Below are 72,089 nucleotides of genomic sequence, written 5' to 3' on the forward strand. Positions count from 1 at the left end.
ATCATAAAAATAAAATAGCTTACCATAACTTATAATTTCCACTGTCTCCTTCAAAATAATCCCCTTGGGCATTGATACAGTGATCCCAGCATTTTTCCCATGATTCCAAGCATCCCTGGAAGTCTGCAAGTGTAAGTGTTCTAAGCACGCGTTCTGCGTTTCTTCCTGGATCTCCTCAATTGTGTTAAAATGACGGCCTTTCAATTGAAATTTTATTTTTGGAAAAAGAAAAAAGTCGCACTGGGCAAAGTCATGCGAATAGGGTGGGTGAGGAATCACTACCGTCTTTCTGGAAGCCAAGAAATTCCGAACGGCTAGTGATGTGTGCGCAGGCGCATTGTCATGGTGCAGAACCCAGCTGTTGTTACCCCACAGATCTGAACGTTGGCACCTAATGCTTTCATGTAACCGCTTCAAAACTTCACAATAGAACATCCCATCAACAGTTTGACCAGGAGGAACAAATTCCTTATGGATAATGCCTTTGATGTAGAAAAAAACAATCATCATGGACTTCACATTGCTGTGAACGTGGCGTACATTTTTTGGCTGCAATGAACTTGGTGACTTCCACTGCGACGACTGCTGCTTTGTTTCAGGGTCATACCCGTACACCCATGTGTCATCACCGGTTATGATGTTGGAGATGAAGTTAGGGTCATCTCTTGCTGAATTTTTCAATTCACTACAGACAGCTATGCGATTTTGTTTCTGGTACGAATTTTGCAGCAATGTGTCTCATGTTCAAATTGTCTGACAAGATCCGTTGCACAGACCCATATGACATTTGTACGATTGCACAAACATCATGGATTATTTGTCTACGATCTGCAACAATAGTCTCTCGCACTTTCGTGATGTTGCACTTGTTGATGGTCTTCCTGAACGCTCATCGTCATCGACTGTCGTTCATCCATCTTTGAATCGTTTGTACCACAAAAAAGTTTTACTTTTACTCAGAGCATTGTCACCAAATGTTTCCACAAGCATGCGATGGTTTCTGCACCAGTTTTTTTAACCATGAAGCAAAATTTGGTGCAGTTTCTTTGCTCTTTAAAATCTGCTATTTAGAACTTCGCCAAAGCAGTAAAACACAACGTTACACAACCTATGAAAGTCAACAATGCAGCCTCTCACCGTCACAGCTGTTTGAACACTGATTCACAAAGAGTACTGTTAGCCACATCTAGCGGCAGCAGGTCGTACCACCAATGGTTCACGCATTTTTTTTGGTTTGAATCCCCCAAATTTTTGGGTAGCTCATCGTATATAAAATACATTTAACAACAAAATATGACTATTGATGGAGAAGCTGGAAAATTAACTGTCTGATTGATGAATTTACTATATTTTGCATCTTTATGTGTAATATTTTGGTCACTCGAATCTGAGCTACCAAACTGATACATTAACACTAGGTATCATCAACAACTGCACTGGATATGGAGTCCGTACAAAGCGTGGGTAGTTGCCTAACTTTTCAAAATTTGGCCTGTATGATTCCTATCCACATGTATAGTGCTACAGTATATAGCAAGTACATACAGTATACAGTATATAGCATAAGGTGATTTTTTCAATCAAAAATGCCCTAGGATGTACCCTTTAAAAATCATTTAACTGATGCTCACAAGAGCGCAAAATGTGTGAATTCTGCCTGTAAAAGGCTACATAATGCATGAATTTTCTCTAGAATACGGTGGGCATGGCCTAAATCATGTGCTGCTCTCTGATTGGCTGCTGCACTCAAAAGAACTATCTATATCTACTTATTAGACTGTACTGGTTACATTTTTTTATTTCACTTTGGTACAAAGATGAAAATTCACTTTCTCGCAAATTGTTTAACACACTTTATTCTATTGAAAAATTAATTATATTGGAACATATTGTATTTTTGTTTACAACTCATCTTACTCTACCTTACTGGACACAAAATTTGAGCAATATCTGATAACCAATTCTACTGAAAATAACCTTTAATATTAATAACATCATCCAGTTTTTGTGAAAAAGTGAAAAATCTCACCCTCATTTTTTATATATGTTATGTGTATATTAAACTGTACTGATTATACAAAAATACTAATAACTGATTTTTTATGTCACTACGGTGACATAAAACTGAAAACTGACTTACTTACAAACCATATAATATACTTTATTTCACTTAAAAAATCAAATATATTGCAACAGATTGTTTCTGGTTACGACTCACCTTCCTCTACATATACACAAAACATGAACAATTTCTGAGACAACTAATTCTACTGAAAAAAAACCATGAATGACTACTGATAATAAAAATACTAATAAATGGTTGGTGTTTTATTTCACTCTTGACAATGGAAGAGAAAATTCACTTTCTTACAAATCTTGTAATATACTCAATTAATAATATATTTCAATTAAGAATACAGAGATAATAGCAACATCTTGTATTTCTGGTTACAACTCACTTTACTCTACCTGTATTAAAATAATGATAGATGTCTGTGACAGCAACTAATTCTAATGAAAAAAAATCATGAATTATATATATATATATATATATAATACATCATCCAATTTTTGTGAAAAGGTGAAAAATCTAACCCTCCTTTTTCTGTATGTTTTCTATATATCCAACTGTACTGATTACAGAAATACTAATAAATGATTCATTTTTTTTATATCACTGTGGCATTTGAGAAGAGAATTCACTTTCTCGCAAATCTTTTAATCTACTCTATTCTATTAAAGAATACTTGTGAAGAAAAAAACAGACCCACCCATCACATTAAAATATTTACTAAAACTTTCATGAATACAACTAATGAGCATACTATATTTCTTTGTAATGTTTTTTTTTTTTCATTTTAGTGTTGCTCTTTAAACTTTAAAAATAAAAGAAATGTAATAGCTCTGTTTTTTTCTTTTTGCCTAAACATGATTTTTATTAAAATAAATGGATACAGGAACAGATTAACAAAAAATATATGTATATACATTATTTACAATACATTACACAGGGGGTGCAATCTTATAGTACTCCCTGACTGGCTTGGGCTGAAAAGTTTGATAACCTCTGAATTATACCATGCTCTCTTTCTTGCAGCATAGCTCTAGAGTTGCGATACCAGCAAAGAGAAAATAACTTTTATATTTATTAAATCAAAACATTAATATTAAAAATAAACAAAATGAAAAAAATTATTTTGTTTATTTTAAAATTAATTTTTTTTGTAATAAATTTTTCCAAAATCAAGATTATCAGCAATTTTTCTGTATTTTTTAATCAGAGTAACTGTTACCAATTTCTTTACATTACTTTATATGGTCATACTATACATTTTAAGAACTAACACCTTTGTTCAAGAAAAAAAGTGAAAATCTGAATTTAAAGCAATTGTTATTGGATCATACACAATGCACAGGATTTTTTAAAACTTTATTCTTTAATTTAGAATTAACTTCATGTAAACAGGACAATTCGAGTAAAGATTCCTGAAGAAATTCCATAAAGGTATCTAACCAGTAACATAGCAGTGGGAATAAGTACAAAAATGTATCATAATATTTTGTTAGAAAAACTATGATTAAATAACTGTCAAATTTTTCAATGTACTGAAAAAAGATATCTGGATAAAATTTTGAGAAGATTTTTATAGCAGAAGAGATGGTTAAATGTCCATCATTTAATTCTCATTTACACAAAAGAGTCAGGAATAAAAGAAATAATACTCGACATTCAAATTACACATACCTCTTTATTCATGCCTGTATTTTACTATAAATAATAAAATGTGATAAAAAGTTAGTAATATCAACAGCATTTTGCATAATAAACTAATAAATTTAAACAAAATATGCAGCTAATTGTGCCATTTTATCTTTTGGAGGTCTTGGTTTTCTTCCACGCCCGCCTTTACCACCTCGTCCAGATCCTGCACTAGCTGGTTTTGATGCAACTGCCCTTTGCTTTTCAACTAATGAACTGAACTGCGGTGAACAAAACACACAACCACTCATTTCTGTTGCTTCCATTGGCAATTTGCTTTTCTCCTGTAACAAAGACATTTTGTGCTGTGCTATCAAAAATTTAATTTCAAAAGCATACACACAGTTTACTTAAACAAAATATAATTAAATCCCATTTAGACCAACCTGTTGTGTTGGCAGCTCCATTAAGAGCCGGTGATGGACTGGACTGGTGATGAAACACCAGATCCTTTAAACACTGCCCTCCTAGAAATTCACTTGCTGTTCGTTCAATCTTCTAACCCATTTTTCACTAATTTTCTACTAAATATGTTCACGATGAATACAAATCGATAGTCAGAATTTTTGTATCTGCTAACAAAAACTGATTTTCTAAATACAGCAGGTAAAAACCTTGGAAGCTGGTGACACTACTGGAAATAAAAGCCTTCATTGCTGTTCTGATCAATGCAAGACTAATTAGGAAACTAACTTTAAGTTCTCGTTGGTCACTACATACTCACAGAGTATGCCTTGGTTTGCTAACATGTTTAGCAGTAACAGATTTCAGGCTATATTGAAATTTTTTCATATGGTAGATATGACAAGGGTGAATCAAATATTAACTGCAATCTTTTTTAATAAATTTAATGATTAATAATAATATACAGAATTCATACCTTCATCTTTTCTTTATGTAGTCACCTGTATGATTCACACACTTTTACTAATTTCCTTGTTAAAAATTTGTGGATGCATCGTCAACCAACTGCACATGCACTCCTCAACATCTTCATTGTTTCTGAATCGTTCCCCTCCATGCAAAAAATTAGTCACAGGGGGATAAATCTGAACTGAAGGGAGGGAGGTCAAGAGTTTCCCAGGCATTTTCTTTTAATTTATCCCTTGTCAAAATTACAGTGTGCAGCCTGGTGGTCATGGAGAAGAATGCCACCTCTGATGGGCATACCCTGATTTTTGTTTCAGTAGGCGGCTTTTGTTGAATGTAGCAGCTGGCAATAATAAACCGCATTCACTGTTCATCGATTGTGGAGAAAATCGATGAGTAAAACTTCCTTTGAGTAAAAAAAAAATTGTTTCAAGAACATTTCTGGTCGACAGATGGGTTTTAGCCTTGGCAGCCCTCATCCATCCTTCGCCACTACTTAATCGCCATTTTTCACTCTGTATGTAATGATGGAGCCATGACTCATCACATGTGACGATGCACCTCAAAAAATCATCCCTTTCTTTCCAAAATCGATTCAAAAGTCTATCACAGGTCTATTTTTGATCTTCGGTCAACAATCTTCAGAACCCATCGAGCAATAATTTTTCTAAATACCAAAATGAACAGTGATAATGGATTGAGCACTCCCATAGCTGATACCCACTTCTGACGTTGTTGAATTTCCTCAACAGTGAATCGGCGATAGCCTTTAAAAAAATTCTTGAATGGTACGGATTTTGTCAGCTATGAGACATGACCTCGGGTGTCAATCATGATTTTTGTTTTCTACATTTTCTCACCCGCCGCTTAAAATTGTCTGGCCCACGTATACACTTGGTTCTGGAAGAGTGTAGTCCCCCAAACTGTACCTTTAAATGAGGTAAAATTCCTGTGGGTTATATCTTCATAGGTTAAAAACTTTATGATTATATGTTGTGCAACAGATGGAACCTCTTGCTCACTCATGACTGTACTGACGACAGAAGAGAGTGGAGCTGATTAAGCTGGTTCCCCCTCTCTAACACACCAAACATTAGCCCCCCCACTCTGTCAGCCAGCTCAGAACTGCTTGCTGCGTAGAATAACAAAATTACCGTTTAAATTTGATTCACCCTTGTAGTAAGCTTTCTTTTTCTTTTTCCTGTTTAGCCTCTGGTAACTACTGTTTAGATAATTCTTCAGAGGATGATATGTATGAGTGTGAATGAAGTAGTCTTGTAGATTCTCAGTTCGACTATTCCTGAGATGTGTGGTTAATTGAAACCCAACCACCCTTGTAGTAAGCTGGCCAAACCTAGCCAGCCAGAGTATGATCTGTGTGCCCACTTCCAACCACAACCATCAGTGGACCATGTTAACCGGCAGTCTAAATTTATCTCCAAGGTTCGAAGTTCTTAAATACCTCCAACTGCCAGAAAAATATGTTAATGGTTGCTTACAGAGAAAAAAATCTAAAAAAAAAAAACCAGTGCTTTTGTTATCTACCAAGGCTAATCCAAATAATGTTCAACAGTCAAAGCGTAGAGATAACAGAGAAATAGTATCTAATAAACCTGAAATTATAGACAATTATAATTCTTTCTTGAGGACTGTTGTCCTCTGATCAAATGTTATATTTTTATCTTGATGAATGTCAGACATTGCGTTGTTGGAAAAAAATGACATTAACATTTTTGTCAGAATTGTTCAAAATTGTTACATATTACATAAAGAAAATACAGATAGACCAGCAAGTCATTATAAATTCACAGTTTCACTAGTTAAAGATTTGTCAAGTTTCTAAGGAAACTAGCCTGGGTAATGGCAGCTGGTATTGTAAGTCATGGGGATGGAGATGGAAATAAACACTGTCCACTTAAATTATTATCAGGCAGAAGTGACAGAATTGTAAAGTCCATAGCACAACTAGTACTGAAGCTGATGGCAAAAGAAAAACCTAGATATGTTTGGAAAAATAAGCTGCAGTACAGCTTGCAAGCATTGCTTATTTCATCCCCTGTGTCTGGAACACCATTGTTATTAATCCTAGTGATAATATTTTTTTAGGTGGTATGTTTAATTAGTATATATATAAAAACAATATATCATTAAATCAGAGGTAAGACAGGACAATAGAATTCAATTTAAATAATGTATTCATAAGAATTTTAGAACATTTCCAAAATCTATGCGCTTCAGATCATTAAGTGTTTTATAAGTAATTTTTTTAAAAATCTTAACAACACATATCAAACTAAAAAGTTATGTACAGTTAAAATGAAAAAAAAAAATTTTTTTAAAGTAGAATATTTTTAATTTTTGTTTAAAACAGTTGCATTTCCACCAAATGTGCATTCTTTTGTCTATTCTAAATAAATTAATATAAACTTTACAGCCACATCTTAAAATTTATTCAAGATACAATTATTCTTGTCTAAACATGTACTTCATATAAAACCCTGGCAATTTCCACAAGGTACTACAAGGTATCACAAAAAAGGTACTACCACCATATAATAATAATAATAATCTGGTGACTGTGACTACCACTTTTTTCTTTTTTTTTAGCCTCTGGGAATCACTGTCAAGTACTTCAGAGTGTAATGTATGTAGTGTATGTAAAATCTAACGGCGAGCCCTCCCTACAAGCTGCCTCTACTTGCCTCCTCTATCCCACTCCTAAAACCAAGCATGCGCAATACTGGTTACTTATTGCTATAAAAGTAAGATCTCCAAATGATATTACTTGTATTTATTATTTTTATTTTTTTATTACTGTTTATTCTACCATATTCATTTATTTTTGGAATTATTTATTTATTCTATTGTATTAATTTACTTATTTGAGCTACTATATAAATTATTTTGTATGGAATCATTTTATGTTTTACTTTTATAAAATACAGTACGAATTAACATTTTAATTAATTAAATTAATTTTATGTTGATTATAGTACAAACTTAATATCTCTGGAGTATTCATAATTTTTTTAGAATAAATATAATAATGATTATAATTATATTACTTTTATTCACGTTTTACACTTTATTTATTTATGTATTTTTTTGTACCATTTAATGTTTTTATTTTGTAGTTTGGTAAGCCTACAAAACTATAATAAATAAACTCATTTCATATACTTTTGTTTTAGGTCATTGTCTTTATTTATAGCAAAATCTTAGCGTAACATATTTAGAAAAAAAAAACATATACTTACAAGAAATAAATAAATAGATTAATTACTTCATATACATCTTGAACAAAATACTAGGCATAAATAATTTTATTTGTAATAAAAAATTATCAGAACATATTTCATTATTGTAATAGTAACATCATAATTGGATACGGTGAAAGTAATTTCAAATTTATGGCTGTGACTTTTGGAATACACTACTTCGGCTGCTGATGTAAGAAGTTATTGAGTGATGTTAAGAACAGTGGAGGGGATGCCACAGCGCAATCCTGATCCACCTTCAGAAATTACATACACTATATACATAGACTATACATAAACAATACATAGACTATAGTCTATTGTAGTCTACATTTATATTTTTTAATAGCTTATTACCAAAATGCCATTAACATATCTAATCCATAATTCCATTTTGTGGATATTTATAATACTGGTAACTATTATGTTTTTCATATGTTGTAATGGATATGATTGTTATGGATATTAAAAAACCTCATTCTAGAAACTTTGGACATTCTGATCAAAACTAGAGTTTGTCAAGAAAATACTAAATTAAAGACAAAGATATAGTAAGACAGAACAGGAGGTTCATGCAACCTCAAAAAGGACTACAAAATTAATATCAAGGCCCAAGTGAATTTGAAAAAATGAAATGCAGAACATAATCACAAGAAAATAAACATACCTTTACGACTTGATATTCCATATTGCCAGAAAACTTTTTATCAAGTAATACTAAAGAAACTGAACAGTTTGAAATAAGGATGATAATATGCCAACAACCAAAGCCATGTTTAACAAACTGATTTGACGGATCAATAATAAGCAATTATAGGTGCCATTTCAATGCATTCTCTTATATTTATTCGAGTTTATGAAGCTTTATTGTAGTTTCAAAAAACATTTTAAAAAAATAATAATTAAATTAAACAATTACCTGTTTATATTCTACACTGACAGTCTGAGCTCCACAATCGCAAACATTTTCTTCAACAGTCACTTTTTGCGCATCATCAAACAAATGTATTATAACATCACACCTGAAAATAAAGACAATTTAAGTTAAAATATTTTATAATGTTAAATCTAAAAGTTTATGAATCTTAATTAACAATTCCTTAGCAAATAAAACATACCTGTGCCAACGTTTGTCAGTCTTCAAAAGATATTTTGAGTACATTTTCACACATAGCCTTAAATCACACTACAACTACAGTTTTATTTTTCCAACAATTGCAAAAATGTTTTTCTTCCATGGTTTTTACATTTTCAGGAAGTGAAAGTCACAAATAGCCACATGTGATGGCTGTCTTCAATAACTGCCAATAATTAATGTAATAATCAACTACTTTCTTTTAAAAATCCTAATACCCATTCCTAAAGTAGAAAGTGTTGAGATCTGTTTGACTTAATTTTGATGAAAGAAAAAACTCTCATTTACTTACTTTTTCAGGTAGCCCATTTTTAAAAGGTTTTTAAATGCATTTGCACAAACTCACACATATGATTATACCAATTAACTATTGTGATTTATTCCACACCCTTTTTCAGAAAATCTATTAACTATTTTTCACACTAGTATACAAACAAAAAACAAAATTTTGTGAATAAAGTTAAATAAATAGTTAAAAACAAATCAGTGTAAATTTATAACTTTAGTACAAACTCTTTTTTTCCATTCGTCTGTGGATGATCTCATGTAAAATGTGCTAAAAGAATTACTAAATTATTCAGGATTGTTCTTTTCTGTAAATTTCTCATCACATCTACATGACAATGTAACAAATTTCAAAAGTGAAAGAATGCTCAGTGTATTGTTAGTGAGAACATGGAGTTTTCACAAGAAGAATGTGGTTATATAACAGAGATATTTAAGTAAAATATTAATGACTATAGTGCAAGAATGTTTTGCACTGTAAATTTAATTAAATCATTATAAATTCACTCTAAATTCAGAGAGACAGATTCTAGGTTCTGTTAATGACAAGGATAGTGCTGCTGAATGTAGACGGTCAAAAATTAATTGCCAAAATCAAGCAACAAAACAACTAAATTTTGAATTCAAACATTTCATCAACTTGTTGATATCAACAGAGAACTAGAATATTGTAATTGGTTTGACACATTTATGTTTGAAAGGAATATATTATGGACTTACAATTTTTCTCTGATCAGTTGTGGTTTAATTTGAATAACTAAGTAATCATCAGAATTTGAAGTGCTGAAAATCCCATGCGTATCAAGAAATATAAATATATGATATCACAAAAAAATTGTTAGTCCTATTTTCCTTTTATTACATCATTAAATCAGAATTATATAAGAATATTTTATGGCAATTCATTGCACTCTTGGAAGGCAATTATCGATATTGTTGATAACGTTATTATAGACAAATTCAAAAACTCCTTTCATTAACAAATTCTTTGGTAATCACATCATTAATCACGGTTCACAGCCACAGAGATCTCCAAATTTGACACTGCCAGATTTTTCCCTTGGGTTTATCTTGAAGAAAAAGAACAAAGCAATAAACCACCACTAGAACAACTGAAGCTCAATATCAAAAAAGGTATATTAACTATCCATCACAAACTCTGAATCAAGTTGCAAGAAAACCAGTAAAAAGTGTAGATGGGGCCACTTTCAGCATTTACTCTAAATTTAAGGCAAGGTAAAATTCAATAATTATTACTAACTTACTAAAGCCTTTCTCATTTAAGTATACCTATTGACATACAGCTATGACAGATATAAGGGACACATTGTATAATATACATTTAGTCAGGAAGCCAGGGAATACAAGAATGTATTCCCAGGCATTATCATTATACAAACCAAACTATATCCATACAAGATTTTACGCAATTCACACTAAATTGACAAAAAACTGCATCATAAACAGTGATTACCTCATAAATTTTTTTATAGATCATGTTGAAAAGTAATAGAAAAGTAAATTGCTTTTGTTATTTTGTACAAATGAGCACGTTTCAGTTAAACATGCTTGTGCATATTATTTTCCGTTAAAATTATCAATATCACTTTTTAACTAACTTCATATTCAAAAACAAAAATCATGTTTAGTTAAAAATTATGAAAAGCCAGTTAAAGGTATCAACTGTCATAACAATTTATGAAATATTTAAAATAAACATTATAAAACATGTTCCAACATAAATATAATGAGAAATATTGTTTTCAGAAATAAGGGCAGATAAGAACAAGAAAAATAAACAGCATTACTGTTCAGTAATGCTGTTTATTTTCTCAGATCTGACTTCATCCCTCCTCATAACGTTAACTAACTGTAATGCAATGAGAAATACAATGTGAATTGAATGAAATAAGAGGAAATTAAGATATGACAATATTTTGAAGCTAACAAAATTTTGAAAGGTCATGAATGAAGGAAAAACACAAATCTAAAAATCTACTAAAACTAAAAACACATTTTTAGAAAATCATAAGATATAAAAACATCAATAATATTTTTATTTTTCTAGGAAAAAAAAGGAAACTGACAAGATATGAAAGAAATAAATTACTATTTTTAATCATTTCTTTTACAAATATTGAGTCATCAAAAATATTTCGGTTATCATTCATGATTAAGGTATTTTTTTTTTACTACCTGTTACAACCAAGCTTCCATTTAGGAGCAGAAGAAGGATCCAGAACGAGAACTCCACCATCACACTCAAAACAAGATGACAGACCATTCGTATATAAACCATGAGGACAGGTCGGATGCGTACAAGAATTACAACCGCTTCCTTTCTTCATTTCTCTAAAGGGTGGATTGTTGTAACAATATGGGCATAAAGGAAAACTTTTACCTCTAACTCCTGTCGACCAAGATACCAATTCAAAATCATCTAGAGGGCATTTTAACTCCTGGGAAAATAAAAAAACCAAATTAATGACAATTATTAATTTAGAGAAAGTCCTAACTAGAACACTAAGTTTAATACAATCTGAATTCTACAAATTATAATCTACAATCTTAGAGATAATTTTTTTTTTTGAGATAATACTACTCTACATACTTAACCTAATTAAATTATAAACTGTTAAATAATCAATAATTAAAAATTCCTGAACAATTCAAATATTCACAAAAAATGAAATAAGCTTAGAATTTATACTTTATAAATCATATCAACACATCTATAAAAACAACAAATAAAATATTTTTATTTTAAAAGGAGAAAAGAACACTTTTTTATTACAGTTATATCTTTTTTTCCTGTTTAACCTTCAGGAATTACTTCATAGGATGAAGTAATTCATCCTGTATGAGTGTAAATGAAGTGTAGCCTTGTACAGTCTTAGTTTGACCATTCTGAGATGTGTGGTTAATTGAAATCCAACCACCAAATAACACCGGTATCCATGATCTAGTATTCGAATCCGTGTAAAAGTAACTGCTTTTACTAGGACTTGAATGCTGGAACTCTTGACTTTCAAATTACAGTTATATCTGGAATGGACTATCTATTCATTTACGTAAATAAAATAATATTTATAAAAATAGATTCAAGAATGAGAAAATACTGAAAACATTATTTACACAAAAAAAAGATTAATTAATATCTGAAACTATAAGTATAATATAGTTAAACAGTCACCAGAAAACAAACTGTAACACTTTAATAAAAATAAAATTATAAATAATGTTGATAAGATAATAATAATATTAAAGAGTATTTATAAAACAACAAGAAGAGTATATTTATGTGTATTTTTAAAATAAATATCCTACCCTACTAAAGGGCATTTGTATGTGTGTCTGTGTGTGCATTCCCTTAGCTGAGGAAATGCTTACATGATCAAACAAACTGCCCGTCAAAAAATCACATGATTTTTTTTATTAAATGTTTATAAACAATAAATAAGAATAGTAATGATAATTATAAAATAAATTTTACTAATGTAATTCATTCATTCAATATTGTAGCCGATCTTAAGACAAAATTAATTCCAATAAAAATAAATCGATACTAAAAATACTATTGATTATCCATTTAGAATAGTACATATGATTTTTTTTGGCCTTGTAGTTACAATTAAACATACACATAGGCAAAACACATACATAGATCAAATCAAATTGTAAACAATAATAAAAATTAGAAGAATTTTGAAACAAATCCTCCTTAGCGATTTATTGTTTTTGAAGCCAACTTCTTATTTGTTATTGTGTCAAGGAATGTTAGTTTTGTATTACGATAATTTGTTTCGTAAATTGAATATAATATATAAATAATAAATGAATTAATTTTATTTATATTTAAGCTTCCAGCTCTTATAGTGAGTGAATTTGGATATAGATATTACAGATCTTGATGAAACTGTTGAGTGTTTAATCTTTAAAAGATGCCTAATCCAATCTAAACCAAATTTAATTGGGAAGATTTGCACGCTTTTCCTTGATCAATTTTCATCAATCAAAAAACAAAAAACATTTTTACACAAGTGATAATCAATTTTGGATACCTAATAATCCCCTTCCGACATGCCGCCTGCCTGGAGGGCCTAGCTGCAGAGGCATGTTGTAGGCTTGCCCTGCAGCTAGTAATTACACTTAAAACTATAAAGTATAAATTTAGATAATTCCAGTTAATATCAGAAAAGAAGATTTCATCAGTCAAAAATAGCATGAACCTTCTTCAACAAATCAAATATCCTGCCCTCTTCCTTGAATAAAAATTAACAAGAGGGTAGAGCCCTCTCGTTAAAATCCTTTTCACAGCTGTTGAAAAGGATTTACAACATTCATTTACATTCTTTAAAAAAAATTCACACAAAAAAAAAAATTGTTAATAAATTTTAATTCTAAAATTGCTATAATTATTTAACAATGAGCAATGTTATTAAGTAACTTTGACAACAATATTCCAGATTAATTTTTTCTTTAACTTTAGTTTTTCTAGTGAACTTATTTTCTCTGATCTATACTTTTAATGAACTCAGTTCTTTATTATAGTTTCAATCATCCTTTTATTTTACCCTACCTATCATAAATTACAATTATTATTCTTACAAATTAATTTAGACATGCTAACTCTTTCAACTAAGTGGGAGGGTTACAACCAGTATCCAATGCATTTCTGAGGACAGACGTAATTTATTAAATGCAGTCACAGTAACATTAAAGGTATTTTAAAGATGTTTCTATCTTAATATTACCTGCTTAAAGAAGGGCAATATGTAACTTTTGTCCATCCTTTATTTATCTGATCCATCTTTTCTGTTTTCCCAAAATTTGTTTTCATCTCTTAACTTATTCATTTTTGTTTCAATTTTTTTCTAATAAGCTTACAGACTGGGTAGTCAGTAAGCTTATTAGATAGTCTAGTTTTGCTCTAAAAATAATCTTATTAAAAGTTCCTGTCCTGTTACAGGATGAAAAGAAATTTTGGTGATATATTTATCAGTATGCATTTTTTTGCTGCAAATATCAACTGTATGAGAGTTGTCTGAAAAGTTTTGAGCCTCAACATGAAGATGGCAGCGCTCGTCAACAAAAGTTACGGAATGTATTCCCTATAAGTTATGGAATGAGTTGAAAGGTACTCACTAAAATTTCAGCCATTTTGGACACTCAGTTGTTGTTTGATAATTTTTTAAGTAAGTCATTGTGAGTTTTATTGTAAAATGAAAAAAATCGAACATCGTGCCATGATTAAACATTTGCATTTGAAAGGCAATATGCCTATGCAAATTAAAACCGAGGTGGACGCTGTTTACAGGAACATTACCCCATCATTTGCCATGAAAAGATGGACAGCTGAATTTAAACATGGTTGTAGCAGCTTGGTTGATGATGAGCATTCAGGATGGCCAAAAACTGCAACCACCACCAATATCGAAAAAGTTCACCAAATGGTACTGGGGACTGACAAATTAAGGTTAGAGAGATAGGGCTATGGCATATCGAAAAACATGTTTGTCATATATTAACTGAAGAATTGGATTTGCATGTTGGGCGTCACGTTTGCTCACTTTGAACCAAAAATGCATTCAAGTGAAAATTTCCAAAGCCCTGCTGGAGCAAATTAAGCAAAATGAGTCATTTTTTTGCACGGATTCATAACTGTAGAGTAAAATGTGGATCCACCACCACACTCCTGAGATAAAACAACAGTAAAAACAATGGGCTGCAAAGAATGAACCTGCTCTTTGAAAAAGGTGAGAATTTCTTTGAAAACGGTTCTATTGGCTGGGAAGGTGATGGTGACTGTTTTTTTTGGGGTAAAAAGGAATTTTGTTTATAGATTATCTTCAAAAAGGTAAAACAATAATGGGACAATATTATGCATCATTTCTTGACAAGCTGAAAGTAGAAATTGCAAAATAATGACCATGTTTGAAGAAAAAAGTGCTTTACAATCAGGATAATGCACCTGCTCACACTTTAACGGTCGCCATGGCTAAAATTCACGAATTGCAATTTGAATCTGTTGACCACTCACCGTATTTATCAGATCTGACCCTAAGCGACTTTTTCAAGTTTCCTAATCTTAAAGTTTTATTTGAAGGAAAGAGATTTTCATCAGACAAGGAGGTTATCGCATACATAAATGCTTTTTTTGTGGAGAAAGACGAAAGTTACTATTTGGAACAGTTAAAGAGGTTAAATTGTCGCTGGAAAAATGGTATCAACTTGAAAGAAGACTTTGTCGAAAAATAAAACTATATTTGACAGAAAAAATACATCTTTCTAAACAAGGCTCAAAACTTTTCAGACAACCCTCGTAGATACAAAGTTGTAAATAAAGTTTGACAGTTTCATGTATGTATCAATAACAGTTATTACCAAACATTCTGTTTAAAGAAAAGGATTTGTCTTTGATTTCACAGCTGTTGAAACAGTATGTAACAGATTGTTTCACAACAAAGAATTTATAAATTTATGCTTTAACCTACCTACCTTCTCTTCTTTTCTTTCTTTTTCCTGTTTAGTCACCGGTAACTACCGTTTAGATAATTCTTCAGAGGATGAATGAGGATGATATGTATGAGTGTAAAATGAAGTGTAGTGTTGTACATTCTCAGGTCGACCATTGCTGAGATATGTGGTTAATTGAAACCCAACCACCAAAGAACACCGGTATCCACGATCTAGTATTCAAATCCGTGTAAAAATAACTGGCTTTATTAGGACTTGAACGCTGTAACTCTCGACTTCCAAATCAGCTGATTTGGGAAGACGCGTTAACCACTAGACCAACCCGGTTAACCTATCTACCTATCTCAATGTTTTTAAACTGTAACAAAGATAAAGCATCTGAGGTGCAAGAGCCAACAGTAGAATCGATTTCTCTAAGAATAATGATGCTCATTATACTGGCAGTCCCTATGTTAAACTGAGGAAAGGTATCACTTGTTTAATTGAATATTAACTGTGCTAGATATGGCGATAAGAATCAGTATTTGGCTCCATGAAGAAAGCAAAGGGAAATTACACCACACCTACATCTTCCAAACACAAAAAACTAAAAGAACTATGAAGTTTATATTACGTTAAATTTAGAATGCTAGATCAGCTTATTCGGTTTTCTACTGAAAGAAAGAAAATCACAGATTTCAGGTACTATTATTCATACCAACAATGAATAAGTTGCTTCCACAAACTAATTAAAAGGGTTACACCTCCATTCAGGACCAATTCTTTATGTGACCTGTCTACAAATACCCAACCATTATGCAGCGTATTTAGAACCCTACTGTTTCTCAAAAGCATTAAAGTTTCCTTAACAATAACAATCATTTCATGATTCCTAGGAACATTATATTCAAAAAAAACAAAATCACCACAAAAGAAAAACACCTTAATTCCATGAAGAGGCTGCTGATTAATACTATCTTACTAGTCTTTCACTTAAATAAAAACACTTCCCTCCAAACTTATACTAAACAGAAATTATAATTTTATATAAAAATTATTACTTTAAAGATCCGAACATTTCCATTCTGTGGTAAATTGAAAGTTTCATCACAATGTGAACAATGAAGCCTGGATGGTTTGGCTTGGATATATTTCATGTACCGTCGACATTTCCCACATCTAAAATTTAAAAAAAATTGAAAAAATTATACAGATAAAATATTTTTTTCTCATTAAATCAGCAAATGTTCTTTCCTGACTTTTAGAAATGATCTCCAAACTTAGAATATAAGGGGGATCAAAGGGCTTTTAAAACAATACTCATTTTTTATATGAGTTTTAAAAAAGTCTGAGCTCATTCTCCAGAATGTTACATGTAAATTATGCAGTAGAGGAAAATCCACAAGAGGGGTGATTCCCAGAATGACCTTTTGGCACCCTTTAAAATTAGTTTAAATTTAAATAGTTTAAGTACAACTTTTAGAAAAGTATTATAGACCTAAATAAAATATTTGCTAGGATAAGAATTATACGGATGAAAAATTTGTCTGTAATAAATACATATGAAGTGGGCAGCAAGTCCCTTTACACTAATAAATCCAGCTTAATCAGGGTATACTGCTGCTGGAAAAGGTAGGGAGGATAATCCATGGTGGGGATCATTCAGTGTTCATTCATGGAGGGATGACTTTAGTCATAGTCAAGTGTGGAACAATGACAAATATGGCACTCATATCTGTCATTGTTGTCAGTGAACTGACATCGCACTGTTCACTGTCGAAAAGCATTTATTAGCTTATGTAAGGGTCCACGAATGTGTACCCTTACATTCTGGTAATGAATGTATATGTTTTACATTCTGGTAAAACATACATTGGAGAACATTATGAATGACTTCTTTGTGCATCTTGGGAAATTGTCATCATCACAGTAAACATTACTTACTTGGGATAAGAAGGCTTTTGCAACGGGAAGTGTTCTTGATGCGCCACACAGTGGGAGGCCAAGCACTTGAGCTGAGAAGTGTGCTGCTATGGAAGCATTGACTCAATGTTCACTGATAAGATCAATGCGCGAATGTTCTGCAGAGTTAGGCATTCCAAGATCAACAAAGACCATATGCGGAAGGACTTGAAAGTTAAATGTTTTCGCCCATTCTCAGTTAATGAATTGAGTGACAATGACCTTGATTGACATGTTTATGCACGTCAGTTATTGCTTGAACATGTTCTGAAAGTAAACAATAAAAAGAACGACATGTTCTCAGACAAGTATGCGATTTATCAAAGCTCTCATAACCAAAATGTATAATATCTTCGTGTTTTTGAGGAAATAGAATACCATCCACTTCATGTTTGCAGAAATAGAATACCATGCAATTCATGTTATGATTTGGGCTGGGATGACAGCTGAAAATCTCCTTGGTCCTTATTTTTTTGATGGTGCAGTTAATCAACAGTTATTTGAGAATGATCGACAAGTGTATTCTTCAGAATCAAAGGCAAAAGGGATCATAGACATCATTAAATTTCTGCAAGACAGTGCTTCAATGCATTTGTTTTTAATGACGCAGATGCCTCAATGAAGTTTTTCTGAATTGCTGGATTAGACATGGGTCAGAAGAGTCACCGGCTCTTGCTGGCTCCTTGCCTTGGCCAGCAGATAACTCAGGGCTTCTTGCCAGCAAAGGCAATGGAGCCAGTGACTACCCAGAGGTCAGCCTCATCACACCTAACAATGCACTCTGGGGTTTTGTAAAAGAAGAGATCCAAAAACACAGATATGTCAACAATGAGGAACTGCTACAGATGAACAACTGGACATGGAGGCATATACAGCTGTGCTTTGAACATTGTGGAACCCACACAGATGTTTTAAATCTATAGAAGATATGCTCTGCACCTATCCTAATAATTTTGTAACTTGCATAAAGGGACTTTTCATCCATCCATACAATAAATTCTGTAAAATTAAAAAAATATACATATTTTATAAGATAGTTACTTAAATTACTGATTTCTTGAAAACACTTGTTTAGTGTTACAATAATATGGTCAATTTTACAAGTAAAGTAATAACGAAAAAGTAAACTTAAGAGAAATAATGTTGCACAAAGAGACTATGCAGTAACTGTAAACAGCACAGTACAACTGAGGATAGATCATACCTTGCCATACTCATTTGCATGGCTAATACATTGTACTGAATACTGGTTCTTAAATGAATGTATAAAATATATTGACTGATATTTATTTAAAACATTGACCGATATTTATTTTCACAACACAAAAGTAATTAGAATCTTTAGCAGGCAAGAGCCCAGTGATTTTCTTAATGAATTAATGTAACACTCATTTTTAATACAAAATGGATTGATTATACATAAATATTACATCATACTTGAACTGAAATGACTGTAGATGATTAGGATCCTACATTATGAACGAACACATTCCAAATATGAACTGAACTGAACAATACATGTCACAACAGTTTACAATGTGAACAAAAAAGAAAATTATAGGTTCATACAACTCTTACAAAAATAAAGAAGAAATAAACTTGATTTCATGTTTTAAAAATTCACTCAGTCACTTGTTAATAAACAGCAATACATTAAAGTGATAAAGGCAAAGACATTTCAGCAATATTTTTTTCTGTACTTAAATTTTATTTATTTAATTTCTCGAAAAATAGCAGGTGAACATTTAATTACAGTCTCTAATGATAGAAAAACTTTTGCAGTGTTTGAAAAATGTCAAATACAAAGAAAAAATAGAAAATACATTATTCACAATTTTTATTTTCCTTTGGAAGCATATGACCAGAGAAATTCAGTTAGAAAAATTTATTATTGGTGGCATCTGAAGAAATTCAGATAATTTAATATCAACTTGAATTAATATAATAGAAACTTAATTTTCATTGTTTAAAAATAAATATTTGCTGATAAATTATTGACAAGACACTGTACAAGGGATGTCTCCAGGGCAGCGTGTTGGGTCCTTTATTGTGGGTGGTGGAGTTTGATTCTCTCCTGTGGCTGTGGCTGAGGTTGCCCAGCGGGTGTTGCACTGTGGATTATGCTCCTGCTGATCGAAGGAACCTCATGGAGGGAGGCTGAACTCCAAGCCAAGCCACTCAAGCTTGCAGGGTGTGGGTTCATCAACACAAGCTGTGGATTCATCAACACAAGATGACATTTACCCAGGGAAAGACCACGATGATGCTCCTCAAAGGCTGTTTGGCAGCGAGTTCGTGTTTTGAAGGCAGGCCAGCATATAAAGTATGTTCAGGTTAAAAAGTACCTCGAAGTGTTTCTTGATGAGAAACTGCAACTTAAGAAGCAACTTCAATAAGTCGCGGAGAAGGCCTGCAATGCCTTCTTCGAGATTCAATGTATACTCAACCCTGATTGGGATCTTAATTTTAAGACTATGAACATCCTGTATAAAGGCGTGTGCACGGCTATTATGCTGTATGTGGCGCCTGTTTGAGCGCATAGGCTAAAATATAAAAGTTATCAGGAAAAATTATAGATTTGCATTACTGGGCTCAATGCTTAATATTGTTAACGGTAACAGGTGGCTATTGTACTATTTCCCGGGAGGAAGTCTTTGTGAAACCGATAAACTTGATTACGTCTGAAAAACAGGTAGGAGTATGTTGCTAAGAAGTCTGGTGAGTTGACTTCAGAAAAAGTAAAAGAAATTGAACAACATGGCAATGCCTTGTGGTAGGCCAAATGGGATGAGACAGAGGGTGGGCGTTATACACATGATCTCTTTCCAAAGGTTTGCCTCTTGTATACATCCTAATAAATATGTGACACAATTTCTTTCCGGCCATGGTGCTTTTAAGGACAGACTGCAGAAATTCGACCTGGTAGATTCTGGAATGTGTCCTCAGTGTGGACAACTGGATGACACCTACCATGTTTTTTTAAGAGTGTTCGAGGTACAGTTAATGCGCACAGAGACTATCTGTCGGCTTGATCTTATCGGGTCAGTGTTGGATCTGGTGTAAACTGGAGGAACCAAGCTGAATGGACAATAGTGGAAAGTTTTATAGTGTACTTGGCAAAGAAGAGGATCGCTTGGGAATCTAGTGCCCTGCTTGGATTTCTCTTGTATTCTGTTTTTGTCCTTTGTTTTATTTTGTTTCATTGTAACTGTGTTGTTATTGTTCCATGTAAGATTTTTATGTTTCATGTGTGTTGAACTCACTTTTACCTTCTACAGGTGACTGAAATAGTCATTTCAGTCTTACTTAAGACTGTGAGATATATTTTGTTTTTAGTTCATTAAATAGTAGTACACTGATGGGAATGTCACTCATGGTAATCATATCGGTGGTCCAAGGTAAACTGGAATACGTCAAAATGTTTTGAAGATGACCTCCGGCAAGCCCATAAGGGCTAGGAACAGAGGGGCTGGTGGAGGGTGTCTTCTCCTACGGGAGTCAGGATGATAAATTATTATAAGTTTTATAAAAAAATATAAGTTTTTGATGTGGTTAATTTATATTCGAAGTCTGTTCAGAAAATAACTACATGTTTTTAATTACACACCAATAGAGATATTTAGTCTTGTGCAGTTGGCACGTAATTTAGCAAGTTTTGTTATGTCCATTTTTCGGGAGCAGATACAATGTAAAATTTTGAGTAAAACAGGGGGAAACTTTCACAGAAACTTTTCAAGTTTTGAAACAAGCTTGCGAAGATGATGCTCTGGGTTGTACACAATGCTGCGAATGGTTTTCACAATTTAAAAGTGGTCATCAGTCAATTGATGACCGTTGACCAAGAAGGCCTTAGACTCAACTGATGACACAGACATTCAGAAAATCAACAATCTGATGCTTACAAAAAGAACTTACAGAAAGGATTAGCATCTCAATTGGAACATGCCATGACATTTTGACTGAAAAATCGAACAAGCGGAGAATTACCGCAAAGTTTGTTCTTCGTTTGATGACCGAACACCAGATAGAACATCAAGTGAATAACTGTCAGCAACTTCTTGAACAAGCCGATCAAAATCATCGCAAACATAAACATTAATGCAAAGGATCATAACAGAAGACAAAAGCTGGGTTTACGGCTACAACACTGAGACAAAAGTTCAATCATCAAAAAATTGCACATTACAAAAATCACTACTAACACTTAAACATGTTATATTCAAACAACAATAACACAAAAACTAAACAAGATATCAACAATCCAAGAACATGTGGTTACAGAGGTTATGTGGAATAAAATACTGCCAACCGCATGTTACTAAATATCTCCATTGGTGTGTAATTAAAAATGTTTGGGTATTTTCTGAGCAGACCTTGTAAATTATTCTAAGATTTTCAGAATCTAAAAGGACTAAAGATACCTACCTATAAAGAAAATTATAGTAAAATAATATGTCTAGACAAAATACTACAGAAATAAAATAATTTAAAAAAAAAGATTTTATTCTTAATAAAGACAATTGGTGATGACTAAGATAATGATGATGATAACAATAATAGAATAATTATCCCTAATTATTTTACAGGATAGATGAGGTTAGATATTTAAAAAGGGTCTGTCAATGAGTAGCAAATGTCACTGTTCTGATTTACTGCATAATTTCTTTGTACATAATAAAAAATTAATTTTAAATACTTTTTTTTTAAATAATTTCCTATAAGACCTTACTTACCTTACTGTAGGTCCCAGGTTCAAATCGGTCATGCATGGCATTTTTCATAAGCTACAAATTTCCATTTTATATTCCCATGCACAAGCTTTAAGCTTATATGGTGAATTAATTATAGGTGTAGGGATTTTGAAATTTTCAAAAAAAGATGTTACAACAAATCTTTTTCGAACGGAAAGTTCATTGCATATGTATGAAAAATAATAAGTTTCAGTATTGAGGCCAAAACATAACAAATTTTCTGATGCTCAATTAAACATAAAAAAGATTTTCATCCATTTAAACATAAACTATGAACATAAACATTCGATAAACATTCAACTATGACTTATTTAACAGAATTTACGTTTACCTGGAATGAGCTTTCCCAGATGTAGCCAGTGGTGAAAAAGAAACTTCAAACAATTGATCCATGCCCTCAATATTTTTAACAAAATAAAGAAACTTAAGACGAAATATTTCCACAGTATGTCTTAATACAGCATCATAATTTGCTTGACCATGTGCGATTAAATTTAACTGCTCTTCAACAGCTGATCGCATGGTTGGCAATACCAGTTCTGGATCAATCTGTAAAATTGATGTATATAAAAAAGCATTGAGGAAATAATTTATCCACTACATATTAAAAGAATTGGCCACTCCTAATAATCCTCTCTAATTCTGCAGGAATTACTATAACTAATACAGGTAGAAGGGAAGGAGAATGGGTCACAGATATTTCTACTAAATATCACCGACTATTTACTAACTCAAAAGATAGATCATTCAGTATTTTTATAAGGCAATTTTTAAAAATTTACTTTAACCACTTGCTGTACCAATATAAAGGGGACAAGAAAAGTTTTGCAAAATAACTTTATCTTTTATAACTTTTCAAAATAATTTCCACCATATATTATATATACTCCATCCTTTATATATATATATATATATATATATATATATATATATATATATATATATTATATATTCCTTTATATAATATATTCTCCATCCTTTGAAACCAGTCTTCAAAAAAAACTCTGCCATATTTTGTCAAGAAATCTGTGCACACTCATTGTCCTAAGCCCTTGGAGGTTATCATCGCTCATAAAATGTCTGTTCTTTCACCAGATCCTTTCTGTCTGTTCTTCACCAGGAAGAAAAGCATGAAGTCACATGAACCAAGGTCTTAATATGAAGTGTAGAAAGGGTGCTCTAAAAGTTTTATTCCAGTTGGTCAAATACTCAGAGCAAACTTTAGACCAGTGCACTGGAACAGCATTACCATAGTAAAGAAACTATGTTGTCCATCCTTGAACTTGGGCGCAGCTTATTGAGAGCTTCAACAACTTTATGCAGGCATCCCTCTGTTTAACACTTTTGTGTAATGAGTTTCTAACACAACTCACTCTAAAAACTGCTCTCACACACTAAAATAATACAACTACCATTCTCTTCCTCATTAATCTAGATTTTTGAACACCCACACTTTGTGCTGTCCTTGGTGGGACATCACATAATAAAGCCAATGTTCAGCACCCATCGAATACTGTTCACATAGGGAGATTTACCATTTCAAAAATTTTTCAGCATTTCATGGCACCATGAAACACAACATGCCATCTGGTCATCATTATGCAGCACCTAAAGGGTGTAGAGCTTTCTAACTTAAGTTAATCGCACAAAATAGCATAAACTGCTGGTGCACAGAAGCCCAAGGATACCTCTATTTGGTGGTAGGTCTCACCTGTCTGTCTCAAGCATTTTTTGTAACGCAGCAATGTTTCCAACAAACAAAGAAGATATTTTCTTGAGAGATTTGATGAAGGGAAAAACAGAATTAAAACTGGAATTAGCATACAATCTACCAAGAAAATCGTATGTTAAAATATTAATTTATTATCACTTAGCACTTATAATAATAAATAAATACCACAATACCACTGTGGTTTTATGAGCCACCACCCATTGTAAGATTCAAATTATAGAGATAAATAAACCTACACTTCTTTTACAAATTAGTTTAAATTATTTCCATTATATTCACTAACAAAGATTGATGTAAGCCATACTAAAAGCAAATTGTTTCTTTTTCCTTACTTACCTGTATTTGCTTGTGATTTTTATTAATTTTCTTTTTTATTATTGCAAACACCAGAAATTTTTATTTGGACCATATTGTTACATCATCATTAATAATTAACAACAATGCCACATTAAAATTAATCATTAAATAAATTAAACTTACATCAAAATGTTAATGTGTTCTATTACTATGAAAGCTTAGATAAAATTCTTTTTAAAAAATAATTAAATAATGATAAAATGACACAATAATTGTAAACATATCTATACAACTAAAAACTATATGCATTTTGACAACAAAACTGTACAAACACAAAAAAGAGCTGTATTTAATAAGACAGTAAAAAATAAATTTCATTCAAGAACTTGTTCATAACTAAATCAGTTAATAATACCAATCTTTTCATTTTCTTCTTAATTTTACATTAAACTCAAATATTAAAATGTTCTTGTCATAAAACATATAATTTTTGGAACTGGGATAGTCTTCTTCTCAAAATGCCAAAAGAGTTGAAAAAGTCTTTCAATCTGCAAGTTCCGTTAAATTATTCTATTTGAGGATTCATTTATTAAGATTGAAAATTATTAAAATAACGGCTACACTTAATTTTAAATTACCTTACAAAAACTATTTAATCTATAAAATATAATTTTAAGTTTTCCTGGATTCAAGCAGAATTTGTATATCACCACTGCATTGAAATATAAGTAATTTATAAAGAGTAAGCTAAAATAGTTTAACTATATATTTAATAAAAACAGGAATACCTTTTGATATCCATGAACAAGTACAATTCCGAGGGGAGTAGGCACAAGTCTCCGGCTAGACCCAACAGTAACCGTAACATAATTACGCTGGCAAATATTATTAATATGCACCGGTATAGATGCATCTGTACCAATGCCATGTTTCTCCATCAATGTAATAACTTCAGCTTCTGTTAAATAATCTGGTGGTCCTGTTTGACATTCTACCATTTTTACCTAACAAAAGCATGTAAAATTAATAAATAATGATGAAAAACAAATAAGTAACAAAAATAAATAAATAAAAATTTCTTTATATTTCCTTCATCCTTCCTTAATTCATACTAGTCCTTTTTACATTCTGATAAAGATTTCTCACCGTACTCTACTTATTATCCCTTCACCAATCTTCTCATCCTCTCCTACCTCACTAATTTTTATTCATTACATTTTTATTTATTTAAAAAATATAATGCATTTTAGATTTTAGTGTACTTAAAAGATTCAACTAGTAAACACATAGTATTATTACTTTTACTATCTAATTTTAGTTTAAATTAAATCAATTTAATTTTAATTAAATAAATTAATACAGAAACTTACATCTTGTATATTAGCAATTTCTCCTTGTGTAAAATTAGGAACAGTTTCATTTTTTGCAAATGCTTGCCAATGCATAACATTAGTATAACCGGGATCAATGAGTGTTTTCCCATTGCATGAGAATTTTTCTGAACCAACACAAAATGTGACAGTTGTACTTAAATACCTACAATCTTGTGAAACCTGAAAACAAACATGAAATTGCCTTTAATTAAATAATAGTTTTTTTATTATACAACCAGCAAACATTGTAATGAAAAAAGCAAACTTGACACTCTCATTGCTAAGTACACTTCACAACCACTGTAGTGTCTTAATAACCGCTGTTCTAATAACCCTCCATGTCTATATTAACTTTTAGAGAAAAAATTTATTTGACAGAGAATTAAATGCCTGTTCAAGCAGTTGATACACAATGAATTCTTTCAAATTCAACCAGTTCAATAATAATGTTAGCAATGTGCATGTTTTACTACTAAACCTGCATTTATACTTTCCCATCTAGACAGCACTATAGCCTATGTACATGTGTTCGGTGTCGTCCTCTAAATTACCTTATATCTCCATCACTATTGGACCAATTTTGACCAAAATTGGTCAGATTACTTCTATACATGGGGCATTGATGCCATTAAATTTTCAACTTAAAAGGTCAAGGGAGGTAAGGCTGTATAGCAAGGTCACCCTCAGTATCTCAAGATTTTGCCTAATTAAGATCATATTTTTCTTAAACATATTTGTTAACAATTAAAAAAAAATTTGCAAAAAAAATGTTTCTGCAAAATCGCACCCTGCCCCCCAAAATGCTATTGTAGTCGACTGCTATGTTGTGATGCCACAGGTGAGAGGTAGAATTAAATAAATTAATAATATTTTAAGTATAAAAAAGTTGTTTATGCACTTCCTTCAAGAACATTTAAAATACAACATTTGTTGAATGATTTTTTTAGTCAAATCATCTAGTATATCTGACCAAGCTGCAATAATCCACTCATGCATATATATATCAAAGACAGTTATTTAATTTTACTAGAGATGTATTTCATGTATCATGTCGGCCATCCAGTCTGTGCTAACAAAATTTTTTAAATGGTCACTTTACCACAGATATCTAGAGCTTGAAGAATAGACATTATTCCACCAGAAATAATAACCTTACACTTTCTAGCATTCAGTCTTCGCTTTACATCATCGGCCACATGACCCTTAAAACTGTCTGTCACAAGTATGAAAGATTTTCATTAAGCATTTGTCCATGCTACCGGACACATTTACTCCAGTCTAGTATTAATTCATCACTCTCTACCCTTTTTCTTGTGTTCTTATGGTATTATTTGGCTGAAATTCTTCACCTTTCTAAAATGTTTTCTTTTAAAAGTTACATACGAAATACTTTTTCCCCATCCAAAAGTACTGTCAGCATTACCAAGAATCACTGTTTTTTAAAAGCTGGTAGTTCGTTATTTGAACATTTTTTGGATTTTTTGCTGCTGTCAACATTTGAAAGTCACTGGTGTCTGATCAGCATTCCTGATTTTATCTAGGGAACAACTGTTTTTTTTTTTATAAATTCATGATCTATCTTTACAATTTGTTGTTTATCTTTGTACGCTTCTGGTAGCCACGTACTATCGACATTCTTCTTCAGAAAAACCATGTCAGCAAAGCATTCCATGAACAAAGTTAAAACAAACTTTATAATTCATCCCTACTGATATTTAAATCATCTGTGAATTCCACGGCTTTCATCTGTCAAATTTCTGTAGAAATCACATTCCAAATAGTTGCACATTCCATATATGTGCTGCAAGTTTTTCTTTTGTTTCAGATATTTTGAGTTTTTCAACCAAAATGCTCTCTTTGTTTTTATTAGGTACAAGAAATTTATTTTCTTTCTTTTGCCACTCATGAATGCAGGACTTCTATATCAAATTTTCTTCCTGTAGCATGATCTCCATGCTCCATTGTGTAAGCAATAAGAACATGTAACTTTTCTGTAGCAGTGAATGAGCAGTCTTTTTTTTTCATTCATTCTATAATTCTGCTGCACTGAAAACTTTTACTTACTGAACGGTCATTGTAATAATGAAAAATAATTGTAAAATGACACAAATGATTAATAAAATTAATTTTATATGAAATAAGAATACCTATGTGTGAGAGAAATGTAAAGGTCAACTTCCAATAAGTCTGTGCCATGTCATAAATAAGATTTTATTTTTCTAATACTTATAGCCAAATTTTTTTCTATTTACACAATTTTACTTCACTGGATGTAGGTACTTAGTCAAATCAAGGCAGTTTGTATAACAATTCTGTTTGGATTGATTAATAAACATTTCATCAATGTAAAACCTCAAAATCCATGTACTTACGCATAGATACTTTTGCAACAATCATTCTAAACAAAATTGAGTATGTGAGTGTGTGTGTATGCGCACTTGCGCACATGTGTGTGTATTGCGAGGTATATGGGTGTATATAACATAATATATAACACTATGGTTATGGGCTATTTAAAAATATTGTTTCTTTTTCAAGCAAAAAAAGTAAACTCATAATTTTTCAAAACCGATTATTTCTTACATCATAAATCACAAAGAATTATTTAAAAATGTCTTTATTATAATAAAAGTATGCAATTACCAAAATTAAATATATTCAAAAAATTATTTGCTGCATCAATGAGCACTTTTTTATTCCTTAAAATATAACAAAGATACCAATTTTCAGAAAACTTATTTTTGTTTGAATACAAACTAGATTTTATTGACACTGAAAGAAAACTAAAAAATACAATATGTAAACACAGAATGCCTAAATGTCAAACAGGAATTGACAAACACAGAACAAGATCACACAGGAATTTTGTAAGATGAAGCCTAAATTATGTGGTTTTGAATTGCAAAAATAAAGCCATAGCATAACTACAATGTCTATAGTTTAAGCAACCTCTACAAGGTTGACAAATAATTTTTTTATAAATAGTGTTGTTCATTACAAAGTCACTGTGATAAAATGTCTTTATCAGTAAGAGTGAATGTCACCTGGACTTTGGTGTGCTTACTGGTGCATGCAGTTAAGACATTTAACTTAGAAAAAGGAACAAAGACGCAAAGAAAGCCAGAAAGAATTTATTGTTCAGTTCAGTCTGAACCGATTCTCAACTGAAACAGTTTGAACTTCATTTTTGAAATCTGAGTAATTCATAGTCCATTCCTTTAAAAAAGAGATGTTTCTGCAATTTCATGAAGTAGAATCAAGAACTAAAAGGATAAACGTAAGAATAAATAAAATGTCAGTTGGAAATAATAAAATAGATAATAATAATAATAATAATATCATTAAAAATGAAAACAAAAATATAAAATTTAACAATTTAAAAAAAAATGTTCTAGAAAAGTTGGAACAACTAAAACTATGCATTTACAGAAATTTAAATTTAATAATTTTGTTCTTTTAAACAATAAATTTTTATGAAATTACATTAATCAGTAAAATTTTGGAGGTTTAAAAAGTAAAGAGTATATTCTCATTTCTTACCGTAGCTATGAAATGTCTTGTTATATAATCATATATTTTCCATGCGTCTGTATCAAGTTCTTTTTGACTGGCTGGTTTCATGGGTGTTATCGGCGGATGATCACCTGCATCATGACCTTTACGAGGTCGATTAATACCATCCGATAAAATTGACCTCACCTCATTACCCCAATCTGAACTATTCTGTTGCTGACGTAATACACCTCTGAAAAAAAAATCAGAAATTTTTTGTCCATAATAAAATCACAGAATACTACCACGGGTCAATAAGTTTAAGATTTTTTAGAGAACAGAGAAAAGGAATTCTCAGACTGAAGTATATTTACAATATGTGAATGTATTTGCGGAAAAGAATTTGTTCTTTGAAAAGTCTATTCCAAGCTAATAAAAAAAAAAAATCGTTAACAAATTTTCACCTTTTCCATAAACCTTTATATGTAGAAATTCCATTTGATTTAGCTTGCACCATTTTATTTCCTACTGATACTGCTTTTATCCAAATTTTGTCATATAAAAACAAATATAAATACAATATTTACGCTTCCTGTAATCAAGGGTTTAGAGTATTATAAACCTTAGATTTACAAAAACTGTTCCAGTCTATAAAAAAAAAAAATTATGTAAAGCAAAAACTAGAATAAAAGTTATAAAAAAAATTCTAGTTATAAAAAATTGAAAATTCTATAATTCCATATTTAAGAAAAACAAAAAAAAAATTTTTTTTAAATCAATTTTTTTTTTAAATAAGCACCAATAAAATATTTTCTGGGCCATTTGAAATGGGAAGATCCAATTTACACATATAAACAAAACAACTAATTATATTTAAAACCTAATATACATAAAATTTGTTTATCTATCCTGTATGATTTTTTTATCTGCCCTGCCTCATGTCATGAACATCTCCATTCTCTTCAATTTCCCACTGCTAAATTTGAGTTCTTGATAGTTCCCATTAATACACATATTAATACTATATTACATCAGTGTCACACTTAGATGAATTTACTTCATTATTACTTTTGCAGTCTTTTATTCTAAAGTCTGAGAAAATTATAAGAAATGAGAAAAAGTTTAGTGTGATCAAGAAGTATAAAAAATATCAAAGTAAACGTTGCATAAGGTAACCAAAATTTTCTAAAATAAAAAAATTCTAGGAACCAAACAAAATTCATTTAGATTTGATGATTATAAAAAAAAAAAAATTGCAGCTAAATTACAAAATTACCATTACAAAAAGTATAAACAATGTAATACTTACATTAAATCAAAGCTGTCAGGATAATGTGTTGTTTCAGTACGTGGATAACTGATATACCCTTGAGTATACAATTTTTCCGCAACCTGCATAGCATGATGAGGCCCTAAGCCAAGTCCAGAACTCGCAACTCTCATCAGCTCAACGGTGTTCAATGCAATCGGCCGTGATTTCGTCTTCTCTTTCAAAACGACGCTGGAAACTCTGTTCGGCATCGATAACTGAGTATCAGCTGATTTCCAAAAAAACTGCCCATTACCAACTGTTAAAATTTTTTTTTAATTTTTTAACTCAACCAATTAAATTAAACTTAAAAGAAAACTTATACCCCCAATTGAATTTATACCTAATAAATAATAATTATTATTAATTAAAAATTCACTTTTACTCAAAATTCTAATTCATTATAATAATATAATTCACTATTTTATTTATTTATTTATTTTTTTAAACTAACTCATACAATATCGATCATTAGCCAAAACTGCCAGGAGTATGCAATTTTACTATATGGGACAATTGGAACCACATTTTTATTTTTATTTTTCTTCATTACAAGCATGACACATTATTCTTTTATTTTAACGTAATTGTTGAGGTGTTCCAAATTTTCTGGAGCTCTCAGGTCATAGATCAAAAGGAATGTGGTTAACAGTTTAGTCCTAAATTAAAAAAATATCACTTTACTTCCAGTTTTTTCTTATACCATACTCATCATCAATCTTTTTTTAAAAACTTTTTTTCATAACAGATTTTTATTTTATTTCAAATTATATCATAAAATGATGATCTCAATTAATGAAGGAAGATTAACAAAAAAGAAATTCATAATTGCCAGGTATGAAACATAATGCTACAACTGCACTTAAACGTCAGACCATTCATGACAGACTGCCCAAAAATAAGAAACAGGAAAATACGTTTTACTCTTTTTTTCCGTTTTACAAAATTAGATTTCTTTTAATTATTTTTACGCGTAATGCAACCAAAGTTTCCAAGCTTCTACCTCATACTCCGTATATTAAGAACTAAAAATGTAATTTTTTTAAATTTCTAATTGAGAATTTTTTTTAAGATCTGAAAGCAGCTTATTTTTAACATTTTGGCTGCAATTTAGTTAGCATATTGGTGACCTAAGCTCTGCTTCCTAAACTGTTTATGACACATTTTTAGTATTTGACTTTAGCATCACAACTGTGTTGATTATTAAAGATACGCTAACTCCTTTCTTTTTTGTCAACTGCAATTTGGTAAATATCAAATTCTGTTAGGATGTAAGTGCCTAAAAATGACTACCATTTATGCACTGCTTTATGTTATCTGATTTATTGTCTTGTAATATAAGTTTCATAATATTATTTTTTATACATTTCGTTATTACTGCAATTTTATTTATTTATTCATTTGTTTATTGACTTACGCATTTTTTCATATATGAATACTTTTTCACACTATTCTAAAACACGATAGCTTTTTTCAATTTTCTCAATGAACAATAAAGAATTGCAATTCTGTAAGTTCCATCATAATGAAATTATATTTCATAACACACCACAACGCACTTGAAAAATTCAATCTCTTTTCCTTTTAGTATCAGTCCAAAAACAAACACACAACACTTCTCTGTTCAATCTGATCAGTAAATATGCATGGAACTAACCTCACATTAATTTTTGCACAATCAAGATGAATGGTGAAAAGTTTGTGGCATATGAAGCAAGAAATATGTGAGTTTTCATGGATTCCACCTAGCGTCTGACACTGATCATACCAGATGAATTCAATGACATATGTCAGTTCATCATCTGTAGTGGCAGCCAGATACCCGGTATATTTATCACCATGAATATTTTCCCTCCAGATTAAATTTTTAACATCATTAATTGGTGTTAAAATCAATGAATCATATTGATTCTTACATCACCATAAACTTCCCTGAACTGTCAAAACATTTTACATTGGAACATATCTTTTACATTAAGAAAGTGATTAACAGAACTTGGTTCATATCCTTCACAATTGTCTATTTTAACAGAAATAACAAAACACTTTCTAAAACAATGAAACTCATAAAGTTACTGAGGCTGGTGGACCTTCAACTGGCCAAAATAATTGAACTTATGTTAGCTATTTACAATCCTTCTTTTAATAACTTATCAACTAAAATTTGGCAATAAAAAGAAAGTGACCCATGAAAGTTTTATCTGGAATAGGAATTTCATCCAGACTTAAATGTTCTACATAAGTTAGGTGTAAAGATTATACATGATACTTGATTTTATATATGTATTAAATAAGATGGCCAGGCCAGAGTATGTTCAATCCAAATCTCAGTAAACAGTTTATTGGTATATGACAAGAGTTTACCATTTGATAAATTAAATTAAAACAAAATTAATTATTTTTAATGTACATTTTTAGAGTATACACTGGATTGAGAATAAACTACTCATTATGAAGGACAATGATATATGTTGCCAAGAGATTTCACATTTATCTAAAAATACATTATTTTATGTACAATAAATGGCTAACAAGGTGCCCAGTGAAAGTTTCCTTTTTTCATTGAACAATAAAACCTATCCCTAATTGGATTTAGATAAACTCTTTGAAAAAACTCTTTCGAAATTCAAGGAATGTCCACTTAAATAAAATAAATAACACTCATATCAACCAACTGAACAGTTGGTATAGCGCATAGAATGATGGATTCTAGACTAATTCATCTACAGTTTGAATTTGCATTTATTCACTCATCATTTCATCAATTTTTGTTGACCTTATTAAAATACATGTGTAGCATGTCCAAGAATATAATAATACTATAGAATTAACTGCCTCACATAAATGTATAGTAATTTTAATTTGTCAACTTATATAATTAGTTATAAATTAAAACAAATAAAACTTACACAGCTGTAGTATGTTCTCTGACTCTATGAAGAAACATTGTGCTAATATCTTTTTCAAAACACCTAACTCTATTCCAATCAAGATTAACTTCTCTTCCATCAGCAGTTTGAACAGACATCTGCATAAAAATTAAAATAAATTTATTTATACTTAAAAGTTAACACATTTAAACAAAATAAACAGCGAAATATGTCATATAAAATCAAAATTCCTAAAATTAACACTATGGATTCTGACACTGTCCTAGGTAAACTAGGAAACATCTCTTTTCCTCATGAAGCAAGTTAAACTAAATGAATAAGTATTTTTACAGGTCCATATTAAATAAATCATCAACTAAAGGAAAGGTTAGTGAAAGTTATACATATACCAATTCTGTTTAATGGCAATAGAATTCCCAGACCATACGCTAAATCAGGCAATCACAAGTCATATCTGATAAAGTCAATAGTAAAGCCTAGGGAGGTAACTTTTTTTTTAATAAAATTTATATTTACAAATGGAAGCAGACAGCGATTTTTCCCAAAGCTTGCTTCTTGACGCAAGTTATAAAGCACAATTAAAAAGAAACTGAAATAAAGCAATGCCAATAAATTAAAAACTGAACTGTGCTGAACAAAAATAAACAAACTTACTAAAATTCAAACTGATTTAATTAGTAATGGAAAATAATTAATAAATAATATTTATAATTACAAGTAAAACCATTGAAATATTAGAAACATATTGAAAGTATTGATAAATTAATAATTCAAGGGAGCTTTCAAGTTTACTTTTTTATACTTTGTTAAAAAAAAAACAGTATTACTTTGGAACTTTGAAATGATTAACTTGTTTCTATAACACATTTTCTGAGGGATCTTACCATCCTTTCGCAATACAATGAAATAGATTGCAGTCTAAAAATTATCATTCATATCATGAATAAACAAATAAATGTATTTTTTTATTACTACTTTTTGGTTTCTGTGATAAGAAAAATAAAATTTGAATGTCGAAAATGGCAGTAAATTACCTCCTTAAATAACCTGATTATTCCACTACTACTGTAATACGAGATCATTCAAATATGAACCAAACTTTTATTTTCATGGCTTGTATACAAACAGGAATGGACTGATGTGAAGGGATATTGACAGAAAAGATGTGAGAGGGAGCCCATCCGTCTCAGCATTTGCATCTCCCTGATAAGTAGGATGGTCATGTCAGAACAACAGGTTCCATCGTCATTACCATGAAATTTCTCACAAATGAGGGCTTTAAACTCTCCAAAATTCTAACTAAACTGCATGCACAGTTCGGTGATAGAAATCACATACCCAAATCTACAACTGGAAGAACAAACTTAAAAGAGAATGCGAAGCTGTAGAGAACAAGTCACAATAGACTTATAAGAGCACATGTTACAGATAACATCCAATCAATCTTTCTGATTTAATAGAGGACAATATACACCTTACAGTTGACGAGACTACTACAGGAGTGAGTATCAATCTACCAATCATGAAAAAATCCATTCCATTACTACAAAGCTTCTTGAGTTCTACAGTCTGAACAAGGTGGGTTTCAAGACGTTTCACTCAAACTCGAAATAGGCCAAACAGGAAATTTCCTAAAGGCTCCTGAATTGACTTTTAATGATGGGAAATAATCTATTGCAATGAATAGTCACATATGATGAGACATGAGTTCGTCACTACATTCGCAAGAAATCAACAAATACATAGTGGCATAAGAGTGGAGAGCCTTGTCCTGTCAAGGCAAAAATGTATCGATCAGCTGAAAAAGTTCTCACAACCATCTTATCTTTAGGACTGAAAAAGTCTTTATAGCTCATCAATTTTCTCCACAAAAGTCATATTGTTAATACGTCGTACTATTGCCAGCTCTTGGAGAAAGTGAAATCTGTCTACATGAACAAAAGACGTCATCAGACATTAATAGTTATATATGATTCTCCTTTACAGTAATGCCAGACTTCATTAGTCACTAGCATTTCAGCCATAAACTGGGCAAAATTTACTAAGAAAAACTTGCAACATCCCTTCAGACAGTTCAATTTATCCCCCTGTGATTTCTTTTTGTTCGGGCGATTGAAGAAGACACTGAAAGAATACAGATTCCACGACAAAAAAGTATAGAAGTTCATGCACAACTGGCTAGTGACAATTCCTCAAAACTTTTATGATGAAGGGACCCTCCTCAAGCTCCACACACACACGGAAAAATAAATAGAACTACTATATAGAGAAGCAATTAATACATTTTGTATTTTTGCCCAGAACGAATACAAGGGTTGTCTGAAAACTTTTGAGCATAACATAGCGACATATTTTTTCTGTCAAATATAGTTTTATTTTTCAACAATGTCTCCTTTCAAGTTGAAACAGTATTACCAGTGATGCTCTAATCTATTTAACCCTTCCAAATAGTAGCTGGCCTCTTTCTCCATAAAATAAGCATTTATGTAAGCAATAACCTCCTTGTCCAATGAAAATCTCTTTCCACCAAGCGAAACATTAAGGTTAGGAAACAAAAAAGTTGCTTGAGGCCATTACGGTAAATAAAATAAGTGTTCAACAAATTCAAAGTGCAATTTGTGAATTTTAGCTACGGCGACTGTCGAAGTGTGAGCAGGCAATGCGCCAAATTTACTTTTCTTCTTCCAAAAGCACGTTCTTCTTCTACAAATGTGGTCAATTTTTTTGCAATTTCTGCCTTCAGATTGTAAAGTAATGATGCGTAATACTGTCCCGTTATTGTTTTACCTTTATAAAGATAATCTTTAAACAAAATTCCGTTACTATCCCAAAAAACACCTTCCCGGCCGATGGAACTATCTTCGCCTTTTTCAGAGTAGATTCACCCTTTACAGTCCACATTCTGATTGTTTCGTCTCAGGATTACAGTGGTGGATCCACATTTTATCTACAGTTATGAATCGACAAAAAAAAGTGAATTTGTTTTGCTTAATCTTCTCCAGCAGGGCCTTAGAAATCTTCATTCGAATAAGTTTCTGGTTCAAAATGAGCAAATGCAGCACCCAACACGCAGATTGCTTATGCATATCCAATTCTTCAGTTAATATATGAAAAATGTTCTTTCAATATGCCCATAGTCTCTGCCATCTCCCTAACCTTAATTCATCGGTCATCCAGTAGAATTTGGTGAATGTTTTCGATGATATTGGTAGTGATTGCAGTTTTTGGCTATCCCAAACGCTCGTCATCAACCAAGCTCCTATAACCATGTTTAAAATCACCAGCCCACCTATTCACAATGGCAAATGATGGGACAGAGTTCCCGTTAACAGCATCCAACTCGGCTTTAATTTGCGTCTGCGAACTGCCTTTCAAGAATAAGTATTTATTCATGGGACGATATTCAATATTTCCCATTTTCACAAAAACACTCACAATGACTTACTCAAATGATTATCAAACAATAACCGAGTGTCCAAATTGGCTAAAATTTTAGCGAGTACCTTTCAACTGATGCATGAATACATTTCCCTAACATTTGTTGACGAGTACTGCCATCTGCATGTTGAGGCTCAAAACTTCTCAGACAACCATCGTAAATGTTAAAAACATAAGGTTCAAATTTGACTGACCTAATATCTCCAGAAGGTGGCCCTACATCAAGGTACAAAATAGATATAAGGTTCCAATAATCTCAAATGAACATTTAGAAATATCTGAAATGAATCAGTTCCTATTCAGAAAATCCCTACTTATAAAGTTCCACAGTTTGTATATTTCAAACAATTTTGGTTTGTCAATCTGTAAAAATTGTATCCCCTGTCCTCTATTTTGGTTTTCTTAAATAATCATATACCCAATGATAAACATAAATTGTTCAGTCATGTTCAGATGAATTGTTTTGTAATTTATACATGAAAGAGCTATTCTAGAGGTAGAGGATCACAATAATCATGTTGTGCAAATACATTACAAATACATGGAATAATTCAAATACAAGTAGCATAGTTCTCCAGTTAATGCCGTTTGCTGTACTTGATCCCAAATGCATTCTTTCTTCTGTTTATCCCTCGTTACCCCTCTGTATTTGTCTTAAAATTATAAATACAACATTATACCACTATAAAATGTGTTTTTTATATAAGCCCATTTAAAAATAACAAAATATATAAAAATAAAATATGTTAACATAATAACTCATACCTGTAGAATCCAATAAAGTTCTGGTTTAAATGTCTGAATTTCATCATGCCGCTGTACACAAAATCCTAAAGTCGGTGTTTGACAAGGTCCATACGAAATTAACGAAGCATCTAAATCACCATATTTACCCTGTAAATGCATATTAAAAAAGTGATTTAAAATACTACACGATGATGTTGATATAAGGGAAGAGAATTATAAAAACCCTACAGATGAATCTAATATTTCCATAAAATATAAACATCTAATTAATTTAAATAGTAGGCACTGTTTACAATGATCATATTATAACAAATAAAAACTGCTCATAACATCCTAATGTAAAAGTACAAGAAACACCAATATACCAATATAACTGCTACTTATTAAGATTATAATGCCTCACAATATGTTTACGAAAAACTGTAATGTACCAAATGATCTTGCCTAATTACAGAAAACCAGTAATAATATTGTTAACTAGACCCAATAAGCAGTATGACTGACTGTTCAATCTTCAGTCTAAATTTAAAGTCAGAAGATATTTTTAAGTAATTATTTTTAATTCTTTTTTCCATATTTTTTTTTAACTATAATTTAATGACACCCCAAAAAAATTATTTGTCATTTTTCCTAGCATTGTAAGTATTCTAGTTAGTTACCTGTAATAATCATAAACAAAATTGATTCAATTAAACATTAAAATTGTATTTATATATATATATATATATATATATAGACTTATCAGATTATAGGCCATGAAAAAAAAAATAGTTTATCTAATAGTCCTAATTTTCTTTAAAAAAGTCCCTCTTTTGACTCCACACATTTAACCCAGCGTTCCTTACATTACTGGGAACATTTTTTGTACTCCTCTTTTTAAACAGCTACAACCATTATTCAGCCATTACATCAGAATCTTGGGGAAAAATAAAAAATCATAAGAAGCTACGTTTAATGAATAGAGCATGGCCAATTTGAGTAATTCTGTGCTTAACAAAGAGATTCTGGATTAAACATGATGACGGGTTACTCGGTCTTGCAACTGCCACTGTGGGATTCTTACAGAAATGGTCTCTTGAAGAAACTTCAGATAATATTGTTTGTCAAGGTTGAATTTATTTTGGCCTTCTTATGCATATTTGTAATGCAGAACTTCATAGCAGTTGAAAAAACTATCACCACTTTCACATAAATTCTCATTTGTCTTGCTTTCTTTAGCCATGGGGTTGATGGTGACTTTAACAGTAAAAACTGAGGTTTAGTTTCTCGGTTATAACACCAGTTATCATGATCTTAAGGAAGTTAGAATCATCTCTGGCATATTCCAACATGTCCTGTACAATATAAAAATGAACTTCTTGTTCAATCAAATGTAGCTTTGGCACAAAGTTCCTCTCTAAGGATACCTATATCATCTGATAAAAGCATACTATGGGACCACTACTAATCCCAGAGTCATTTCTAATTCCTAATATCAAATGACTACATGCAGGTAGTCTAATTTTTGGAAGTATAGTTAGTTTTCATGCAGATTGGAAAGAATATTTCAGATGCAGGTGAAGGGACAGGTGATGGAATAAACTATACAGTTGATAAGTGGGGTAATCTACACACAACTGATTGATTGATGACAACCAATCATTTTCTTATAAGTCATAACAGTAAATTCCTCTTCCTTCCTGTATAATATCTGTTACACATGCTTTCCAACACCAACAAGTACAAAAATGCAGACAAAATGCTTACCCAACTATGCTTACAAAATTTAAACTAAATTATACTAGTACTCAGCCAAATTTTACCGCTCACATTCAAATACATTTCAAGAAAAAAAAAATATGGACAAACATTTTTGAACAGAACTCTTACGTTTATTTGCATTTTCAGAATTACTTAAAACTCAGACATTTTTAATTTAGCAACTGATAATATCATATAAGATAGTTAGCCAATAAATAGGCAAACAACTTGTATTATATCGAGATCTGTTATGTCCTTCAAAGTACATATACACTAATAACAGTACAATTTGAAGCAAAACAATGTATATTCAATTATAGATTGTTATAGAATAATAAAATGCCAATCTATGAGAATAAAAATTTTCTTTTCATATTACCTGAAAAAACTTAGTTTGATAGCGTGTAAAAGCACATCCAATTCTAAGATCAAGCTCTTGTCTTGCATCAACACTTCTAGCTTCATTTTCATTCGGTTTACCAAGATTTTGCATCGCTGCCTTAATATCTTTTTCAGTAATTGCTGAGAAATGTGCTCTATATACTACCTGAAAAATATACTAAAAAGTGTAAAAATTGTCTACAAGAGCTAAAAGTATACACAAAAAAAAAAGAAATTTACATCAAATCTTTAACAAAATTTTTTGAGAAATACAGTTCTGTAGTAGAAGTGGGAGTTAGAATTATTAGAATAGTATTCTATTTTTCTAGTTATCAAGTAAAACAAAATTAATATCAACTTTTTACACCAAAAAAAAAACCTTTAAGAAAATGGTTAATTAGTTAAAAATAAAAAATTATGTAATCTGGAGGTTTCTTTGGTTTTTAAGAAGTATTCATATGTGTAACAACATTTTTTGGTTTAAACCAACCTGATAAAATATGATTTCTTTACAGAAATCATATTTTATCAGGTTGGTTAAATTAAATAAATACTTACGTATTTAGGTATTACACGTATTTAATGTTTATTTCAAATCAAATTCCAAATTTATAGATTTTTGGTGTTTCTGAATAACTTAAATTAAAAAAAAAAACAATTGTTTAAATTTTCAAAAAATTACAATAAATACACTTTTAGTGTAATTTTCTGGTATTTAAACCCAATAACCAAAATTATGAATTGTTTATTTTTCATATTTTTATGTAAAAATATTTCTAATTTTATGACAGCTAAATAAATGTTTAAAAAAATCTGATTATTTCTATACTTTAGTAGGACTTAATGAAAGTTGAACAGTGGGACTATTGTTTTGGGTTTTAGTTCTTTTCCTAATTATATTATTTTAAACGATGCTGATTCATATTTTTTTTTATTAAATATAAAATTATTTGTTTGATATATTTAAATTTTTTTTACATTTAATTTTTAAAGTCAAGATGCTCAACAAAATAAAACAATAACCAAAATGTTTAATTAGTATATTAGCATCACAATTTCAAAAAAAATTTTTTTGATTTTTTGAAAATTTGGAGCTCATGCATCAGAAGGCTTTTTTTTAATGATGAAAATATAAACTAACACTGATTTTACATAAATGAAAATCAACATTTAAAAAGCATTTTTTAATTTGTTCAATCTGGGAGGGAGGTATTGAGTGATTTTAGTGACTTTACTGTTTAATAAATATGTTTTGAGCAATAAAATTTGAAATTGCTAAAAAAAATCATTCTGGGGCTCTCATATTCAAGGGCAAGGTAAAATTTTCATTCAAATAAAATTAATTTTAAATAAAGTGGTGATAATAAATTTAAAAAAGAACTTTTAAAAATATAAAGTAAGCCGTAATTACATAAACTAAATTATAATTTTCTAAAGGGGGTGAAAATTTTAGGCTAATTTCTTTTTTCGTATTAATAAGGGCTATCAAAAATTTAAGAATTTTACATTTCAAATGCAACTTGCAAGTTGGATTTAAACTTTTAAATAATTTTTTTAAAAATTAAAAAAATATATTTTTTGTTACTACAGAACATTGGAGGGGTATGGGGAAAAGATTTTATATTGGTTTGATGGCCTATCGATATAGAACATACAGATGTAAAAAATTCCCATTAACTCCTTTTCTGGAGCAAGCTGTAATTAAAAAAAAAAAATATATAATCATTTTTTGGGAAAGGGGTGAACATTAAATAAAATTTTCTGGTAATTTGTGATCTTGATAAAAAAAATGTTAACTTTAGTAACAAAATTTTTTGCTTAAGTGTCCCCAGTAAAGATTTGAAATCTTATTTCGGCCAAAACACCTCTATTCCTTTTCCCATTTTTGCAAAAATTTAATACATTTTTTCTCTCTGAAGTTTATCTACGAAGTTTGATGAAAATTGGTCAGTGAAGTACAATCATAAGATCAAATACAGGCCAACATAAATATGAAACCGGAATTTTTTATAGAAAAAACACATTCATTGTATGAAAATGATAAAGAATATTTTATTCAAAATATTATCCATCGCTAGCAATACATTTTCCCATCTCAGACAATTTATGAATGCCACAAAAAACTGCTCTTTTGAGGCAAACCAGCCATCAAGCCATTTTCATAACAAGTGAAGTGCTGATCAGCAAGTGCGTGTCCCATCGATGCAAATAAATAATAGTCGGACGGAGCCAAGTCTAGCGAGTAAGCTGCATGCAAAAGTATTTTCCAACTGAATGCCTCAATCATTTCCTTGGCCAGTATTGCTGCATGTGATGGTGCATTATCATGAAGCAAAATCACTTTGTGTTGCCTTTTTTGATATTCTGGTTGTTTTTCACGCAGGTTGATTCAAATTGATCATTTGTTGTCGATAGCATTCAGTATTAACGGTTTCGCCAGGTTTCAGAGGCTTATAATAGATCACATCCTTCTGATCCCACCAAACACAGAGCATTGTCTTCTTTCCATAGCCTTGAAATCAATGTTGATGGTTCGCCTGGAGTTACCCATAATCTTTTATGCTTACAATTCTCAAAATATATACACTTTTTATCACCAGTCACAATTCGATGGAGAACTGACTTTCTTTTCTACCCGGCGAGCAGCATTTCACAAGTGGTTTTTCAGTTTTCTTGCTGTCTTTCATTCAGTTCATGAGGAACCCATTTTCCCATCTTCTGGATCTTTCCGATGGCTTTCAAACGTAAGGGAGACAGCTTCTTGGGCTATATTTAATTGATCTGCGAGTTGTTGCATTTGAGCTCCATCCTCATTCGACAATACTTGTAATTCGCTGACTTCAAACCTTTTTTGGTGGTCTTCCACGTTCTTCATTCTCATGTCAAAATCACCACTTTTGAATTTTTTTTTAAACCACTCAAAGCACTGTGTATACCAAGAGCATGCTCACTGTACGCTTCGACAAGCATTCGATGCGATTCTGCAGCAGTTTTATTTAAATGGTAACAGAAAATCAATGCTGTCCACAAATCGTAGATTTACAATTTATTTAAATCTCTAGTTTATTAAATTTTTTTAAATGTCCCTATAAGACACAAAACTTAAAAAATACCTTTTTAAGGTAATACCTTAAATACCTTCTTTTTTTTGACTGATTTATATAGTTTCCAGTTATAACTAAAGCAACATATATCAGTAAAACCAGGAAAGTAATAATGAAGCCATTTGAGCTGATATTCAGATTCAGTATCTGAAACACATATGAATCAAGCAACCAAACTCAAGCATTTGTTAAATCTTTGTTGACCAATATAATTATTTTTAAATAGATAGTTATAAGAAATTGACACTGCATCAATATAAACTCATATTAATACAATATATAACTCATATTAATGTTTCTCCAGTAACAACTAATTTAAATAAAACTAAACAAAAAATGAAGATAATTTTTTATTTTATGAAAATTATTTACATGTGTAAAAAATAAGCATATCAAAATTAAAAAAACAATAACATTTTGAAAAATTTAGCTTTTAAATTTTATGAATTTGCTTATAACTATGAAGATGATGCAAATTTATATAAATATTCACTTTCATAAATACAAATGAACTTGATTCAATACATTACATCATCATTGTAAGGTGACCGCCTCATTGAATTCTGTACAGCATTCATAACTTCATAACAAATATTCTCTCCTTCTTTATCACAATCCAACCACAATACTAAATAATCACAGCCACGAGCTTCTTGTGCTAAGAACTGTGGCATTCTTAATTTTGGTACAGCTTCTTTTTTTTCTGTGGGACATGTAAACAATTCAACCTGAAAAATAAAAAATTCTTATTTCAACAGAATTTTGAAATAAATCCCATTTTTCAGTTGTTGGTATTTTATTCACTGCAGCAATTTTTACGCATTTATATAAACAAATTTTGTTGCTTAATCGCAAACATCTATTTTTACTGTAATTAAAAGTTATAAACAACCTGTCATTATAAGCTATAGTTTATTGAATAATCTGAAATACAAGTTTTCTCAAAAATAACAAATTGTTTTCAAGAATAACAAGTATTTCAAACAAACATTTATTACTGGGACAATTTAAAAACAATACTTCATGTACCCTTTTATTCAGTGGAACAATATACTAACAACACATCGGCTCATAGTGTCTATTAAAAACAGGCTGAATAAAAGAACACACATGTATTATTCAGTCCCATAAGTGATACTTTCATTAAGTTTCACTCCAAGGACTAACTGTACAAATGAACATCATTACTCTCAGAGATTCAACTGGTGCTTTTCATACTCCAGTTGTTTTACATGTACCACAGTCAAAAAAAAAAATATATTGAGAAAAATAATATATTCAACAGCTCAAAGCAAAGATTTTACTCAGCTCAAAATTCAAAAAAATTTATTTGAAGAAAATTAAGCAATTTGAAGATGGATTCAAATCTGCTTAATTCTTATCCCTGACATTTTTTTGTAAAATACATATCCAGAAAATAAATATATAAAACTGTTTCCTCAAGATAGAGAAGAGCTCCAATTTATAATAACAGAAATTGTTAACATTTGGAAAAATAGTATTCTTCAGGCCACTTGAGATTGTCCAATCCTGATATTAGTGAATGCAAACTTGGCATTGTTTTAGTATAGCAGTGTCACAGAGGCTGCAATTATTTGGAGAAAGGTTTCACCATATAGCATGAACTTAGGGTCTGAAATACCGCTGGTGGTTTGGCAACATTCACCAGCATGGCTGATGGAAAGAAGCAATCCGATGGTATTAACACTGTTATCGCTGAAGATCTCCCTGGTAGAGTTTCAAATTAGTTAGTAGTTGATAGTTGCATAAATAATCACCATCTGACAGTTTTTGAATTAAATGATGGACTCTGTGAGATCTATAGAGGTAGAGTTAACGTCCCTAAGTTTACAGAACGCGTTTTGTTCACTTCCTGCACAGAAGAGCATACTAACCGAACATTTACATTCTTTTGCTTCAATATTAGGTCAGAGCCTAGATAAGCGAAAAATTGAAGAGCTAGCACAGAAAATTTCTTTGGCTATAATTCAGAGTACAGAAAAGCAGGCCAAAAGTTCAGATCATGAAGCATGATGGACTCAGAAATCGACTTCAAGAAATAGAAGGTGAATTGGCTAAAACATAGCACTCAAACCCAGTCTTACCAACTGCCCAGTATCAAAGAGATAAGTGATTATTTTATTAGTACAGTTCTTCTAAACACGGTCTGTTGTCAAGGAGCACAGAAGTGAAGATCCATAGGGAGTTGTAGATAGGTTATTATAACACAAGTGAAAGATATTCTTCTGCCCGTTCTCTCGACTCAGTATAGTGCAGCCTTCAACAAAGAACACATAAACTACTCTAATGAATGATCAGCTGCCTAATAATAATGAAGCAAATGAAATCATACCAGTATGTCCAAGGTAAATTGCAAGATTCAAAGTGGAGAGTAGGTCTTCAGAGATCAAAGTGGAAATCACACAGGTAAAACAGTCTTGGGACTCTTTTACCTGGGCTATACCAATATAGCCAAGGGGACTCAGCAGAATTATGTGCCTGCTAACTCAAGAGTTTATGTCAAAATATTGACTAGGATTTTTAACAGAATGCTCAAAGGTTATTTTTATCAACTGTTGTTAATGTAGAAACAAAATTTTTCCTGTTTGAATAGCATTAAAAATAAAATAAAATTATTAAAATAAGAAAACAAGTAATCAACAGAAATAAAAAATACTACATCAATTTAATTAACATTAAATACAAATAAAAATAAATACTTACAGGATCAACTCTGTCCCAATTATTATATTTTCCAATAAAATCTAAACTCATAACATGACCACAAACTGATATCATTTTGAAATTGACCATCTCATTTTTAAACTGACCATTCCATTCATGAACAGAACATGCACCATTATTTCCTTCAACATAAAAATAAATATAAAAATGTAACAAAGAAATATACAATAAATGTACAATAGAATCACTGATTAATCTACTATGCCTCTAAAATAATTAATAGTAATTTAGCTACAGAAAAGACAAGAAATTTCAAAACACTGCAAATCCCTTATCATCATGATGGAATTGTAATAACTAACTTTTTATCAAGAAACCCCAACTCATTTGACCCTGATCAGGATTGGGATTTATTCATATACATTATATAAGTTCAATTCTACATTACCAAGCAAAAAGCTTCAAAATTCAGGTGATAAAATAATACTGACAAAATTATTAATATAATGCTACTTTCTTAAAGCTCAATTTGTGCAGTTTAGTCAACACAAAAAAACTGGTCTAGTCCAGGAGATCCAGTACAAGGTAATTTTGTAATTAGGATGTTTTAAAATATAATGATGATTACAAAGTTATGAGAGGGGTATTCAAACAAATTTCAATTTGACATGCCTACTATTCATCATTATTAACTTCCAGATAAAGCATATTCTCCTATAAATAAGATCATCAGCAATTGAAGAAAAATCAGTACACAAAGTAACAATTCTATTAGAGTAGCAACCAGATGTCCAAAATGGTATGCTAAACATTTCCACAATTAACAGCAAATTTGTACTAAATTATTAGGTTATCAGCCAAAAAAAAAAAATTATTTAAATCATATGAGTTAAAATCTTGTAATCCTATAAAAATTAAGCATCTTCTCCCTGAGAATTTTATTTAGAACAATAATTAAACTGAAGATAATAAATCTTATGACTAATTGAAATTTTAAAAAGTGGATTTTAACTGAATGAATAGACAAAATTCAGTACATAAAATCAAACAATAATTTCTACACACAGCTTGGACAACGTTTCATAGTAACCAGATGTTTGCGAGATGTAAGGTTATATCTCCCGGAGGTTACATCTCACCAGCAGAAAGGTTTTTCTGCTGGAATAGTACATAATTTTCTCTAAACCAGTTACTTCAAAATAGTATTTTAATAAAATTCAGATATTTTTATAAATATCTGTGTATTAAGAAGTTTTAAGATGTGAATACTACACAATAATACTAGACTTTTACCAAACCCTTAGAATACTGCACAATATTACTTCATTTTTACTGACACCCTTAGGTTTAGTTTTCCAAACCAACATTTTTTTTTCTAATTCAGCTGATATACTTTGACTAGCAAAAAACTTCAAACATATTGATGATAAATAATAAACACAAATTGAAGAATCACATAACAAAAAAAGGAAGTCATCCATTAATTTTATGCTATAAAAAAAATTTGTTTATACTATTTATTTACAGATTTTTTTTAATGTCAAGAATATAACCATCAAAGTTTGTTTAGATACAATATAAACAGTAAAGGATAAAATTTTGACTAAATTATTATTTTGTATAGGTGTATAACTTAATATTTTTATTCACTGTATGTATAATGTGGATAAATGAATATTAAAACATTTTATGGACATACCCTAATCAATAAATTTTCTGTTAATATGAAAGGTTTATTTTTGTTCATGACAATTTTTCTATTGTTGCAGGAAAATTCACAGAACTGTGGAAATATTCAATAGTGGAAAGGACACAGATTGGATACCAGATTTTACTTAAAGTTTATTATAATTCTATACATTAACTCTTTTTCTCAACTCTATTCTGACAATAAAAACTTCCAAGGTCAAACTAACAACAAAAACTGGCAATACAAATCATAATTTTCATTAACAGGTACATTCTATGGTAACAAACATGTAATAAGATAAACCCTGAGGAAAGATTAATTAAAAACTTGTGAGCGTACAAATTCTATCCGAAATGTTTCGGTTATAAAGATAATATCAAATTCATTAAACTGGTTCAGGCCAGTGCGGGTGGTACTACACACGCAATTACAGAATGCAAAATTAAAACTTGACAAAAAAAACGAACAGCCAGAAGATGACCCTAACTAAGCAGAATAAGGGACCAGTAAGAAAAACATATCAATAGCACAAAACTACGCTTAACTTCAACTAATATAGATTACCTTTCTTTGATGTATTCCTGCCGTTACTTAATATATTTGCTAAGGAAGCAGCCAGAGATGGTTTTTCGGCAACCATCAAAGCAGTTTTCATGTTGAAATAAATTATAAGTACACAATATTACCTAGCTAACAAAATTAAAAATCCAAGTATGTTTTACGTTCGGAAGTAAGTTTTAGATCAAATGTTTTTAAAACTGATACAAACTTCAAGTAGAAAACAACAGAACATCGTGTACACCATTACTCGTCGCCATCTTAATACGGTACAATGTTTAGATTAGCAAATGAATATTCGATAGAAATCGAATTTCTAACATCTGAATTATCGAATGGTGTAGATATGTTCTACTATGATCTTTTACATAACGGTTGACGATTATATTAATTAAAAATTTACTTCAACGAAATTATAAATATAGTATAGTATATATGTTTTTAAATTACATCTGAACCAACTGGTCAGGAATCAAATTCTCCAATCCTTCTTATATTTTATATTATTATCAAACAATTAGAAGTTTATCATAATTAACTTCTTAGTTTTGTTATACTTGATTTTTACATCAGGAATCATAGCACCAGTTAGCACTGATGAGGAGGCTCGGCTCCTCTGTGCTTAATTTTCTTACTACTAATCCTTTACTTCTTTGCCGGATTACAATGATAGGAGACTCGTTATTGAATGGGGTTGCGCATAGCTTAACTAAAATAAACGATTATTCTGATTGTGACTCGATTCCTGCATTAAAAATCGTTCAGCAAAGCGAGCCATAATATCTGTTGCTTCTACCAACACTAAGTTAGTAACAGTATATCAATCCCACCCCTCCTTGAACAGAGTTATCAGCGTATATTAAAGCAAACATACAACTAGTGGGGCCACTTGACTTCCCCTGCTTGCTTTTGTTTAATGGACAACAAAAAACCTCTGGATGAGACTAATTTGCCAGAGAGTCTCTTTATTTGCTTCATTTATACCAAAAGTGAAGCTTCTGGTGTCATCTGATTCCAACTCTTTGAGGTTGGAGTAAATTTTGTTGTTCTGTTGGGTATTCACAGCCTCTTTCCCTAGATATAAGATCCATTACTGAGGAACATACTTTGTAAACAATACCCTTGCAGTCACTTCATATTTGAACACTGATCTGTTGCTGCAGAGGCGTTTCCAAATCCAGCATACCGCAGCTGTCTAGTAAAGTTAAATGTTATTTGATTCACTCTCGTGTTCCAAAGGATGATTTTAGTGCCTGCAGCAGTTCACTGGTCCTGCTTTTTATAGTGGAGCTAGATTTTAAGAACTTTGTTAAGTTTGGCATTTCTAAATTCTTTGAAGATTAGAATGGGGTGGTACACTGTTTAATATACGTTTAACATGGTCAACTTTTTCTTTCTGTCATGGTTCATGATCCAATTATCTGTCTGTCTGGCCTCTGATTATTTTTCCTGTATGAATTATCTTCCAGGTAAGTGATAACTGTTCAAAGTAATTCAAATCATCCATGAGATTCATAGACCAAGAAAAGCATTGCAGGTGTTTTTGAATACAAATTAGAGAATCATATGAAAATTTATTTAAATTTAAAAGGATACTAGCAGTTCTGTCTACATTAAAAATTCTCTAAATGATTTTTAGTCATAAAAAAAAATTCTCTTCTCCGTATGTGGTCATGACAACATAAAAAATAAAAAAAGCTACTCTTCTTTCTCAATCAAAATAATCTGTTAGAGAAAACAATCTACCTTATGGTTTAAAGTGAAATATAAACATCTTAAGTTATAAATGATATAATAAATTTAAAATTGTAAAAAACAAATCTTTGCTCAAAAGTCTTCAGTTAATTAAATGAATTTCTTGTTTGACAGACATTGTTACAGAATATGAATTACAATGCAATGATAGTCATCGCTGAATTTTGTAATAAGTACTTATGTAATATGTGAAAGATTTATTTATGTTGATAATTTATTTTATCATAATTTTTTAATTTATATTTATTTGGTGATAATTTGTTTCTGTTTGTTAACAGTAAAACAATGAAATTCTAGATTACTTAAGTAAAATTTAATTAAATTAAAATTAGATCAATATCTGTTAATAAATTGTTTATTTACCTAAATTTTAGCACTTTATAAAATATTGTTTTTTAAATCAGTGACAAGACAAAAACATCAACAATCAAATTAAATTTGTAAAGAGTTAATTTGCCAGAAAATCATTATTTCACATGAAATATTGCTGTTCTGTTGTGTATTCACAGCCTTGTAAAACATCTTCTTGTGAGCCAGGATCCACAAGTAACTCGATTGTGAACTGTTCACTTCCAGTCAACCAGTGGAGATGTTTCTTTCTTATTATACTGCTGATTGTTTGGTGCGAGGTGGATGATTTGAGCTCACCAAAAGTATCACAGTTTTCCTCCCATATGCCCATTTAGGTTGATAGTGCAGTATAGAACTCGTGATGTTTTTGGTTTTACAATAATTTATATTGTTTGTAGATTTTCTCAAAGAAGATTGATGCATCCTGACCTAGAAGAGTATCACAGCAGATTGCTCTTTTTTATTAGATAGCCGCAATGAAAATACTTTTTACTACTTTTGAAAATACTTTTGCTGTTCATATATTATAATGACTATCTACAGTAATAGATGGTATTTATCAGCAAACTTACTGAATACTACCCATCCCCAATTGGCCAGTTGTCATGTATTATCTTTTAATAAAGTATATATATATTTTTTCAGTTGAGAAAATATTAATAGTTAAAAGTATGTAACTGCTAAGTATAGTTACTTCTGAAAATACTTTTATTATTCTCTCTTTTGGTGGTAGCGGAAGATGGTTGATTTTTCAAGGCCTCTTTGCCACCATAGTCAATTAATTGTCAAATGAAGCTGACAGGAGAACAGCAGCATTGTAACTGCTTGATCAACATTTGTATTTTCATAGCTATGTCTGCTGCTATCAAGGAAAGTAATTTAATATTCTATACCAAAAATATTTTGACATCTTTTTCTATTTGCTTACACCTTCAAAATCAGCTCTGGAAAGCGATGCACCAACTGCTCCTTAAATATTAATGAAAACAATAGCTGTTTTCATTAAAATATTAATTCCTTCCACAATAGCAGTAGGATAGGAGCAGGTAACTAGGACTGCATTTCTTGCAGTTAGCAGCAGAAAAATATCACACACTGTTCATAAAGAAAATTGGTGTCCTTTAAGAGGAGAGTAAAGTCTTCAGGATTTTTGAAGCTATAATTCTGTAGAAGATTGTTGGAACAGTTATAGGACAGTTAAAACAGATTTGATAAAGGCAAAGAACTCTTTGAATCTTCAGTCACACTTGTTCCTCCTTAACAAAAATTTATTGTACACATGAATTTGGTTGAATGCTACCGGTAAATTCGTTGTATCAAGCATAGTGATGTGGAACATCAATTTTAAGTTTTCACCCAATGTTTGGGGCCAACTATCACCAAAGGAATCAATCGGAAAGTGACCAAAGGTAATATTGGTAGCAGCAAAAAAGTGCCATTTTGTGATTCAGCTGCTAATTGATCAGCACAGACTAAGACTGACATCAGTCTCAATGGATTGGCTCTAAAAAGTGCTATTTGTTTAATCAACTCCTATAAGTGGCAGCTTCAGTAACTGACCAGGCCTGAATGGAATATTCATCTTTTAACTGGTTCTTAAAAAAAACTGGGTTGGCCTATCATCAGGTGGCTGGAATCTTAAACCTAACTGGGGCTTTCAACTTCAACCAAAATTCTGGAAAGAACAGAACAGTAATCGTCAACAGATAGCAATTACCTGTTAGCAAACAGGTAAATTGCTACCTGTAGCAATTACTGACGTAGTGATGAAATTACTGTACTTCTTCACAAGATGTCTCCGTCAATGGCACATTGCCTGGGCCAGAACTGAATGCTTGTGTGTTGAGGATATTGCCCTGTAAATAGTACGATCTGGACTTTTGACCTTTCTTGCTGGATCCTTCTTATACAATGGTGATTATATATTTTATTGTGATGGATCTATATTTTTTTAATGAATTACAGGATTGTCTTATATTATAGGAATGGATTAGGTAGGATTGTCTTCTGATCCTTCTAGATTATAGATCGTTTGGTGATGCAAAATAAGTGTGACCAGTGGAGTTGTTGTATTTGTATCATTTTTTCAGTGCAAATCCCTTTCAGTTCATTCTCTGAAGGCCATTTCAATGTTAAGACCAAACATAATCTAGCATGTATCCAGCTAAAGGATTCCTTCAGTTCTAATGATTATGCACTCTGTACAATAGTTGTATTGGGGCCTGGCTGATGGCAGATGTCTGTTGGTCTGGTAAGTTTTGGTTGGGTTGTTTTAGAAAAGTGGGCATCGGGTTGCAAGAGCTTCTTCTACTTCTAGTCTTCTACATATCTGTCTATGGGTCAGGATTTGTAATCTACCAGGATTTTAGAAATACTGATTTTTTTTTATATTAACATTTTTTTCTCATGAAATTGATTAAAATGATGTACAATTCAGGTATCCTGTTTTTAACAATGTAAAACACATTCCTCAATAATCATAATTAGATTATATTAAAATTTAAATCATCCATGAGCATAAAACTGTATTTAACCTATAATGTACGAGTATAATTATAAACCTAAGGCAACTCATTGGCAATGCTGTTAATAATAAATCTGCACAAGAAGTCCAAAAAGATATTTGGAAGCACAGTTTCTTATATTTTAAAATTTAATTGTGAGTTACAACTTTTTTTTCAAAATTATAAAAATAATAGAAAACCAATAACTGTACAAAATATTTATTTTATTTTACAATTAATAATTATAATAATAAATTATCATACAATTTACATAATATTTTTATTATTTTATGTAAACAAGATGTTACAAATACAGATAAAAATAAACATATTCAATTTCTCAATATTACATATTTATACATCAGCCATAATTATACTACAGTACTTATAAAAAAATATATCCTTAATTACACAATTATAATAATAAAATAATAAAAAGTTTCAACATATTATTCCATAACATCAGATTAAATAAGTTTTTGGTAATTACTTAGAAAGATAACATGCATTCAAAAGGCATATATTGTGTTCAACACATCGGTTGTAAACATACAAAAAAAAGTGTAGTCACTTTATTGTAGGTTTTTACTTATAAAAATTTTAAGAGTAAAATCAAAAAATTACATACTCCCTTAGCGGTAAGGATATTGTTTTGAACTTGTATCAATATTCTCTTGTATTTACATTTTAAATCAGCCAATTTAATACTTAGGTTAATTAGAGATTTATTTAATATTTTAGGTTAGTGAGAATAAGATTATGTTGAAATTCAGTACACAGAATCGTTAGTTACCTAACCTTAACTTTAATCTTGACCTAAACATTACTAAACTAACTTAACTAACTATGGGAATAAACAATTTTTTCATTTTTCATTTTAAAATCTTTAAAAGACAACAAAAAGTTAAAAAAAAAAAAATGATTATAACAAGATGGTAAAATTTAAAAAATATTGTTGAGCAACACTTTTTTCTTGTTTATTGATAAATAACCCAGTGACCATAAACATATGCCAAGATCATTGACTTTTGAATGCGCATCAAATTTCTAAATAATTGCGGATTTTTTTTATGGACCTTAGAACATAAAATAAAAAGTTATTTACATACCGTAGGATACTAAATAAGGATAATCAAGAAAAAGGAAAAAACACATTATTCTTATTTTTTATTATTACAACCTTGTATAAGTTTGTGAATATATTTTAATTAGGAAATTGAAATTATACATGAAAAAATCCAGATCCTTGCTAGGAATTGAACTTGAGATCAGCTGTTGTAGAAGACATTATAATAAAAACCATCTACAGTAATAGATGGTATTTATCAACCAACTTATGGAACACTACCCCCAATTAGTCAGTTATCATGTGTTACCATTTAATAAATTTTATATATATAAATATTATATATATATAGTTTTTTTTTCAGTTGAAAAATTATTAAAAAGCTACATTAATAGTTAAAACCCAGTTACAATCAACATATATCAACTACTGAATACTGTAATTTCACATTTTAAAATTTAACTATGTAGTTTTTTTTTAATATAAACAAAGTTTATCTATTATTGTATATCTAAATTATAGGAAATTTAAAATGCACTTTATAAGACAATATATTAAATTGTTTCTTTAAAAACAATGTTTATTCAAGTCGTAACATTATAAATGTTACATCAGGAGCGGTAGATATGCAGTTACATGGATAACAAAAAGTAACTGCATTTGCTTGGAAATAAAATCCTTAATCAAGGGAAACCTTGGTGAGAGCAGAATTGCAAAATAGAAAATTATAAATAAAAAGAAGTGATTGTAGAACCACTTTATAAATACACACATACACACACATACATTAATAATAACATTGATGCGAATGTGCAGATCAAATCTACAATAAGATGTCACTACATATTTAAATATATGTTAATTGAAGTATGCAAAAAAAATTCAGCTTTATCTAATTAGTATATTATTTGAATAGTCATAAATAGAATAATATTGTTTCTGCAAGAGGAAATCTTTCAATTTAATTTTCTATAAATTGATTCAAACAAATTTAAAAAACTGAAACATATTAATGACTTTTTATACAGATTATTATGCTGTGCATACAAAAAATAAACAATTGTGTCTCTCTGATTTAATAAGTGAATAATGCTATTAAAAGTCAAAGGCAAATATTCCAAATCTGAAGTACATGCAAATTAAAAATTTATCAAAAATCAATTTACCAGCACCAAACAAAGATTTGTTAGTCAATTTTTGTATCTTGGAAATTCATCTGACGTTTTCAAGTAGCCCCCTTGAGTTTAACTTATATTTTGTTAGGAATTAAACATAGGCATAATAAATATTTAACAATCATGCCAACTTTAGTAGTTGAAATAAGATTTTAAATGAAATACTGTGGTTCAATTATGCTGTAAACAAAATCAATCTGATTCTAAGAAAATGGAATTGTCTAAAAATGCACACAAAAATTGTATACTATGAGAAATAAATATACCGCTTTTATCAGTAATGGGAGTGTTAGCACATATGATTAGCAGCAGTATTCTACTGTTTATCTACTACCTAGAAGCACATTATAATAGTTCTATATATATTTACAGTTAAGATGTTTATAATACATCCAATAGATGATTTTTTGAACTATTAATGCACAATCCTGTTAAGTAAAAAATACATAAACAGTGGTGTCATTAATAAATAGGATAATAAAAAAATGGTGTACTATTTTGAGCAAGATCAAAAAAATTTTTAAATGATTATTTGTTTTTAAAAAATAAATGTTTGACAAGCATATTTTCTTGTTGTAAACACATCCATACAAATCTATTTACCAAAATTAAAAAGATATAGCCACACAAAGAAAAATCATTTCAACAACAAAATAATAAAGCTAAAATTAATAATAATAATAATAATAAAATAACAAACAAATAAATTACATGCTATATTGCATATATTACATTAAATTCATTTGAAACAATCATTTCATACACAAAGCCCCAATTTTGTTCAATTTTTACAATTTCTAATCGTTTCAATATCAGATGTTCATTCAATGCTGTATTTCTGTGTTTAATTTGGAAGAAAAATAAAAAAAATAAAAAATCAGTTCAAAATTACTAATTAATGCTACTAAAATTAAGATTTTTTGACTAAGTATCATAAACAATGGTATCATTGATTAGACGTATAAGATGATGAGTTATTTATCTCTTCCATCAGTAATAATAGAGGAAACTATAAGATTACAAAATTCCATGGTGAAGTGATACTATCCTGCTTTTCATTCAGAGATCCGGTTTCAAATCTGATATTTCAGACACTATGATATTTAAGATATTTGATTTTTCTCATGATACAAAATACATTGGCATCCATTAAACTGTTATTGACCTTCCTCTGTATATATTTCATTATAATTTGTACTGCCTTGTTCTTGTTCAAAAAATTTCATATTAATATTGATTTTTGAGTTATAATTGAACATTACTTTTTTCAGATTATTTCACTTATACATGTAGATAATCAACAATTTTATTTTAAATTCAATTTAGACAATAGGTTGGAATTAGATAATTCCAGCTACATTACAAAATCTGATCAACAATAACATTTTCTAAAGATAGCTATAACACTATCATTATATGCGATCTACAGAATAGCAATAATAAAAAAAAACTGTAAAATAATAATTTACTCAAATTTTTTCCAGAATTTTATACCATGTTTACTTATGCAGTAGAAGAGAAAAGTTACGCAATAAACTATCTTTTTCATAACCTTCTATGTTGTTCTCTAAGGTATTATGATAACGTTGTCAGTTTTTTAAACATAAGGTTTTGAACTCAAATTCTGGCCAAGCCTACCATTTATCATGTAAACTTCAAAATTAATCTCTTATACGCAACTACAATAATTGGAAAATGCTTCTTGTTTCTTGGGAAAATAGAGATACACAAATATACAAAAAAAGGCAAGACATATAATTTTCTTTTGAGAAAACTTAAAAGCCATTTAAGGATCTAAACAACTCCAATGATAAGTACAATGAACTCTCTTGAATATTTATTCATTTACAGTATATATATATATATATATATATATATATATATATATATATATATATATGCACAAATACATCTTCACAATGTAAAAAAAAAAAAGAGACCAAATACATATTAATTGATCATAATAAATACATTAGTATTTACAACCAAGGCTTGATCAAGATAGATAAAACTGTTAATAGAAAAATCATAAACTCTCTGAGAAGGTAAGATCTAACAAAGTTTCATGTAATGTTGTAAAATTTCACCCCCAAAAAAATAAAGATATAAAATAGGTCTAAGAAAATTAGTGATCATAACTGAAATTAATTTTTTAGAATCAAAATCATAATCATTTGAAGAACAAATTTTCTAATGTAAAAAAAAAAAAAAAACTGAAACTTACAACAGTCATTCAGCTTGCATTATCATCTTTTATGGGCAATTCAAAAACATTTTAAAATATTTCATTCAACTTTTACGTATAACAAAATATGTTATATAACAAAATGTGTTTATTTCAAATAATTAATAAACATAGAACATGAATAAACATTATAATAAGCTTATAGTTAACACATCATAATATGAAATTAAGAAAATATCACATAATATAAATTACTATTAACCAACATAAGAAAATACCCAGCACATTGTTTTGATTTATTTAAAACTATCTATGGAAACTAGAACACTTACAATACCTTAGACAGCATTCTATGATATATTTATTACACAATTGAACAGTTGTAATGGTGACAACTGGAAGATGTCTGGACAATTTTAATGAGATAGTAATTTTTAGAAGTAATTTACAAAGTTCCAGAGATATGCCAAAAAGATTCATATCACTAAAATATTATATAAACCCATGTCATATGGTACATGGGAACTGTCTCAATATATATGACAAGTAATAAATATTTATAATAGAAAATAATACTGTATTAACATGTGTAGTTCATCCTTTCAAGTTAAATACCCTAATTTTTTAACAAACTTTCAGTAAAATGTGTTTCAGATGGCTGTATATTAGGTTCATAAATTTTTTTTTTTTAATTACAAGGTTTTTTTATAAACAAAATTAGATGGTTGGGTTTCTTTTTGTTTTTAATGCATGGTCTCATGTTCCTCTACTATCTATTGTTATAAAAAATAACAAAAATTCAGATAGATAAACCACATTTTAAAATGGACACAAACTAAAGTTTGTATTATTTAATATCTAAATAATTAAGTTATTAAATAAAAATTAATAAGTAAATTTATAAAAGCAATCATTTTATAATGGTGTTTGAATCTTTTTTAATACATTTTGTGGAAGAAAATGGCCAAATCCAAAATTTAAATACCTCTGTGTAATCATAACCCTCAATGTTTTAGAAAAAGAAAGCAATGAGAGAAGGAGTCAAGAAAATGAATCTCACCTTTAAGTTAACATTTACAATTAAAAAAATCAGTATCTTATAACACTAAACTAAAACACTACAACACAATCACTTTACCCAAACCCCTATATTCAGTCGAATGCCTCCAAACATTTTCAGATAAAAAAATTTTCCAAATGGTTAAAAGAATCCTAACAATCATTCCGTTTTAACAAGTTTGTGCCATAAGGCAAAACTTTAAAAACGGAATCAACTCGTAAGTGAAAATGAAATTTACAGAAACATAAATAAAATCTACAGCACAATAAGAAAAAGGTTATAATTTTACAGACACTTGTACAGAATGGATTCATAAGGACCTACAAAAAAAATCTTTATTCAATTTAATGCAGAAAAACTAAACTCACATGGTTCTTGGAAGTTGAAAAAGACATTAAAAAATTAAACATAAATGAAAACACAGTGTAAAACTGAGATAAATTTAGAAAACTTATAAATAACAGTACACTCCCAGAGAAAGCTAAAAGACCAGGCATAAAATGAACTGAAGAAAGAAAACAAGAATGAAGTAGCAAAATGAGAAAATACTGGAAGAACAAAAAGAATAATTCTGTTTGACTATGTGTCCATGGTCCATAGAGGCTTAATCGAAAAAAGAAAAAACAATTATGGTTCAAAATGTTAATAATTCATTAACATTTTAGTCATTGTGTTAATAAAATTTAATATTATATGAAATATAAACCAACAAAACACAGTAATTAAATAAGTTAACTTACTATATTAATTTCCAATAACTGGTTTTCGCAGTATTCCATATCTTCAGTTGGTATTACATTCTCTATTAATTATGTTAAAACATATTCTTTTAATGATTTTTCATTTTTTTTCCAAAATTACTCCAGTACTGGACAGTAAAACTATACATATACTTATAATATCATTCAAAGTTTCACAATATAAATTAATAATTTTGGAAAAAAATGACAAATCATTAAAAGAATATTTTTTAATGTAGTAAATATAGAATTCAATACCAACCAAAAATGCAGGATACTGAGAAAACCAGTTATTGGAAATTAATGTGGTAAGTTTAACTTACCTAATTACTGTGTTTTGGTGGTTTATATTTTATAAATCATATATATATATAAATATATGTGATGGATTAACAGTAGAATAACTCAAAAATTATTTTTAACTCAGCTTAAATTTTTTTATTGCTATATACATGTCTGAATGCTTTTGTATCATCACAACTACATTAGACGAGTTCAGTTTTTACAAATCCATAAAAACTGATATTTAGAAAAAAATACTCAGTTGTAATTCTTTTAAATTTAAATAATTTTTATCTAAAGATAAATAAATTTATCTGATGAAATGGAAATCACTACAGAAGTTCTAATTAGTAACATTGAAAAAAAAGCAGTAAAGTGATTAAAATTAAAAGGAAATTATGTTTCTTGTACACACACACATGCGCGCATGCGAACAATAGTTCTGCAAACTCAACTGTCAAATAAGAAGGTATGAAGAGTTTTTAAGGTATTTAAAAGTTCATACTATATTACTTTCTCATACATGGTACACAGATTATACAGACAACACAAAGTAACAGTGTAGTGAAATGAAAATGAAAGACAAACTTCTACAATAAAATTCTTTGCTCAAGCAAAATAAAAAAAAATTTTTCCTTTTAATCATATTTAAATTAATGACATATTTTTATTTTCATTAGAAATTCCATATCCTATATGATAAAAGCTTTTCTTCTACATATGTTTATATTATAAAATACTGAAAAATAAATGTTAAGAAGCAAAATTAAATTACAGAAATGTTATTAGAAAAAAAATTACTTTTCCTCACTAGTAATTAAATACACAATATAAATTACGCATAATATAAATTATTATCATGTTTCCATAAAGTAGAGAGTATTAAACTCTGCCAATGAGCTACCCTTTTTCTAGTTCTAATTAATTTTTTTTTTGCAATATATACTCTATAATAAAAGAGAAACATTTGTATTTTAATCTATTTTCAGTTTACCAAATCTTAGTATTAAATATTTATAGTTTTGACTTAAACTATTTTATTTTAATTACAAATAATTCTTTTTTAAAGAAAATCTTTTATTTCAGTCCTGTAATAAGTTTTTATGAACACATAAGTTAGAATAATAGCTTTAAAATGATCTCAAAAACAATTTATCAATTTTTTTTACTAAGGACCATAGTTGAAATAAACATCAGTGTTTCTCAGTATTTATTCAAACCACTGTCAGATACTATAGAATTTAAAATTAAATTCACAATCAACTAAGAGGTTACATCATACAATAAAACAAACAACACAGCACAAAAAAAAAAAAAAACAAAAAATCACTGAAAAAAAATGTGAACTATATAGTTCCTTATTTTTGATGATTTATTTACATTTCGAACATATTAGCAAATAAATTTTTAACAAAATATTATAAAAGCAGATAACATGACCATATTTATTTCTTCAGTATTATATGCCATGAATAATTAAATCATGCATATGGAAATTTGAAATCAGTCCCTAAAACGTTTTTGTGTTTCCTGGTAGCTTATTTCCTAATCATTCATTACATATTAGTGTTTAATAACTAATATTTTTGTTACATTTAATAAATAATGATTAGCTGTTTTCTATCTTCTTAGATATACATAACCTATATTGTAAATTCAGTATGATATTTGCAATCATGTAATTAATTAAATATATATATTGTGAAAGAGTTACAGCATGTGGACTGCTTAATTTCCAGGTGTTCTGTAAAGAAGGTGAGGAATAAGTCGATTTGGCGACGGCAGAAGACTGTCGATCCAGTAGTCTCAACCAGTGGAGACCTTGGGGAAGGCTTTCCGTCTCTCCTGACTGAATCCAATGGCGGTGTGAATGGCAATGTTTCTTGACAACTTCGGGGAAGTGACAGCTGCATGGCTCCCTGCCTACTGGTGAGTGATCCTTTAACGAGGATTCTTAAGGATTCCTCATTAGAGGTGAGGCATTAAGACTGGAGTCCCGGTGAGGAGAACCCTTTGGGATTCCCTCATTTGCGGCAAGGCAGGCAAGGAAGACCAAGGCCTGGACGGGGCCTTATGCCCTTTCGAGGTTGTTTGAGGTGATGGCACCCCTAGGAGCTGAGCTTATGCTTAGTTATGAATCCGGCACCAAGGGGTGAAAAATCGACGGAGAAAAAAAAACAATATAGGTTATGTGTTATTTCTTTTAATAAAAATGGCAGCAGGTTTATGTGACATTAAACAAATTTCAAATATCCGATAAAATAATGAAGGTAAACTGGACAATTTTGATAATTCTGAACAGAAATATGCATGGAAAAGATTGGATTATGTAGTATCCCATCATTAAAATTACATTATTAAAATGTTTGATCAAATATGCAAAATAATATAAACACATTTACTACATATAACTTGTGAGGTAAACAAAGTAAATTCTTCATTATAAGATGGTAAACTTTTTCTCCCCAATTCATTATTATACAAAATGACACACTGCAACACTCATTTAAATAAATAAAATAAAACTATTTTTTTCATGAACACAAAATGTCTGAGATACTTCTTTTATAAAAATCAAAACAATCTCCAAGATATATTACAAATACATTCAGAATGCCTCGCACAAATTTTGCTAATTTTATCATTTAAATGACAAAATAAAATGATACTAAAACTTAAATAAAAAAGAAATAAACAATAATTCACATTTTACAAAGCTAGTAGAGTTAATAAAAAGGTTTCCTAATTAAGTAAATTTAATAATGTTTTAATTTCCTTTCAGAAGGATGATTTAATAAATTGCTATTGACATTTAGTGATTAATACCTACATGAATCAAGGTCCATTTAAACAAATAATTTTCTCTTTGAAAAAAAAACTAAGAAGCAATATGGTCCCATTTAAACCAAATAAATTTTAATATCAGTCTTAGAAAAATAAATTATTTTATAAAATAGACTAAAAAATAAAACACCAATCAAATTAAAAAAATAAAAATTATGATAAAAGCAAATAGATGAAGCTTTTCTATTGATGAGCAGTTGCATTCAAAGTGGTGGGAGAGGTTCAAACTACATAAAACCTTTATACTCCGGTTGTAACAAAGAACTGTTTTTGTTCTGGAGCAATATTAATGTGAAAACAACTATATAATTTTAATTTATATTCACATTTGTTTTTTTATTTATTCATACTTTAATTATTAACATTAAAAAAAAAAATTAATTTGCCATTTCAAAAAGTAATATAGTATTTTAAAACTTTTCCACATTTTAGGAATGAATTTGGGGAGGGGTTTCTCTAAAGTTTGTAATCTTACATGTGTTGTTTATTTAAAGCTTCATTTATCTGCTAACATCATAAATTATAATAGCACACAACTTACAAAAATAATAAATTAATGACAGTTATGCAAGAATTTGCTAATATGAGTTCTGACAATTAATTTTAAGAACTTTTTGCCATATTTCTAACACAGCACCACACAGAAATAAATCATAGGGTATTTATTACATGGCATACAATATAAAACTTCATTTATGGCAACAACAAATATATGAGTAAACCGTGAATATACAAATAATCCACAATGACAATCTATAAGCAACACTGAAAATAACATTAAAAATATTTGAGAATCTTTAATTAACTGAAGCAGGAACAACCAGACAAGAAAAAATTCCTGATAAAATATAGTTAAAAAAAATCATGACAAGATTAAAAAAAAATTTAAATAACAGGAAATTAATGAGAAAATATAAACAGTACCTCAAAGAAATAAATAAAAAAAAACTAAACAAAAACTGGTTCTTAATCAAAATTTTAAAATGCAAAATAATTTTTTCAGTTATTTGTAATAATAGTTGGTGATTATTAGTAAACCATCAGATCCTAAATAAAAAATTTACAGTGTAGAAGACTCCATAAGATTTCACAAAACTCAAAAGTACAGTACATTTTTTTCTCGATATTAGTGGGTTCACTCACTTTGGGCCTGTATCTCTAAAATAAAAACTTAACCAGATCAATATCTAGATGCAATGGAAAGACACTGTAAGAAAGTTAGGGAAAGGTCATTCTTAAATGTTCTGCAAAATTATTTTTTAATACATATCAGTTACACACATTCTTTTATCTGTCTGCTGGTACGTTTGATTAAATTACATTATAACGATGGATATGTTCCATCACCAGAGAAATTAGAAATATTATTTCATGTAAATCCTTGATAGTAATACTTAAAACACTAAAATAAATAACTGATGCTATTCGCAACACATCTAATATATTTAAAAATATACTAGGCAATTTTCACGGTATACATTTTAGAAATACCATGCTATTGTTGAATTTCTTACTTTGTATTTTAAGGCTTGACTGGAATTTTAGCACCAAACAGCATAAACCAGAATTTTATTGCTTTCTATTTTATTTATTGGTGTAGAATAGTTACATATTCAAATAACATAACAAGGGTCTTCATGTCATTTCTTTGGCATGAAATTATTGTCCCCTGAATATTTTTAAATGTTTAAATTTACAGTCAATAAAACGTGTTTATTTATTTTAATGTTAATGTCAGGATTTTCAGTAATAATTCTCATTTTTGTCTAATAATGGAACTTATGTTTTAAAATAAATTAAAATGATTTATTACATCAAAAGTCAAGATAAAAAAAAGATATGTAAAATTTTTTTTACTTCCAAAAATGACTTGGGTTGTCATAAACCAATTAATATTTATTAAATTTTGATAACAATAATACCTTTCCACAACAAAAACTGCTTCAATAATCATAGCCAAACAATTAAATAATTTTTTTTTATTAAATAACAATTTTTTGCAATAAGTTTTCAATAAATTAAACTTTATTTAAACATTTTTTATTTAAAAAAAAAAACAAGAATGTAAATTTAAATATTCCTTTATTCACATAAAACTATAACCAAAGTTAAAGAATTTTATAAAAAACTGAAAGAGAATTATTAAAAATAACAAAATTAATTTAAAACAAAAAACTGATAATTAATGAATAATGCAGACAATAAACTACCTCGAACAAAACAGATGATAATACATGATAACAGCATTGATAATTTGTAGGTGTAAATAGGATAAATATTTTTTTACTGGATATTTGACTCCCTCCAGTAAAAAAAAAAAAAATAAATAAAACAGAAATAAGAGATTTAACGGTTCACCAATAAAATTTGTTGAAGTGATCTCATGGACAATTACAACAAGATTAAATTTTGTAGAATGCAACATATTAACTCAGAATTGTTATAATTTTTTTTCTGTTAAAAATACAGGAAAAATATAGCTAAGATTTGTTAAACCTGATCAATTACAAAAGCTTTTGAAAAACTAAACTAAAATAAAAATTTATAAGTATCTTCACAGTAATTTAACTACAACACAGTCCATTAATAAGTTGCATAACATCTGAGGGCATTGGTATATTAAATAAGAATTAATATGGGAAGTTAAAAATATAACTAACTACAAAGAAGATTTTAATTAGATAAAATAAAAATCTGGATTTAGAGAAATATCCTGAATACTGAATCAGTATCAGAGCACCCATTAAAAAATTCTAATAATTAAGGTTGTATAAAGTAAAATACATATTTTTTGCAGATTTCTATCTTTTATTTTTTTAGTTTTTTTATATAATCTTTCAACAACTCCCAGAATAAGCACAAGAGCAGATGTTCAACTTACAATGTAGTTTATTGATTCTCTTTAGCATGGTAATGGAAGAGGTGGATTCCTACTTTAAATCGAAAATGATAGCTTCCAAATAGTTCCGTTTTGGAATAAATGTCAATTTAAAGATGCGTGGTTCAAGTAACTTATTTGCATATCTTTAGTCATGGCAGTGGCAGCAGCTGAGTAGCAAACATTTTAGTCTATAATAAAGAGGATTCAGGTTTGAGTCTCCATGCTTTTTTTTAACTTTTATTTTTTTTCATATATATACATACTAATGAAAATGAGTTTTTTTATTTATTTAGAAGCAGCCTGCAAGGGATCATACCAATATCATTTCTTTTTTGCTTTTCTTCTTTTACATATTTCCTTTACTTTTTTGAAGTGCATCTGTTCTGTCTATTTTATTATCTACATGAGTTTTTATTACTTAGTACTTATTATAAGAATCTCAACAAAAAAAACAATATACGAATAAATCTCATGTTGTTGATTATTATTTTATTTAATATTGAATGTATAACCTCACAATCAAATTTTATTTTATAAAATTAAAAAAAAAATTGTTAATTTTAATTTTTAATAAATTTATAAATATTATTTTTATAAAAAAATTATTTGAATTTTCAGCTTACCTGTTACACCCTGAAATTATTTATATTTATTTCATTAGTTTTTTTATAATTATCATCTGATAGATTGTAACAAGCATATTAAAAATAAAAATAAATCTATTTTGATTCTTTTCCAGTTTTATAAAACAAAATCTGTCTTTATGCACACATTCACAAAGCTTTTTAAATTAATATAATTATTATATTCAAATAAAAAAAATAATAATCAGTAAACATGAAATGCAAACACATTTTTTTCTAGATTGTTATAATTACAATTTTTATAATTGCTACATAACAAATAAAACATCTGCATTTGTGTATATGTAAGAAAAAGGTAAAAATTAGAGAGTCATGGTGATTCAGAACTAAGACCTCTCGATTATGAGACTGGAATGCTTGCTGCTCAGACACTGTTATTGTGGATAAACAAAGTACATAAATAAGCTATTTGAACCACTTGAAAATCTTTAAATGTAGTCCGACTCCAAAATTGAGCGCCTAGTATGAAGCTGCCATTTTAGATTTAAAGTAAAGACCACCCCTTGTCAGTAAGAGCCTGGTGGAGAGAGACAAGTTCCTGAATTTAACAGCCAGCCTCGTATGATGTAATGATGCTTTTTATACTAGTTTAGGTTTTATTTATTATTTTCTTTTTAAATTTAAACAGATACATAGAATATATAATATTTATACATTATAGTTTTCATAATTAGCCTAAGTATTACAATTTTATATATACATTTACAATAATTAAATATAATACAAAGGCACTGGTTTTATTTAATGATACATTAATATATCATATATAATTAATTAATAATAATAATAATAATAATAATAAATTCATTACTTATAATTTGTATAGTAATAATTATAATTAATTTTTGAACCCTAAGCATAATAAAACAATATTTTATTTTTCATTTAATGTATTATTTTATTTTTTATTTTTATTTATTTTGTTTTTTTGTGCAACAGAACAGCTTAGCAAAGCCTTCATATGTTGCACAGTATTACATGAAAATATATACAATAGTTACAATATCTTTAAAAAAGTTATAAGTAACAATTCACATAAAAATTGAAAATACAATATTTAAATACATAAATATTGGAATACAATAATAATAATAAAATATAAATTTACAACAATGGAAATAATAATTAAAGTTTAAGTCACAATTTACAAAAGTTTACAAAATACATTAATTTCGTTCAAGAAGCGAACTTGCGGCAAGAAAATCAGACCAACGCCTTTACCATCTTATAAAGCAATAGGAAATTTACATATATATGTTGATAAATGCAAGTTATGAGTCTGTGCATAATTATAAAATAATATTAATAGAATAATATTATAATAATAATAACAATAATGCATTAATAAATATTAATATAATATATCTCACTTCCTCTTCCACTTCCAAGGAAAGTTAAGGAAAATTTTGGGGTACATAAATTAAAATCTAATAATGTGTTAAACAAAGATGGTACACCAATATATAATACGAAAGGTAAAGTCGATAGATGGGTGGAATATATTGAAGAGTTATATGGAGGAAATGATGTTATAGAGGAAGAAGAGGAAGTTGAGGAGGATGAAATGGGAGAAACAATACTGAAATCTGAATTTAAGAGAGCATTAAAAGATTTAAATGGCAGAAAGGCTCCTAGAATAGACGGAATACCTGTAGAATTACTGCGCAGTGCAGGTGAGGAAGCGATTGAGAGATTATACAAACTGGTGTGTAATATTTATGAAAAAGGGGAATTTCTGTCAGACTTCAAAAAAAGTGTTATAGTCATGATACCAAAGAAAGTAGGGGCAGGTAAATGTGAAGAATACAGAACAATTAGTTTAACTAGTCATGCATCAAAAATCTTAACTAGAATTCTATACAGAAGAATTGAGAGGAGAGTGGAAGAAGTGTTAGGAGAAGACTAATTTGGTTTCAGGAAAAGTATAGGGACAAGGGAAACAATTTTAGGCCTCAGATTAATAGTAGAAGGAAGATTAAAGAAAAACAAACCAACATACTTGGCGTTTATAGACCTAGAAAAGGCATTCGATAACGTAGACTGGAATAAAATGTTCAGCATTTTAAAAAAACTAGGGTTCAAATACAGAGATAGAAGAACAATTGCTAACATGTACAGGAACCAAACAGCAACAGTAATAATTGAAGAACATAAGAAAGAAGCCGTAATAAGAAAGGGAGTCCGACAAGGATGTTCCCTATCTCCGTTACTTTTTAATCTTTACATGGAACTAGTAGTTAATGATGTTAAAGAACAATTTAGATTCGGAGTAACAGTACAAGGTGAAAAGATAAAGATGCTATGATTTGCTGATGATATAGTAATTCTAGCCGAGAGTAAAAAGGATTTAGAAGAAACAATGAACGGCATAGATGAAGTCCTACGCAAGAACTATCGCATGAAAATAAACAAGAACAAAACAAAAGTAATGAAATGTAGTAGAAATAACAAAGATGGACCACCCACTGAATGTGAAAATAGGAGGAGAAAAGATTATGGAGGTAGAAGAATTTTGTTATTGGGGAAGTAGAATTACTAAAGATGGACGAAGCAGGAGCGATATAAAATGCCGAATAGCACAAGCTAAACGAGCCTTCAGTAAGAAATATAATTTGTTTACATCAAAAATTAATTTAAATGTCAGTAAAAGATTTTTGAAAGTGTATGTTTGGAGTGTCGCTTTATGTGGAAGTGAAACTTGGACGATCGGAGTATCTGAGAAGAAAAGATTAGAAGCTTTTGAAATGCGGTGCTATAGGAGAATGTTAAAAATCAGATGGGTGGATAAAGTGACAAATGAAGAGGTATTGCGGCAAATAGATGAAGAAAGAAGCATTTGGAAAAATATAGTTAAAAGAAGAGACTTATAGGCCACATACTAAGGCATCCTGGAATAGTCGCTTTAATATTGGAAGGACAGGTAGAAGGGAAAAATTGTGTAGGCAGGCCACGTTTGGAGTATGTAAAACAAATTGTTGGGGATGTAGGATGTAGAGGGTATACTGAAATGAAACGACTAGCACTAGATAGGGAATCTTGGAGAGCTGCATCAAACCAGTCAAATGACTGAAGACAAAAAAAAAAAAAAAAAAAAAAATATCTCACTTAGCTGCAAGAAGCTTTCAAATCACATTAATATATGGTAATTCACATTACAATATTACAAAAAAGAAATAACTTTTTAAAATTACATTTACAATTTTATAATAAGTATACATATATATATATATATATATATATATATATATATATTTAAATTAATAATATTTAACAATACTTATTTTGAATAATTTAACATCTTTCACATAATATATCCTTAATGTTTAAGTAACATTATTTACTTATTTTTATGAAAAATTTCTGGTTCAGTGAAACAATTTATGACAATATTTTTTATCCTAAGAATATTTTATCATCGTATAAACTTAAATAACTCATTTCATAATTGCTATTTTCACTCATTTCTGTTCATATTGAATTAATTTACTAATCATGATAAAAAGAAAATTATAATTATAAAAAAAAACTTTACTTATAAGAAATTATAAAATTTACTCAATAATTCTCATAATGAAAATTATAAATAAAAAATTTCTTTACTGAAAATAATTCTACATAAAAGTATAAAGAGAACTGAAATACACATAAAATATTCCGTTAATGAAATTCCATTACATAAATCAGAATATACACTTTACAGGTTTTCAAGAAAAAAAATAATTACTTCATAATTCATAAAATTGACCTGTTGTCGTAGCCAATCTGAGCGATTGAAACTTTAATGTAGCACTTTTATGTAGCTGCTCCTGGAAGCAGCAGCCATTTTTTGCAGCCGCAGTTTTTTGACAGATTAAAAGTTCAAACAGAACTGTCAAAAATCATCAGTATTTTACTTTTGTCTAAATATTCTGATAACAAAGAATATTCTCCATTATTTTTTTTTCTTGATTGAATATCTTTAATTGTATTTTTATGGATGTGATATTAATGTAACAGATGTTAATGGTAAAAACTTGTCTCAACATCATCTACAGAGTTTAGTTTGTTTGGATTTCATAAACTGAAATTTTATTCTGTAAAAATGAGAAATGAATCATTAACAGGTTGATTATCACGGCATTTTTTTAAGGTTTTGCCCTTTTTGTAATTGTGTATCAAAAATAAACATATCTGATTTTGTTAATTCTGCTGTGTGACCCAAAAATGAGATATAAACATTAAATTTTTCAATAAGATGTGACATACAATCGGAACACATTCTTCATGTTTATGATGTGCTTCTGATAGTTTTATTTCCTAAATCTGCCAATATAGTTAGCATTGAAGAATTTCCATCCTTAAAAAAATTTGAAATATACTAACCAGTTTTTAAAAATTAAAAATTCTTTTTAAAAGTTTATTTATAATCATATTTAAAAAATAATTGTAGTAGTTTATGTTAGCCATCAGAAGAATTTATACAGCTTTCTTCTTTATCATGTTGTAGCCATTTAATAAGATTGAGGTTATTTTTTGGTAACTGCGTAACATGCATCTGTTTATGTTTAGACTGTGTTTTTCTTCGGGTTTTCTTGTCAAGCGTGATTTGTATAATTATTTTACATTATATTTAGTTATATTTAATTAATGATGTTGAGTTCCAGTAGTAAATCGAAGATGTTACTGGTGAATCATAATGGATCTGTTAGAAATGGAAAAAGTTGTGCAGCAGGCTTCTCGCATTTCCTTACAAAGTACTAGACAAGGAGTGGTGGTTACAGAGTGCTTTCCACCTGGTTTGTCCGGGGAGAGCGGAGAGGAGGATGTATATGAATGGAATTATCCTCTCTGCCCCAGGAGGGGTCTGTGAACTGAGGAAATGTTTCACCCTTGTTGGTGGCCAGAGTTGTGTCTATTTCTTTGACTGAGAGGACTATGCTTACTGGAGGGCGGTGGCCAGAGCAAGGTGAAGGAACAGGGGACCAACTATGTATCGAACAGGCCATATGTTCCTTTGGAATCTGATTGCTTCTCGGATGGCAAATTGTCTGATATGATTTCAGATCCTCAGGTGGAGGACATGGAGGAGGAGCCAAAGGCGGGTAGCAAGCATCCGAAGTCACAGTCCCTGCCGTTATCTGGCCCAAAGAGGAAGCTTCAGGTGGATGATTGTACTACTGTTGAGGCAGACTAAGGATCTAGTGTCTCATTGGCCAGGCTGGACGGTATGGTTTGTCAGCTCTTGTGTGAGGTGTGGTACCAGGTCCTGGCAGGTTCTACAGCTGTGCCGGCTTTACGGGGGCTCTTTCAGGTAGTCAAGTGTCTGTATAGCCTTGTGCAAAAATGCCCAAATAGTAGTGAGAAATCAAGGGCGCCGTGGACTGAATGTTGGTCATGGAGAGGAAGTTATCTGTGTGTGTATGTGTTATCTGTCTGCAGTGGGGGGGGGGGGCTCCTGCTTCGCTATGGACTGAGGCTGCAACTCGGATACCCCTCTCCTCAAGGGACCACGACTTGAAGGACGTATTGTCTTGGTCCCTGTTTGATGCGGAGTTGATAGAGGCAGTGGGCAGCTCCTGGCCACACAGTGTAATGTCTCAGGTGATAGAATGGTTGCAATGGATACTTGCCAGTTTGTGGATCTATCTGCATCCATGTCTGATGAGGATCATGAGGTGTACCTGAGGGCACACCTCGTACCTCAAACGGTTGGTCTTGTACTTGTTTCACCAGGAGGGATCTGGCGTCAGGGTGGTGGAGAAGCAAGCTCCTGGTGGAGGGTGTGTTGTGGTTCCCCCGTGGCATTCCATGCTGGGTGAGAATGAGAGTGGTACGGTTGTTGTTCGGTTTTTTGACTGGTCGAATGTTGACCACATAAAGCAGGTAACGCAGTTCATGGAGAATCTGGAAGTGGGTGATATTCTGTCTTTGCGGTGGGGGCAAACTGCGCATGTGTGTAGGGTGCTGACAGGGCTGCGGCACTGAAGACAGTCATTCATATTCGTATGGTGGGATTGTGAGCTTGCGGATGAACCTGCAGTCGAAGGAGGGTCAATGAGCTGTGGTCCATATTTATGACCTTGAAGACACAGTGACTGAGACTGAAGTGGTGGTGGCTGTGAGGCGGGTGGTTGGACCTGACGCCAATTTCCGATTGTCTTCACTCTTTCCGGCGTTTGGAAGCATGCAGAATGCTACTGTCATTATTACACATGAGGTGGCCAAGGAGTTGATTGCCCGGTGGGTGAAGGTAGGCTGGGTGCATTGTCGGGTTCGCATGTGTGACCCTGGGAACCGATGCTTCAGGTGTTGGGGCCTGGGGAAAATGTCATTTGGGTGCTCAGGTCCTGACCGCACCAAACTGTGCTTAAATCATGGTCAGGAGGGTCATTGGCAGGCCCAATGTCCTGCTTCGCAGAGGTGTGATGTCTGTGGTTCGGAGGGTCACATGCTGGAGGACTGTATAGCCCAGTAGTGGGATTTTTGCATTCGGGTTCTTCGACTGAAGGAAAGAGCTACTAGTGCAATAAGGGTATGAGGGACAGCTCTCTGCTCAACTCCATTCGTTAGTGCTTGCAGAGATGGATGGCAGTGATGAGGCATGGAGATTCTCTTGTTCTCTTGTGGAGAGAATGGAAAAGACCATAGTCCTGATGGGGATGCCTGTTTGGGTGTTTCTGTCGGAGGCAAGAAGGCATCAAGACTGAGTC

General features: G+C 30.2%; 1 protein-coding gene across 1 annotated transcript; it reads right to left on the minus strand.

The window, feature by feature from the left end:
- Positions 1-3,729: 3,729 nt before the first annotated feature.
- On the minus strand, positions 3,730-48,178 carry Top3beta (DNA topoisomerase 3-beta). The gene is made up of 15 exons (XM_075378235.1): positions 47,920-48,178; positions 45,705-45,847; positions 43,511-43,708; positions 39,875-40,042; positions 37,774-37,902; positions 33,589-33,707; positions 30,680-30,880; positions 29,419-29,623; positions 25,876-26,058; positions 25,294-25,509; positions 22,808-23,025; positions 16,825-16,942; positions 11,504-11,766; positions 8,807-8,909; positions 3,730-4,044 (listed from the first exon to the last, which is right to left on the minus strand). Exons 1-15 carry the CDS (start codon positions 48,008-48,010, stop codon positions 3,838-3,840), a joined length of 2,562 nt encoding a protein of 853 aa, XP_075234350.1. The 5' UTR covers positions 48,011-48,178; the 3' UTR covers positions 3,730-3,837.
- Positions 48,179-72,089: the final 23,911 nt, after the last annotated feature.

This window comes from Lycorma delicatula, chromosome 11 (assembly GCF_047948215.1).
Source record: "Lycorma delicatula isolate Av1 chromosome 11, ASM4794821v1, whole genome shotgun sequence".
Classification (NCBI taxonomy): domain Eukaryota; kingdom Metazoa; phylum Arthropoda; class Insecta; order Hemiptera; family Fulgoridae; genus Lycorma; species Lycorma delicatula.

Bases quoted from the DNA above. Each gene is read 5' to 3' on its own strand.
- Top3beta (XM_075378235.1), bottom strand. From the start codon at position 48,010: ATGAAAACTGCTTTGATGGTTGCCGAAAAACCATCTCTGGCTGCTTCC. The intron at 45,848-47,919 runs GTAATCTATATT...TTTATGTTGAAG, and splicing joins CAGGAATACATCAAAGAAAG to GAAATAATGGTGCATGTTCT. The intron at 8,910-11,503 runs GTAGTAAAAAAA...CTTTATTTTCAG, and splicing joins TGGAAGCTTGGTTGTAACAG to GTGTGATGTTATAATACATT.